General features: G+C 55.3%; 1 protein-coding gene across 6 annotated transcripts; it reads left to right on the top strand.

Moving 5' to 3' along the window:
• Positions 1–463: 463 nt before the first annotated feature.
• Positions 464–32,894, top strand: KCNH2 (potassium voltage-gated channel subfamily H member 2). 6 transcript variants are annotated; one of them, XM_060633405.3, is made up of 15 exons: positions 464–667; positions 3,736–3,966; positions 18,371–18,535; positions 19,643–20,086; positions 20,650–20,861; positions 25,224–25,652; positions 26,119–26,506; positions 26,792–26,991; positions 27,442–27,694; positions 28,833–29,026; positions 29,304–29,403; positions 29,992–30,264; positions 30,339–30,525; positions 30,846–31,023; positions 32,320–32,894. In XM_060633405.3, the coding sequence occupies exons 2-15, from the start codon at positions 3,837–3,839 to the stop codon at positions 32,467–32,469; spliced, it is 3,303 nt and encodes a 1,100-aa protein (XP_060489388.1). In that variant the 5' UTR covers positions 464–667; positions 3,736–3,836; the 3' UTR covers positions 32,470–32,894. The 6 variants fall into 6 exon arrangements, with proteins under 6 accessions (XP_060489388.1, XP_060489387.1, XP_060489385.1 ...); XM_060633404.3 differs by having other exon boundaries at positions 550–974; positions 30,930–31,023; XM_060633402.3 differs by having other exon boundaries at positions 550–974.
• Positions 32,895–60,948: the final 28,054 nt, after the last annotated feature.

Genomic DNA, 60,948 nt, shown 5'->3' with positions numbered 1-60,948 from the left:
AGATCATCTTGCCCTTCACGTTTCCCGTGCCTCCCCTGACCCTGGGCTCATCCTCCCAGGGCCCAGGCCTCGCCCGTGTCACCTACAGCGGGCTTTGGGCGCTTGTTGTGTGTATCCAGCCTGTGCTTGGAGTGGTGGGCGACAAGGGCATAAGGGGCCAGACCTCTCCAAGTCAGGTTTCTCAGTCCTTCCAGCCCGGGGGTCGGGGGTGGAATCCCCAGGCCCCTCCCTGGCCGTCTGAAGGCCGGTCATCACACCTACCCTCACTGTTCCCCTACCTAGGGGCCCCTTCCCCCTCTTTGGGGCGCGCGAGTCCCGGGGGCTCCTGGGCTGAGCTAGGGGCTGGGGTGGGGGGAGCCCTTGACGCTGCTCAGCCAATGGGAAGGGCTGGCGCGCGGGGTGTGGGGGGGGGGGGGGGAAGAGGGCGGTGCTGCGGGCGCGCGGCGGGCGGGAGGGGGCCGGGAGGCGGGGGCCGGAGCCCGAGGGGCGCGCGCCGCGTTAACCCTTCCGCCGCCGGGCCGAGCCGCAGGCGCAGCCGGAGCCGCGGGCGCCGGAGCGGCTGTCGGCGCGGCGGGCGGGAGCCGGGAGCCCGGCGCTCGGGCGGGCGGAGCGCAGCGCGGGGACGCGGCGGAGCGGGGCCCGTGGCTCGGAGGGGGCCGGCAGACAGGTGTGCGGGCGGCCGGGCGGCCCGAGCTCAGGCGGCTCCAGGCCCGGCCCGCGGTCAGGAGCCGGGAGCCGAGCGGGGACCCCGCGCCCGCAACCGAGTCCCGGCCCCGCCCGTGGTCTGCTTGGCCGCGGGGTGCGGGGATCACGGCCGGGCCGGGCCACCCGAAGCCTGTGTCGGGCCGGGCCGGGCCGGGGTGGGTGGGGGCCCGCCCGGCCCGCCCATGGGCTCAGGATGCCGGTGCGGAGGGGCCATGTCGCGCCGCAGAACACCTTCCTGGACACCATCATCCGCAAGTTTGAGGGCCAGAGTGAGTGGGGGAGGGGGCCGGCGGGGAGGGGGCTCTGGGGGCGGGCCGAGCGCTCCCGAGTGTGAATGGAGGGGCGTGCCCCGGCCGTGTGCTTCGGGCTGGTGCGAGTCAATGGGGGCTGGTGGCCTCAAGGCGCTGGCCAGGGGTCTCGAGGGCAAGGCTTGGTGCTGGGGGCCGTGGGTTTGGAGCCAAGGGGGCTGTATTGGGGCGCAGGGCTGGAGGCTCAGCTCAGGCTTCCAGGATCCGGAGTGTGTGTGACATCTCAAGTGTGCAGGTATCCCTAACTCCGGTGCCTGGATGTGGATGGGGCTGTGTGGGGGCAGGGACAGAACATGTATGGTCCAAACTGTGAGACACTAAGTACTGTGTCTCAGCCGTCTTGACTGTGTTTTTGAGAGACTGAGAGCCAAGCACTTAGAGTCAGTGCCTAACCTGCTCCTGGGGTGTGTGTGTGTGACCCATGAGTTCGGCCCTGCTTGGGCAGTGGGGAGGTATTTTGGACAGAGCTGCAAACTGTGGGCTCCCAGGTGACAGGGTGTCATGGCCTGAGACTGGGCTCTAAGGGTCTAATAGGCTCAATGCAGTGCCCCCATATTGTTGATTTTCCTACCCTGAGCCCCTTTATGGGGACTACAGCACCCCTAAGCCTGGTCCCGTAGGGGAGGCTTCCAGAAGTGTCCCAGGCTAGGTGAATGTTCTGGTGTGGGTGTTTTATCCTCCCAGCATGTGTGCGTCTCTCCCCAAGGCTGCATGTGCCATGGTGGGTGTGACTGCCAAGGGCCCTGGGAGCAGGGAGCGGGTGACATTCCTTGCCCATGACCCTGTGAGCACAGGACAACGTGTGCTTGTAACTGTGGTGGGGGGAGGGAGGGATCAGTTTGACGGGCAGCATTGTCTGAAGCAGAGGAACAAGATGATCCTGAGGGGGAGGAGACTGACACGGTGGAGGGCCACAAGGTGGGGTCTTTCCTTTTCAAAAGCTGCCGGAGGCTGTGTCTGCATGGAAAGAACCTGGGCTAGGATCTGGGGGCTCAGCTTCTGGCCCCATCTCTGCCACTGACTGCCACGTGACCTTGAGTGACTCTTCCTTCTCCGAATATCAGTTTCCACATCTGGAAAGGAGGGGGTGGCCAAAGGAGCCTTTCAGATCCCTTCTGTGGTGTATTCCAGGAGCTCGGAAGGGGTGGGGGTAGGGCCTGCCTTCGAAGAAACTCGCTCTTCTCTCTCTGGGCCTGGGAGCTGGTTTCTCTTCTCCAAAGCTGGTGTGTGTGGCTGGCACTCTGGACTGCCTTGGGCTTAGGTGGAGGTGGAGGCCAAGTCAGGGGTCTTTTCGTGTGACAAGGAACCCTGACTCCTGATGGCTGCCTGGGAGTTGTGGAGGCCTGGTGAACTGACCTAAAGATGACCCAACTTCAAAAACTAACTTCCCGGAGACAGGATAAGGGATGGCTTTAGGCAGCCTGTGTCGGGGAGCCCTTGCTGCAGCAGCCTGGGCCTTGTCCATGGGATTGCCCAGAGCTGCAGACTGAGAGGGCTGTGCCTGCTGGAAGGCGAGGGGACAGAGTTCCAACTGCTACCCAAAGCCCCAGCATTAAAGGCCAAAGTGGCCCGAAACTTCTGTGTTTATAAAAAGCTCTTATCCCGGAGTATCTTCCCTGGCACCAGCTGGGTCTGCCGCCTGCCTGCTGCTCACCTGCCAGCTAGGCCCTGGGGGCAGGTGTGGAGCGGGTGACCCACGTCCAGCTGAAATGGGTCCATTGGGGCACCTCATCTTGACGGGGTCAAACTGAAGAAGGCCTCCCTTCCCTGGGTCTGTCTTCTTACAAGCGGGCCACTGTCTCAGGTCCATCCCTGGCTCCCGGTATTTTCCGGGATTGAAGCCTCAGGTCCCTTTCCTTGCTCCCTATGACCTTGGGCTTCTGCCTGTGACCCTCCTTTTATTCCTTCTTCTGTCAGACCTAAGTTCAAAAGCTAGCTCTTTTACAAGCTGCAAGATGTGGGCATGGCTCTGAACTTCTTTTGAGCCTCAGTTTCTTCACCTATAAAACAAAGCTAATGATGCCCATCTTATGGGGTTGTCAGAGTATTAAATGAGAGAGGGCATCGTAGGTGTTCACGTGGTACTTCCCTCGTCCCCTTTAGAGTGCCCACTGTCCAGCCCCTGACTGCCCTTAAGGGGCGCGTAAGTCCCGGGAAGTACTGACCTGGTAGGGTCCCCAGGTACTTGGGGGAGTGATATCCTAAGGATCCCCGGGGTAAGGAGTGCCCAGTGTGCGCCCCCCCCCCCCAACCCCCGCCCCCAGTCTAGAGAGCAGAGGTCAGGAAGAGAAGCGGGACGACCTGATGCAAAGGGAAGGCTAGCCGCCATCTCTGGCCCTTCCCAGGCTCCCTCTCCAGGCCCAGTGTTTATTCCTCCGCCGCGGCTGCTGACACGCGTTGCTGACACCCGCCCAGGCTGGCCTCGGCCCCGGGCGCGGAGGGGGCGGGGGGCCGCTGGCAGCCTGCCCGGGGGAAGCCATGCAGCCAGCCCGCGGGCCGGGCGGGGGAGGGGGCGCGTCGCCGGGCAGGGCCGGCGGAGGCACCTGTGTCGGGCCACACAGCTGCATTCGCCCCCTGCTAGGGACCCCAGTCGCCGCTGTGCTGCCTGGAGCGGGGAGTCCCCCGGCGGGTGGCTGTGTGTGACAGGAGAATGCGCGGAAGGGCTGGGAGCCCCCGAGGCAGGGGTCCCTGCTCACGTGCCTGCTCATCCCCGCCCCCCCAGGCCGCAAGTTCATCATCGCCAACGCTCGGGTGGAGAACTGCGCCGTCATCTACTGCAACGACGGCTTCTGCGAGCTGTGTGGCTACTCGCGGGCCGAGGTGATGCAGCGGCCCTGCACCTGCGACTTCCTGCACGGGCCGCGCACGCAGCGCCGCGCGGCCGCGCAGATCGCGCAGGCCCTGCTGGGCGCGGAGGAGCGCAAAGTGGAGATCGCCTTCTACCGGAAGGATGGTAGGCGCGGGCCGGGGCGGGGCCGCGACGAGGGGGCGTGGTCGCGACCAGGGGGCGGGGCCGCGAGGGACTGGGGTGGGGGTAGGGACGGCTGGATCGGGCGAGGCCAGAGCGTGGCGGGAGACCCGGCGAGTGCCCTGCGGTGTGTGACCCCTAACTGGGGCCACTGCTGTGGGTCAGGTGGCAGGCGCCGGCTGGGCATTGGGGTTGCCGGACGGAGTGGGTCTCTTCACCTCATTCATTCTGGCGGGATGGTTTTCGGGGTGACCAAGGGGCTGTTTGGCTGTGGGTATGGCGCCTTTGGTTTCTTCTTTCCCTGGGCTAACGTGGGCAGGTTGAGGTAGGTGGGCTGGAGTTTGACGGGGCCGGGATGGCAGGTGAGTGGAAGGAGTTGACAGAAGGTCAGGTTGGTGGCTGGGCACTGACTTCCGGCCCAGGCCTCCAGCTCCCCTAGGGCAGCCCCTGCCAGGTGATTGGTCTGGAGAGATGTCACTGAGGGTGAGGCAGGGGGGCTGCAGGACTCTGGCTCTCTGCTGTCCTTCTCCTGCTCCTCTCTCTCCTGTACTTAGGCTGCACCTGGCAGGAGGTGCGTGCCTCTCCCCACAACCTCCGTTCCCTTTGTCTCATGGTTTGAGTGCCCGCCCATCACCCATCACCCCTTCCTTCGCCAGGTGTCTCTGCTCAGCCACCGCCTCCCAGCCCAGCTGCTCTGGGCTTCCGGACAGTGGATAAACAGAACCCTGGGCGGGGCTGCTCTCGCACTGTGCCTGCCCTGGTGGGCTGGGCTCTGCTCAAGGAGGGCAGTGAAACAGGGCTTTGGCAGGCCTGCAGGTATTGGAGGGCTGGGGAGGTGGCTCCAGAAGGTGCCACTGGACTGGCCATGGATGCCCAAACTCTGCTACTCACTAGTGTGTATCTGATGAGCATTCACTGAACCCCTGTGAGCCAGGTGCAGTGCTAGGGTCCTGTAGATAGCTCAGTGAACAAGACAGATGAGGTTACTGCCAGATGGGAGCTTACCTGCTGTAGATAGCACTCTCCGCTTTCCCCTGTGGGTAGGCAGAGTGAGCCAGCGGTCCTGTGTGCACCTGGCGCTGTCCCTGGAATATCCCCTGCATGCTCAGTCTAGCGAAGCTGCCTTGCATCTCTCGATGGCCCCGCTTTTGCAGGCGTGCACAGCCTGTGAGATCACTGGACCGCGTTAGAAGGGGCACTCTCACTGGGGTCCTGTGGAAGGGAGTTTGCTTATAGAAAATGGGGTTCTGTCTGGGAGGCAGGGGCCAGGAGAGTAGATGCAAACTCTGAAGCCTTCTGTTTTTCCACTGAAGTCTCCCCAGAACCTGAATCAGAGCAGATCTGTTTTTCTATCTGCCGGGCCATCTAGTGCTAGCACGCATTGGTGGGTGGCTTCTATGTGCTGGACGCTGGGCTAAATGCTTCACTTAGCTTATCTCATGGAATCTTCACAACAGCCCTGGGAGGTAGACACCATTTGCATCTCCATTTTATGGATGAGGAAACTGAAGTTCAGGGAAATTAAGAAATTGCACCAAAGTCGCACAGCTAGAAAGTGGCAGAGCTGGGAACGGAGCTCTGTCTGTCTGATCCGAGCCCGACCCGTTCTGCTTTGCTGTCACCTATTAAAAATGGCCCCACATAGGTACAGGCATATCTGTATCCTGCACGTGACTTTGTGTACAATTTGATTCTGAAAGTTTGCAAACCATTGGTGTGATGAAAGGAATGTTGATACGTAAGTCCTGGGATCAGGTCTAACACCAGAAATTAGGTAGCTTGAGAACTTGGTTCCTGCCTTGAGCCTGTTTCTGCTTCCAGGGTAAGGTGCTCACGCAGCCCCTTGGCAACAGGGGCCTGGGTGCTTCCATCTTCCCCATGGTGCTCGGGGAACTGGCTCTCCCTCTCGTCCCAAGATGGCTCCTTTGGGAGAAGATGGCCATGGGACCCCTTCTTCTGAGGTGCTATCGGGACATCTTGGTGACCTTGAGGATCACTTCATCCAGCCCACTTGAGTTACAGATGGAGAAGCTGAGAAGCAGAGGTCCAGTTACTAGTTAACCAGCAGATGAAGTGGGACTAGAACCCAGGCCCCCTGCCCAAGTGCACGTTCTTTCCTCCCTCCCGCTACTCTCCAAATGGGGATGCCATCCAGAAAATCGTGTGCCAGTCCTCTCTGCCTGCCCTCTTGTCTGCTCTCACCTAGTTTCTCCTGTTGGCCAACAGGCTGGCCTTGACCCTCGGGTCCTATGGGTCCCCGTTTGTCCTGGCACTTGAGGCCCAAGATGCAGACAGATCTCCTCTGCCTCCCTTCTCTCTGCCTTGAAATGCTTAGTCCCTCAGGCAAATGCCTGTGGCCTGCCCCGTGCCGTGTATGCCGTGTATGTGTATGAATAGGGAGGCAGAGGTGAGGAAGGGCAGTGCCGCCACTCGCTTCTGTCCAGGCCCTTTTCTGGGTCTCTGCCTGGGCCAGCCACCGGAGAGTGGGTCCCCGGGCTTCAGCTCCAGGGAGGTGGGTGGCTGGGAAGGAGGCGGGGCCTTTTGCTGGCAGGCGCCACTGTGGACAGCTGTGCTGTGTCGGTGCCTCAAGCCTAGCTCTGTGCAGTGTCAGGGAGCCAGACAGCCCCATTATTTAGGTGCTGGGACTGCTGGGAGGTGGGGAGGCCAGACTTGGGGCGGGGGGTGGGTGCGGGCTGGAGGGAGAGACACGAGGTACCAGGGCTCGCCGGCCCTGTGTCCGTGCCCCTTAACACGAAGCCCAGGATTAAGACGGACCTGAGAGTAGAGCCGGCAGCTTGGGGCCGGCAGGCAGTAGCAGCCTGGGGGGCCCTGGGGCCACGTCTTGGTGGCAGGTGCTGCTGCTGCACACCTGTGTCCCTCCACGGTTGGAGGGGTGGGTGGTGGGTCCTTTGGCGGCTCTTCCTCACTTGCTCTGTCCTCTGCCAGGCCTCAGGGAGGCCCCCTGCTCTCTGTCCCTTTTGTTCTCTGCTCTCTGTTTTCATCTGTCTGCGCCCCGCCTCCCACCGAGTTCAGCCTCTGCTCAGGGACTCTGCTCCTCTTCTCTTCCAAGGTGGCCTCCCTGCCGACTCCTGTCCCCTTGGTCTTTATCTCCTCCTCCTTACACCTGTCTCCCTTCTTCCCTCCCTACAGCACCCCTGAGCCTTCCTCCTCACCTCTCTTCCTCTGCCCCTCTGGGCTCTATCTGGAAGTCTCTCTCTCTGGTTCCCCATACCTCTGCCTGTTCTGGCCTGGTCTCCACGTCCCTGTGTCCCCGGGGGCCTGTGCGTGGGTGGGGGACGGGGGTGTCTCTAGAGAAGAGTCAGTCGGCTTCTCCACTCCAGCTGCAGGCTGGTTGCCATGGCGACAGGGTCAGAGGGCCCCCACTGCAACAGCTGAGCTGTGGGCTGGGAGAGGGGTGGGGACCATGGGGCCAGCATGCTCCCCAGTGTCCCTAGTGCCCACGGGGAGCCAGAGCCCCAGTGGTGGCCTCACACCCACTGCTGTGTGGTTCCCAGACTCAGACTACAGCGTCTCAGGTGCTTGGGCAGACACTTCGGGCCCCAGCAACCCTCCATATATACCGGGCCATTTCCCCGTTTCCTCTGTGTCCCCTGATCAGACTCCTCACTGTGACACTCTGAGACTCCTCCCTTTTCCATCGTGGCCGAGCTCTGCCCAAGCTCAGACGCCCACCTCCTGTGCCCCTGTCCAGGTCGTGATCCTCAGGCGCCCAGACCCTCATCAGCTGGGCTGCTGGTGAAGGAGCCCCTGGGTATACTGAGGCCAGGCAGGCAGGTGAGACAGAGGTGGGGGTCCAGGTGTGTCCCGTGTCCCTGAGATGGGAGCACACCAGAGCGATTTCTGGAGGAATGAGTTTAGACGCAGGCAGCACCTGTCTCAAGGGTGGAAGCCTCACGGGGGCTCCCTCCACCTTGGGCCTCCAGTCAGGGCCTGGGTGGCTTGGATACGTGGCGTGTGAGAGCACGTGCACGTGCCCCTGCAGGGTAGCCAGGAGGAGGGCCCAGGGGCCTGGGGGGCCCTGCTGCCCCCAGCCAGCATTTCTTCTGCAAGGCCGCTAGGGAAGGGTCATTCCTGAGCTAGAGTAGGGTGCCCTGGCCTGCTTGGGAGCTTCCTGTCCCAGCACCACCCAGGGGTGAGGTAGCCTGCCAAGACTGAGGGTGTCAGCCACTTCTGGCCCGCTCTGGGGTCTGGAGAGTGTTGGGAGGGCGGCTCCTCTGTGTTGTGTCTGCTGTAGCCCCCGGAGAGGAGCTATGTAAATATTTGTGCAGAGCCTTCGTCCACAATGAGAGCAGAGTTTGACGGTGGCCTTGGGCTCCAGGGAGGGGGGCTGTGGGCATCAGGAGGGCCGGCATGGGTGTGTGAGATGGGGTAAGACTCAGCCTCTTTGCTGCCTAGAGGTGGCTTCCAGGGCGATGTGACTTGAGAGGTTCCAAGAAAGCCCTTTTGCACTTAAATATCCCCTCTGAGGATGCCCCAGATGCCTCCACTAGGGAAAGTTTTGCTTGGGTGGAGAATGAGCCTTGCTTTTGAAAAACATGTTCTTTCTCATCACCTGCCCCTGCATGTAGGGGGGAATGTGGAAATATCAGTCCCTTAGTGCGATTGACTTTGACAGAAACTTTCCTCCCTGATATGGGAGCAGGGCTAGAAGAGGTGGTCGTGGTGGGACACCTGGGACACGAGACGAGAATGGGAGACTCGGGGCACCTGGGTGGCTCAGTCAGTTAGGCGTCTGACTCTCGATCTCAGCCCAGGTCATGGTCTCACGGTTCGTGGGATTGAGCCCCGCATCGGGCTCTGTGCTGATAGCATGGAGCCTGCTTGGGATTCTCTTCTGCTCTCTCTCTCTCTCTCTCTCTCTCTCTCTCTTTCTGTCCCTCCCCACCCTCTTTCTCTCAAAATAGGTACATAAACTTAAAAAAAAAAGAATGGGGGAGGCTCTGGATGAACCGCTGTCCCCCAAAATCCCCTGCAGGCTTTAATCTAGGGGCCATAAAGCTCTCCATGCTATGGACTGTGGGTGGCCTCACACAGGCCTCTCTCTGGTTTGGTCATCTGTCTACCAGACAAGAAGTGTCTTCTCCTTGGCCCATATTCTCCCTCCTTCCCAGTTCTGGACGAGATTGCCGTGTCTGACCTCCCCCGCTAGATCATAAGCTCCACGAAGGCAGAGAGTAGCCTGTCTGTTTTGTTCTCTGTGGTATCTGTGTCTAGTCCACACTGGAGCTCGGTACAAATGCATGAAGGAATGAATGAATGAATGAATGAATGAATGAATGAAGGGCTGGGCAGTGTGCTGTATTGTAGAAGCCCTATACTCGGAGTCAATGACTTGGAACAATTTCTGGCTCAGCTAGACTTGTACCTGCTTGGCCATCGGCCATGTGTCCCCAGGTCCTGGCCAGCCAGGGGAAGTGAGCTGACCCAGGGCCTCAGCATCTCTGTCCCCTACGGTGCTCCCCTCCTTGCCTTGTGCCCTGCTCGCAACCCCTGCTCGCCTCTCCCCCTCCTTCCCCAGGCTTCTGCCTCTCCCTCAAATCACTGAAACCGTATTTGTGTTCATGTTTCTTTTTTTTTTTTTCTTTCTCTTTCATTTCATTTTCCTTTTTATCTCACTCTCCAGCCCCATTACCCTCCCCTTAGGCAACCATTCAGATGTACTTACTGTGAATGTGTTGCTTGCATATGTTCTTGCAAAATGTGTATTTTGTCTGGATACACACAGGCTTAATTTATGTAAATGATATGTGCTATATATTATATTCTGGTGTTCACTTGACTTGCACAGGAGTATGCCTTTCAGTCCATCCAGGTTGCTACTTAGCATCTAGTCTGTAGCTTTGTATTTTGTGGTGTGTACCCACCTCAGTTTACCTGCCTGCCCTCCTGGGCAGCCATCTCCAGATTTCCCGCATAAATAATGCCGCAGTGAACATCCTCAGCCATGGTCCCTTCTGGACTCGGGTGAGGATGTCTTTGGGATGTATCTGCAGGGGTGGGATTGCTGGATCACAAGGTTTGTGGACACTTAATTCAACTAAGCACTGTCAGACTGTACCCCAGCATAGCTACCCCCATCACCACTTGCCTAAACAGGGTACCAGATTTCTAGTCCCTCATATCTCTGCCACACTTGGCGTCATCCACGTTTATAATTTTTGCCAACCTAATAGGTGAAAGTGATAACTGGCTGCCTTAAATTTGCATTTGTTTGATACTGTGTGAGTCCTGGCATGTCTTAGGCTCCATTGCGTTTTGTGTCGATTTGCCTGTGAGTTGCCTGTTCATATCCTTGCTCACTTTTCTTTCTTTCTCTCTTTTTTTTTAATGTTTATTTATTTTTGAGAGAGAGAGAGAGAGGCAGAGAGAGAGAGAGAGAGAGAGAGAGAGAGTGAGAGAGAGAGAGAGAGAGAGACACGGAGCACAAGCGGGGGAGGGGCAGAGAGAAAGACACAGAATCCAAAGCAGGCTCCAGGCTCCAAGCTGTCAGCACAGAGCCCGACGCGGGACTCGAATCCAAGAACCTTCAGATCATGACTGAAGTCGGATGCTCAACCAACTGAGCCACCCAGGCGCCCATCTTTGCTCACTTTTCTCATGAAGCTACTGTCTTTTGCAGGAGTTGCTTGGGTATTCTAGAAATACACATGCTTACAGTTAAATATTCAATATATGGGTTCCAGACATTCATTCCTGTTGGATGGAGATATTGCAAGTATCTTCTCCCGTTCAATTATCTCTCAACTTTATCCGACAAAGACACTTTGTGTTGATACAAATTAACTGACTTTTAGCTTTGTTTGTGCTTTTGAAGTTTTGTTTAAGAAATTGTTCACCACCCTGAGGTTGCAGAGGGCTCCATTTTCTTCTATTAATTTAATTGTTTTACCTCTCTCGGTTGGCTTTCATCCATCCTGAGCCTCCCTCTGTGGTGTCAAGCGGGGATCAAGTTATATTTTTTTCCGTGTCGTGAGCCAATTTTCCCCACACACCTAGTAAACAGCCTGTTCTTTTCCAGCATTCGCGGGGCCACCTTGATCGTAAGCTAATTTCCCATCTATCCATGGGTCTGTCTTGGAGCTCCCTGTTCTGTTCCAAATATTTATTTGTCTCTTCTTGCATCAAAACCACACTAAAACAACTGTGGCATTTAGTATGTCTTAGTATCTGGAAAGGCGAATATTCCGTCTTTCTTCTTCTTTTTAAAGATTGACTCAGGTATTTGTGGACCTCTCTTCTTCTTTATGAACTTTAGAGAAAGTTTCTCGAGTTCCTGGAAAGAAAACCCATACTAGAATCTTGATTGGAATTAGATTAGTTTTGCAGATCAATTTGGGGGAGAATTGACATCTGTATAATATCCGTCCCATCCGAGAGGCTGGACTATCTCTCCATTTATCAGATTGTTTCTGTACTCTTGATTAGTTTTAAGTACCCCCCCCCCCCCCGCCCCTGCCTCCCCACAGAGGTCTTGTGCATTTTTGATCAATTCCTAGTTACTTTATAGTTTTTGTTGCTATTACGAAAGAGACCTTGTTTTTGACTACCTGTTCTAATAGTTATGTGCTGGCGGAGAGAAATACTGTCCATTTTGGGGCTGACCTTGCATCTGGCAGCCTCATTGAGCTTGCTCTCTTATTAGTTCTAATTGTTTCTCTGTTGATTTTGTTGGTTCTGTGGGGAGATGATCCTATCATCTGCAGACAATGCCAGTTTTCTATGTCTTTGTTTGGGTCATTGCCATGTGTTTTGATGGTCAGAGGTCCATCTGACTCCTCAGGAGGCTTCATGGGTGTCTGCATTTGTACCTGCATTTGTTCTTTGGAGCGTCCCAGCGTCCTGTGAACGGGGAGAGTCCTGGAGGGAATACAGCTCTTGCTTTAATGATTGAGAAGCTGTGGCCGCCTGGGCGATCGATGAGAGTGCTGGAATTGGGGTGGGTGTTCTCAAGGCATCCCCTGGCTCTCTGGGGTATGCTGGGAGCTAAGGTGGGCATGTAGTTCTGGGGCTTGCAGACAGTTGGAGGCAGGTCGGGACCCCAGGTTGTTTCCTGGTGGACTGTGGCTGTTTGCCCTCGCTGCCCAGCAGCAGGCTGTGCGGGAGTCACAGGAAAGAGCACTGGTAGGGGTCTGAGGCTCAGAAACTCCGTGCCTTTGTGGCTCTTGCTCTGGTCCCCTGCCCTGGTTCCTGGGCTGCCGGCCTTTATGTTCCACGCTGTTGATTAGATTTAATAGCACTTCAGGAAAAGACACCTTGATTCTCATGTTGATTCCAACAACTGTCTCGACTCAGCACGGTTTTGAAATGGGCAAATTCTATCATGAAAGGCCAGTTGGCCCCCCGGGATCTGAAAGGGAGTTTAGATGGGAGGGGGGATGGCCCTGTCTGCACCCACCTAAGTGCAGGTCACCACCCTGACGACCAGTCCTTGGATACCTGCTTGCCCAGGACTTCCTGTGAAACCAGCCCAGCCCTGGCCTCAGGGCTCCAGCTTGGGTAGGGGGGAAAGAAGGAAGCTCACCCCAGAAGCCAGTGCACAATTACCTCCTACATTAGGGATATAGTGTTAGAAATTCTCAAAGAGACATATCACATGGGCCAGATGGAGCAGTCAGTAACATCTTTGTAGAGGGGAGTCCTGCGGGTCCCGGAGGGATGGCAGGAGCTGGCAGGAGGAGGGGTGGGGGCTGTGGAGTTGGAGAACCAGGCGAAGCTGGGGTGCCCTGAAGGGGCTCTGAGGGAGCACCCGGGACCCGGCAGGCTGGGAGGCCCACCCGGGAGGGCGGGCTGAAAGGTCTGAGGTGGTTGGGATCAGGGATTCCGGAGGATTCCAAGGGGGGGCAGACTCCAGGAAGTAGGAGGGGGAAGGGAAAGCTTGGAGGAGGGGAATGAGAACGGAACTGGAGAGCAGCCTTCCCCACGTGAACATGGCCTTGTTTCACCTTCCCAAGGCTCCTGGGGGCAGGGCAAGGTCGTGGCTCCCAGATTACATAGACACGTGGCTGTGTCCCTGGAGGTGGATGGGGCTTGGACCCAGGGCTTGTCTAGAAAGAACTCTTCTCCTGAGGCTGTTGCATTGTCCCTGGGGAAAGGTGGCACAGGCTGGCCGTGCAGTGGGTTTGCGGGGGAGGGGTGGTAGTCTGGCTCGCAGCACAGAGGGCCCCAGAGGGCCCTATAAATGACCCTATAAATCCCTGGGAAGGTGTCAGGCTGGTGGAGGCGTCTGTCTGGAGATGGGAGATGGTCTTTCTGAGTGAGTCGGGGGCCGGATCATGGCTTCCCAGCTCCTGCCCTACAGCGGTCATTCTGCATTGCTCAGCTCCTGGAGGGAGTCAGGGGCAGAGGACCCCCCCCCCCCCCCCCCCACACACACACACTCACTGGCTGACCTCTCAGGGTTCCCTATTCTGTCCCCTGAGCCTGCAATATCCCTGGCCTTCCCTGGGACCCCAGCTGCCCATGAGAGCGGTGTTAGCGACACGGTGGCCCCTGGCCAGGAGCAGTTCCTGCTGCACCTTCCTGTCGCCGCCACCAGGCTAAATATAACCTGACACTGCACAGCCCTGGGCTGCCGCCGACAGAGACAGCCTCTCTGCCTGGGGGCGGACAGGGAGGACTGGAGCCCCAGCCTCCTGCCCTCAGTGTGACTTTGGGCCCAGCTCCTCCTGCCGAGAGCCAGGCAGGGAGGTGATCCGGGTGAGGATGGCTGCCTCCCCGAGGTCACCTTCCCTGCAGGGACCCGGCACCCTGCCTCGTTAGAGCTCTGGATGCTTCCACAAGGCCATCTGTCATTTCATCTGGCACCCAGGGCAGGAATCACTTGTCCCTGCAGTACTTACAGGGAGACCGAAGTCCAGAGAGGTGGGTGGCCTGCCTGCAGCCACACAGCAATTGCCCAGTTCTCCAGCTGACTGGGGCAGGTCAGCTCAGCCCTGTAGGCTCTTCCCTCAGCCTGCGTTACTCTCTCTTCCTCCACCTCACGCTGGGCTCTGAAATGGGGTCCTTTTGACTCCTTGGCTCAGTGAGGCCAGGTGCCAGGCCTGTCCTGTGCACAGTGCCCCCAGTACATCATGTGGGTGCTCAGTGAATGTTCGTGGGGGAATGAAGAGACATGTTCAAAGGAGCAGTGATGACATCTCATTTACGGATGAGCATCTGGGGACTCTGACCTGAGGGGCTTGCCCAAGGACACTCCGGGTCACCTCAGCCCTTCCTTTCTCTGCCTGCTGGGGGCTGCCCTGAAAGATAAGGCCTGTCCCTGTTGAAGCTGAGTATGGCTTCTGCCTGGAGCCCAGCCAAGGCCAGGGGTGCCCAGAGGTGGGAGATGCAGTTTGAGACTGTGGGTGGGGTCCCAGGTCCCTGGCTGGGTTGGGGTGCCGGGCAGGGACCCTGCCTCTGGCTGCGCGGCTGGGTGTGGTTGGCACCAGATGAAAGTGGGCCGGGCGATGTGTTCTGGTGGAAGACAGCAGGGGGTCGGGAGGGGCTGTACCTGCTGAACTTGGAATGTGTTCAGGCCTGATTCTCCCCCAGGACCCCTCCCCCTGCCTGTCCCTTCTCCCCTCCTTAGTGACCTGCCATCAGCTGCATGACCTCTGTTGGCTATTAGGATCCGAGGCACAGAGGAACCTGTCAGTGTATGGCTATTAATCAGCCGTGGCCTCCGCTTTCATTGTGTCCATCCCCACAGGGCCCGGGGTGCCCCGAGCTCCGGGAGGTAGGCAAAGGCTGGACACCCAGCCGTCAATTATCTTCAGCTGGGGCTGGGGGTTGTGTGGGGGGGTGGTGGTGTGGTGGTGGTGAATGGGATATTCATTCATCCCTCAAGCCCTGCAGGGTGGGCGTGATCCCCCCCCCCCCCCCTTACCCATGAACACCCTGAGGCTCCAGGAGGGTAGGTGATTTGCCCAAGGTCATCCTGGAGCAGTGAGCAAAGGCCAGCTGACCGCACAGCCTGCAACCCCCCCTCCTTGGCACTAGGGAACCTCACAGCCTTTCTGTGGGCAGTGTGGGGTTCCTGCTGCTCCCCTCCAGGCTGTCCCTTCCCGGAGCGCTCCGCGCTGGTGGCCTCGGGAGAGTTGGCCGTGCCTGCCACAGAGTGGCTTTCCACGGAACTGCAGCCTGGCCCGGCTCTGGGCCCAAGTCAGCCTCTGCTCCAGGGGGAGCTGCCCTGGGGGCAGGGCAAGGTCGGAAGCGGGGGAGGAGAGAAGTGCAGGGTCCGGGGGTAGGTAGGAGTGGGTCTAGGGGAGGGTGAGGCGCCCTTCTGTGTGTGCAGTGCCAGCCCTGGAGGCAGCTGAGCCGTGGACTCCCCGCATTTCTTTGCTGGGAAGTTGTGTGAAGGTCAGAGCCCCACCACCCACAGGCTGCAATTTGCTCGGGCTGTCCCTGGGCCCAGCCCTCGACCTGTCTGAGCTTCAGCTGCTCTGAGGGACGCACACTCGCCATGATCCCAGCCAGTGATGGGATGGGGATCGCTGGCAGATCTGGCAGAAGAGCTGGGGAATGGGCGGCCTGACAGCCCGTGGGAGACCCAGCCAGCCCAGCAGGGTGGTGGGAGGAAAGTAGAGCCTCAGAGAGCCCTGGCTGACTTGGGGCCACTAGCTTTCCTTCCTTCCCTGTCCCCTTGAAAATAGCAGCTGGAGCCTCCCTCCTCACCCTCATCCCTGCAGCCCTCAGGCAGGGCTCCAGTTCACATTTTTGGAATAACCAGGGCTTTGACAGGGTTATTTGAAAGGGAAAATTCCTTGAATGTCGACCAAGGGAGAGGGCCAAGGGGGCTCTGCATGTCGATGTCTGTCTAGAGTGGGGAGCGGCTCTGTACTGCGAGGGGGCTTCTATCTGGAGTTTTGGCGGCCCGGCAGGCGGTGGGGTGGCGATTTGGGATGCCACAGTCCTGGGCTACCTGAGTGACAGCATGCAGTTCTGGCTGCCTCTCTTCAGAGAAGCCTGAACTGAGTGGGCGTGGGGTATTGAGGCCTTGGGTTCAGACTCCGAGGCTCTGTGTTGGGGGCAGAATCCCCAGGCCGTTCTCGAAGGGTTGGGCTCATCTCCATTTCAGACTTTGGACTTCTCTGAGACGAGTGTCCCCGGAGGAACCGAGGAACGAGAATCAGGGGCCTGGATTACTGGGGTCCCAGGGATGGGTGTTGGGGGTCTTGAGGGCTCAGGTTTCCTGGTCTCTGGCCTCTCCTTAGTCCTGATGAGGACCAGTCCCTGTTCAGGCCGCCGGCCATCACCATATTAGGGCATAAACTCTAGCCGGGCTGCCTGGGTGCCAAACGGTCTCCAGCTGGGCCCGGCCCCCCTGCGGCTCGTGACACCGCAGTGGGGCTTCAGCCAGGCCATGTCAGAGGCCAGGGGTCAGGGGACAGCTGCTGGAGGGAGACCCAGACAGAGCCCTCAGCTCAGGTCTCCCAGGCTGAGCCGTGAGGGCAAGGATGCGGTGAGTGGAAGGACTTTGGGGTGGGGTGCGGAGAATTCCTGGTCAGCACTTCCCCTGGCCCAGCTCTCCCCCCCCCCCCCCCCCAACGCCCCTTATCCCAGTGCTGTCCTGTTCCGGTTGGTTTCAGAGGATGGCGTCAGGAGTGCTGATCTGCCTCCCTCTCCCGGCCTTGTCCCCAACAAGTCCTCCCCACACTGGGAGCATCTCCCAGGACTCAGGCCCTTTGTACCTGGCCTGCTGGAGGCTCAGCCCTCAGGGCCTTGTTGGCAGGCATCTAGCACTAGCCCAAGTCCAAGTCCGGAGGCTGCGGGGGATGGGGGGGTGGGGGGTGGGGGGTGGGGGGGCAAGTTTGTTGGCTTCTTCCTCGACTCAGTTCACCACCCACACTTTCTCTCCACCCTCCTCCTCCCTGACCTCACCCTCACCATCAGCACTCCCCCATCCCTCACACCTGCTGCCGGGCCTGCTCTCTGGTGCATTGTTTTAGGTGCTAGGCCCTTCAGAGGGGACAACCGACTGACCGACCACCAACCGTGGGGAGTTAGGTAGGCCCCTGCAGTTCAGAGAAGACAGATGATCACGGGGGAGCCAAGGCAAGGAAAGAAGTTTGGCCCAGAATGAGAGGAAGATGAGGAACGTGCGTCTGGTCCCTGTTGGGTCCATAAAGAAGGAGGAACAGAGTGTTTACGCGCCTTCCTGTTTCATCCAGGAGCGCTTCCTGTGGGTGGGAGTTCTGAGCTGGGCCTCAGAGGCTGAGAGTGGTCACTCTCAGAAATGAAGAGAGAGAAAGGTGAGGGGCGGTGCCCTGGGCAAGGAGCAGAGGCGGACTGGGTACACTGGGCCTGGTGCACTGACCTCACCTGGTGCAGGGGCTCTGGTGGGCAGAGAGACAGAGATTGGGAGGGGAAAACAAAAGTCAAGGGACAGAGAGAACAATGAGAGACAGAGAGGAAAGGTCTGGAGGCCACGCTTCTCAACTCTCTGCCAAAGGGTTACTTTCCTTTATGTCTACATGTCATAGACCAGCCCTTTTGTGAACTACAAAATCACACGCGTGGACGTTGTGGGAACCCCACATTGCTGTAATGGTTTTGAAACTCTTGCCCTCGACTGGTGAACGCAGCTTGTGGGTCGGCATAGCACTTGGGGACTCATGTAGGGAGAGCAGAGTCAGAGTACCTGTTAGTCCCTCACCGTGTTCGGCACGTGTTGACTTACTTCCTCTTTACAACTCATGAGAAAGGAATTACTATCATTCCCATTTCATAGGTGAGGAAAATGAGGCACAAGGAGGCTACATAATTAAAGATAAAGCAAAACAAAACAAAACAAAACAACTGGAAGCTGGATGCAGAGATCCTGGGCCTGAAGTCTGCGGGCTCACCTGCTGTGCTGGGCTGCCTTGGGCGAGGGAAGGCAAGGATACATCGAGAGGATAGGGAGGGAGACAGAGAGAGGGCTCCACAAGAAGCGGTGAGCAGGCAAGCACGGGGTGCCTGGGTGGCTCAGTCAGTTAAGCGTCCGACTTCGGCTCGAGTCATAATCTCACGGTTCATGGGTTCGAGCCCCGCGTGGGGCTCTGTGCTGACAGCTCAGAGCCTGGAGCCTGCTTCGGGTTCTGTGTCCCCCTCTCTCACTGTGCCTTCCCCACTCACGCTCTGTCTCTCTCTGTCTCTCAAAAATAAATAAATGTTAAAAAAAATTTTTTAAAAGCAACAGTGAGCTGGAGTGGACAGATCGAGGGAGGGAGCTCAGGATGGCAGGCCCAGGGCAGAAGGAGGGGTCGGTGCAGGAGACACTGGAGAGGACGGGCCGGGAAATGTGGCTGAGGGCCGTGGGGGAGGCATGGACTGGCCCCTTTGGGTCCCGCTCTGCTGTGCCCACCTGAGGGGCCCTGGGGTCACAGTGGCCACGTCCTCCACTCTGCAGGGAGCTGCTTCCTGTGCCTGGTGGACGTGGTGCCCGTAAAGAATGAAGATGGAACTGTCATCATGTTTATCCTCAACTTCGAGGTGGTGATGGAAAAGGACGTGGTGGGGTCCCCGGCCCATGACACCAATCACCGTGGACCCCCCACCAGCTGGTTGGCCCCGGGTAAGTGTAACCATACTCTCAGGTCCCTTTCCTGAGGCCTTGAGGTTACCCAAGGTCAGTGCTCTGCAGGAAGTGGTGTTGGGGTGCCCCTTTCAGAGGTTGGGGAAAGAACACCAAGGATCTGGCCTAGGCCCATCTGGCTCAGGAGGGACAGACAGGGCTGGGGTGACAGACTGAGCCCAGATTCACAGGTCTTTGGGACAGGACGTACCTGGTTTCCTAGCCTTACCTGCTTGGGTTCCTACCACAGCGTCTCCTGGGAGTGGTCCTCTCTTCAGCCCCAGGAATGAGAGATTCACCCTTCCCACATGGCCTTGGCCATCTTGGAGCAGCTCTCCTGCTCATCAGAAGGGCGCTGTCTCTCAGGGATTCAACTCCCTCTCTGTGTTGTTTCTGCCCCCTGGGCCTTGATCCTGGACTGGCCAGCTCCCTGCTCTGGCCTTGGCTGACTGAGGATTTGAAGGGAATGCTCACCATGGCTGGAGACACAGAGGCCTCACCTCATGCTCCCGTAACACAAAGGCTCCCCCCCTTCTCCGTGACGTCCTTTTTGGGTTTCATTTTAATTTTCCCCCCTGGCAAAAGATTCCACCTCTTGGCTTCTCAAGCGCTGGGAAGGCAGTGTTAATAACCCTGGCCTTACCTGTTCTGCAGGTACTGTCTGCAGGATGGCGGGGCACGGCCGGAAGGCATCGCCCCTCCATGCAAATGCAGGCTCTGCCATTTACTTGTGAGTTGCACAACTCACGGATGCCTAAATTTCCTCAAGTCTAAACAGGGGATAATGATACCCACCGGCATTGTGAGAGTCAGGCAAAGTGTATGTGGAGCCCACTGTGACCTGTGAGGCTCAAGAAACGGTAGTTTATTATTGTCAGAGCCTTAGATAAGATCCTATGCCGCAAGCTGTTTGAGACTTGAGTTCTGTGCAGCGGGAGTGGGGGTGAAGGTGTGCCGCCTGCCTGGGGCTCCCCGCCTCCCTCCCCTCGGTGGCTGTGGCGCCAGCTCCCAGGCCTCCCTGCCTCCCGGCTGCCCTACCCCCCCCCCCCCCCCCCCCCCCCCCCCCCCCCCGTCCCCCGTGGCCACCCGCCTCTCTTCTCCCCGCAGGCCGAGCCAAGACCTTCCGCCTGAAGCTGCCCGCGCTGCTGGCCTTGACGGCCCGGGAGTCATCGGTGCGGCCCGGCGGCGGCGGGGGCGGCGCGGGCGCCCCGGGGGCCGTGGTGGTGGACGTGGACCTGACGCCGGCGGCGCCCAGCCGCGAGTCGCTGGCCCTGGACGAGGTGACGGCCATGGACAACCACGTGGCAGGGCTGGGGCCAGCGGAGGAGCGGCGCGCGCTGGTGGGCCCCAGCTCACCGCCTGCCTGCGCGCCCGACACGCACCCCTCACCCCGGGCGCACAGCCTCAACCCCGACGCCTCCGGCTCCAGCTGCAGCCTGGCCCGGACGCGCTCCCGGGAGAGCTGCGCCAGCGTGCGCCGCGCCTCCTCCGCTGACGACATCGAGGCCATGCGCGCCGGGCTGCCCCCGCCGCCGCGCCACGCCAGCACCGGTGAGGGCCGCAGCACCCGCCGGGCCTGCCCCGTTCGGGGGCCCTCAGCTTCCTCCCTCTCAGCCTGGTCCTGTGCGCCTGGGAGATGGAAATCCCATTAAGCACTTACTTAATCCCATTAAGTGGCCTTTTACTCCATTAAATGTCCATTCATCCCATTACATTCTTCCACTGGCAGAGCCTTTGCTGGCTGGTGGAGCTCGCTCTCCCAGGATGGCCCGGAGCAGGGGTGGCCATGGGGAGTGTGAAGGGCAGGAGAGGCCTCTGGGTCCCAGCTACCATCTGGCCCTTGGGCGGGTGCCCAGGGCCCACTGAACAGACGTTTACGGAGGACCATCTTCCTCCATCACCTCACTGCTATGCCATGGCATGCTTCCTTACAGTGGCAAGGACTCTGGCCTTGTTCTCAGTGACTGCCTGTCTCCTGAGTTGGCCTCACTGACTCACTGTACCCCACGGCCTAGTCCACACCCGGCCTGCCACCCTGACCCGGCTCTCCCCTCCACTCCGGGGGCCATGCGCCCCTGCCTGCCACCCTGACCCGGCTCTCCCCTCCACTCCAGGGGCCATGCACCCCCTGCGCAGCGGCCTGCTTAACTCCACGTCAGATTCCGACCTCGTGCGCTACCGTACCATTAGCAAGATTCCCCAAATCACCCTCAACTTTGTGGACCTCAAGGGGGACCCCTTCTTGGCTTCGCCCACCAGTGACCGGGAGATCATAGCACCCAAGATAAAGGAGAGGACCCACAATGTCACTGAGAAGGTCACCCAGGTACGTGCCTAGCTCCCTGGCTCTCCTCTCACCCTGGAGGAGCTTGGAGGGGGTGGGAGTGGGCTGTGGTCAAAGGGGGGTGGTGGAGGGGCCTGGTCCGTGAGGGCCTCTGGAGGGTGGGCAGACCCCCTGGCTGGGGGTGGGGGTGGGGGATTGCAGAGCTGGGGTGAGAGACAAGTCTGAGAGGTCCTGAGGAAGAGAGACTTCAGGGGAGAGGAGGGGAGAAGAGGGGAGGGGAAAGAAGGGGAGGAAAAGAGAGAGGAAGGGAAAAGAGAGAGGCAGATACAGAGAACAGGTTGATGGGGCACGGGAAGGACAAGGCAGTTGAGACAAGGTGGGCTGGAGAAGGCAGCCATAGGGACGCGATGGGGTCTGCTCACTGGGTGTGGTGAAGGAGGTATGGGGTGGGCTAGGGGCAAACTTACAAGAGACTTCAAATGAGAAGCGGCCACGGAGGTCAAGGTCAGGGGTCTTGATTCTTCTAGGCCGACGTGATAAGCTAGATGGAGGTGGGGGGGTCCTGTGCTAGGGCTTGAACGGCTTGGAGGTATGCATCCCTGTCCCCAAACCACGGGACAGGAGAGGGGAGGGTATGATGGTGGGTGCCCTGATACAGAGGGATTAAGTCCCAGAGAAGACCACCAGCCTTTGGGGGCACTGCCCAAGACCGTCCGGTGGCAGGACCAGCCTGGTCTCCTGGTCCCCCGGTAGCAAGGTTGCTGGCACCACCCCCCACCGCCCAGTCCGTGCCGACTCCTTCATATTCTGGCCTCGGGGGTGGGGTGGGGGAGAGGGTCCTGAGTGGGGATGCCTGCAGTAGGTGACGAGCCCGGGATGGTGGGGGCTCCTGGGCCGCACCTGCTGAGCCCCAGTCTCTGTTGCCCCCTCCTGCGCCTTCCTCGGCAGCTCCTTGAGTTGGCCCGAGAGAGGGAGCTGCCCCCTTTCGCCCGCTGTTGTCGCTGCCAGCCTCCTCGGCCCTCCTCCTGGCCCTGCTCCCGCTGCCTCTGGCTCTCTGGGTCCCTGCCAGGTCTCCAGCCCCTTGGCCTTGACTCCAGAATGTTCCCCCTCACCCCAGGCCCCATATCTGGTTGCCTGCCCCTCTCCCTCTCCTGCCTCTGCCTCTCGTTCCCACCTGGAGCCCCGGTTGTCTGCCCTGCTCCTGCTCCCGCGCCCGCAGCCTGTGCCTGTCGTGTTGTGGTCTGTGCTTTTGGTCTATATGTGGCAGCGTGCGTGTGTGTGTTCTTGGCTTTGCCTGTCACCGGGCGGTCTCTCCATCTCTGGGTGTCGGTCTGAGTCTGGCTGGCTGGGCACTGGACCGGAGGGGCGGGGGTGTCGGGGAGACCATTAATCTGCGGTGACAGGCCTGGCTGCCGGGGGGAGGGGGAGGGGCGCGGGCTGCGGGAGCGGCTGCAGCAGGAGCCCTGATCGGGCCGCGGGGGAGGGGGCCGCTGGCCAGCCCAGGCAGGGCGGGGGAGCCCAGTGTGGCGGGGGTGGGGGTGGGGGCCTGGGAGGAGGGGCCGGCCGAGGAGCCGAGGTTCCGACCGCGGAGCTGCTGCTGGGCTGGCGGGCAGGGCGCAGCACGTTGGCAGCGGGGGGCCCCGCACCGGGGGGCCATGGGCGGCCCGAGCCAGGCAGGCTGCTGTCCACACTCACTGCCAGGGTGACCCCAGCCCCGGGGCCCAGCCCCAGCGACCCTGGCTTCATGCCAGAGACGGCCCTGGGCGCCAGGCCGCCAGCCTCTGGGGCGCAGCCTGGGCTGGGACTGCTGCTGGGGCGCAGGTGGGGCGCTGGCCAGGCCCTCGGGCTCCAGAGCAGGCAGGCTGGGGGGAGCCAAGTCCTCCATGGCGGCCCCAGCAGGGAAGGCGAGCGGGACAGGGGCTCTGCAGCCCAGGGCCCAGAAAGGCCGGGTGAGGCGGGCCGTGCGCATCTCCAGCCTGGTGGCCCAGGAGGTAGGTGACCCTCCCCACCCCCAGCCACTCCCCCTCCTTCCCTGGGCTGGGGCACTGAGGCAGGCGGTGGCGAGGTGGCAATTTGGGTGCGGCCTGGAAGGCTCTGGCTCCGGGGCTGGGCCGGAAGAGGGCTTCTGAGAAGCAGGACGGTTCGGGGGAGCCGTGGGGGCTGCTGCTCTGCTCAGCCCACCGCTGGCCCCTTGCTCGCTCTCCTCCAGACCGGCTGCGCCCGGGTGGACAGTGCTTCTCTTGCCAGGGCTTTCCCTCTGCCATGGCTTCCCTGGCCCACAGTCCTGACTCCAAATGCAAAAGGAGGAGAGGAAGAGGAATGAGATGGGTGCCCAGAGACGATGACGGTGGGCGAAAGGGGAGGAGGAGGAGAGGAGCACGGTGGGACAGTGAGAGGGCTGGCCGGCGCGGCCTGGCCCTGGGGCTCTAATGCTCCCCACTGTGTGCCGGGGTGGGCCCTGAGGTGGGGGAGGGAGGCTTGGGCTGCTTCAAGGGTCTGAGGAGGGTGGGGGTCAGAGGCCACTGGATGGCAGTGAGGGCAACCGGAACTCAACCATCTGGATCACCTCTTCCCTGGCAGCCTGGGGTGCTGGTGGCTGTGCTGTCTTCCCCCAGGTTGATGATTCTGTAGGCACCTCCTGGGAGTCACCTCTCTGCTCCCAGGGGCTTCTGTCAGCCTGGAGCAGGCTCAGGGCAGTGGGAGGCGGCTTAGGAGTGAGGCTGAGAATCCCACCCACCACCTGCACCTGACTCTGCTTTGGCTCCTGGGCTCCTCCCAGCAGGGGAGCAGGTGTGGGTGGGAAGAAGCCCACCCACAGGTGAGGACCCGGGATTTGGCTTAAATAAGCATCAGTATTCTGTGGGACCACGAGTCAAGGGGGGTTACATGCCTGGCCCAAGGCCGTATGGTAAGCTGGTGGTTGCAGAGCAAGGCCAGGCCCCTGTAAGGTGTGGGTCCAGGCCGTGAGTCCCAGGCTTGCCCCGTGTGTGTGTTGTTGTGCACTGGGCCTTGCTATGTGTGGACTCTGGGGTGGGGGTAGGGTCACTGCTGTTGGCCTCTGAGGCTTGGGGATGAGCCCCATCCAGGGGCAGGCACCTTCTTCCGCCCGTTGTCTGTGGGAGCCCTGGCTGGTTCCATTTTTTCAAACCTCATGTGACCAGTGAAAGGCCACTGCTTCATGCTGTCTGCCTTAAGGAGCAAAGCAGCTAGGGCTGAAGGCAGGGCAAGACACATGCTTCTTCTCGTCCCCCAGCCCCCAGCTGCTCCCCCCTGCCCACATCATACATCTCTGGAGCTGCCCATATCTACTTTAGGGTGGCCAAACCCCTAACCATGGCCCATCTTACCTTCCAGTTACTTCCTCTAAGGAGATGGTCTCCAAACAGCCCATCTGGTGATGGTGGGTCCAGGGGATCCCCAGCTTGAGTATGAATGGGAATCTTTGGGGGTTCCATCCACCCCAACTGTCCCCAGCCCAGAGGCCTGAGGATGTGGGGCCCCGGCACTCAGTGCTTCTTGGAACAGGGCCAGTAACCTTGGTTCTAAAGGGGCTGGCTGAGGCCTTGGGTTTGGCTCCCTAGGGTTGGCAGGGCTAAGGCTGGAGGGCCTAGTGGGGGGACTCTTGGGTTGAGTCGGATGTCTGTAAGAGAGGATTCTCGGGGGCAGGAGGGGGCAACGGGGGACAGACAGGCTCCTGGCCCATTGTGGGAAGGCTGGCCTCAGTCCTTCCTAGTTTGGCTTGGGAAGAGAACGACACGGCTGCTGCCACCTGGTGTGGATGGCAGGCCTGCCTCTGAGAGGGCAGGATGTGAGGTGAGCCTGTGCAGGACTGGGTGTAACACTTCTGAACATTTGCCTGTGTGCGTGTCGGTCTGTGTACACGTGGGCATGAGTATGGCTGGGTTAGGTCTTCCGTGGGCCTTTGTAGGTGTGTGGGAAGGCAGAACCTGAGGGCTGCCCTGGGTCTGGGGAGTGGTGCATGCGTGCGTGCGTGCGTGCGTGTGTGTGTGTTGTATATGTGGTGTCTGGGGGCAGTGGGCAAGGTCACGCGGTAGAGTTCTAACCATAGCTATGGGTGCGCATAGCTGGTGGGGAGTAGCACGTCTGGGTATCACTGCATGGTGCTCCGAATTCAGGTATCCAGACAGCAGGTCCACGTGCCCCGTGGGGAAGTGGAGCCCCTGGGTCACGAGGTGGTCACTGACTGTGGCCACTTGGCCAAGGGATGGGCATTCCGACTGAAGCTTGTCGGCTTTCCCCCTTACCCTGCTTGGTCTCTTCCCTGGAGGCCCAGCAGAGATGTCATCTGCTCCCACCCTGGAGATCTCACGCCCTCCCCTGCCCCGGACTCCAGTGGGACATCATCTCCTCACCTCTGCCCTCCCACCCTCCCTACCGGTCCAGGTCCTGTCCCTGGGGGCTGATGTGCTGCCAGAGTATAAGCTGCAGGCGCCGCGGATCCACCGCTGGACCATCCTGCACTACAGCCCCTTCAAGGCCGTGTGGGACTGGCTCATCCTGCTGCTGGTTATCTACACGGCCGTCTTCACACCTTACTCGGCCGCCTTCCTGCTGAAGGAGACGGAAGAGGGCTCCACGGCCCCTGACTGTGGGTACGCCTGCCAGCCACTGGCCGTGGTGGACTTCATTGTGGACATCATGTTCATCGTGGACATCCTCATCAACTTCCGCACCACGTACGTGAATGCCAATGAGGAGGTGGTCAGCCATCCCGGCCGCATTGCCGTCCACTACTTCAAGGGCTGGTTCCTCATCGACATGGTGGCCGCCATCCCCTTCGACCTGCTCATCTTTGGCTCTGGCTCTGAGGAGGTGAGCTGGCAGGGAGGCCGGGAGGGCACCTGGAAAAGGAGAGAAGGTGAGGGGGTACAGGGGGCAGCTGCCCCTTGGCCACTGTCCCTCTCCAGGTGAGCCACTCCCCAGGCAGAGGGCCAGAGAGGCCGCCTTTTTGTCTTTGTCCATCCAAAGAGGCCGCCATGTTCTAATCACACAGAAGTGGCCTGGGAACTCGTGGGGGTTCTAGGCGGGCGCCTAAGGGTGGGTGTTGTATCTTCCAGAGCCCCATTCTCACCGGGGGGACCGTGAGCCCCTCTGTCACAAAGATGAGCCCTTTTGTCACAAAGCTAGGACAAAGATTAACGGGACTCTGTGCCGGGCTTAGGGAATGGGAGCTTCCGTCATTAGGAGGTCCTGGGAGGAAGTCTTTGGGGATTTGACTTCCGGTGCCCCCTCCCTCCTCACCTGTTCCCACACTGAACGTCTGTCCCCCACCTGGCAGCTGATCGGGCTGCTGAAGACGGCGCGGCTGCTGCGGCTGGTGCGTGTGGCGAGGAAGCTGGACCGCTACTCGGAGTACGGGGCAGCTGTGCTCTTCCTGCTCATGTGCACTTTCGCGCTCATTGCGCACTGGCTGGCCTGCATCTGGTACGCCATCGGCAACATGGAGCAGCCACACGTGGACTCCCGCATCGGCTGGCTGCACAACCTGGGCGACCAGATCGGCAAGCCCTACAACAGCAGCGGCCTGGGAGGCCCCTCCATCAAGGACAAGTACGTCACGGCCCTCTACTTCACCTTCAGCAGCCTCACCAGCGTGGGCTTCGGCAACGTCTCCCCCAACACCAACTCGGAGAAGATCTTCTCCATCTGTGTCATGCTCATTGGCTGTGAGTGTACCCTCGGGGGCGGGGCGGCCCGGAGTCTGGGAAGAGCCCGAGATGGGCCAGAGCAGGGAGGGGGAAGCCCTGAGACCACCAGCAGAGCATGTGTGGGGGCTGGGACACCAGGCAGAGACTCAAGGCAGAGCCCAAGGGCACGGGGACCTGGGCTTCTGTGTTTGTGCGTCTCTCGTGCGTGCTTCCACTGAGATGTGACTGCGTGTGTCGTCGACCCGGTGCAGGGGCGGGCGGGGTCCCTCGGATGCTGACGTCCCCACTCACCCCCGCCCCCAGCCCTCATGTACGCCAGCATCTTCGGCAACGTGTCAGCCATCATCCAGCGGCTGTACTCCGGCACTGCCCGCTACCACACGCAGATGCTACGGGTGCGGGAGTTCATCCGCTTCCACCAAATCCCCAACCCCCTCCGCCAGCGTCTCGAGGAGTATTTCCAGCACGCCTGGTCCTACACCAACGGCATCGATATGAACGCGGTGAGGCCGCTCGGCTTCGCTGGTGGTGGGCTGGAGGGAGCAGGGTCACAGTGAGACTTCCCTGGATGCAGTGAGCACGTCTGACGGCGTCACGTTCTTTGGTTCAGGCGGTCACGGTGCTAGTGCCTAGAAGGACCCTGAGAAGTACGTTCTGCTTTTGATAGCGGAGCTTGGAGCTCGTGTGCTTGGGAGAACTCTCACTGTGGGGCGGGCCCAACCAGGCCCTTCCGTACAGGCAAAGCATTTAATCCTTACAACAGCCCCAGGCAGGAGCTGGTCTCTACACTTTACACTAGAGAATGGAGGCTGAGAGCAGGGAAGCATCCTTCCCGGAGGGCGAGCGAGGGCGCCCAGCTAGAAGGGGTGGACTCTCTGATGCTCCTCTCAGGGTCTCGGGGTGGGGGGTGCGGTGCCTGAAGACAGCGTGCTGAGCCAGCCCAACGCCCCCAGGTGCTGAAAGGCTTCCCCGAGTGCCTGCAGGCAGACATCTGTCTGCACCTGAACCGCTCGCTGCTACAGCACTGCAAGCCTTTCCGAGCGGCCACCAAGGGCTGCCTGAGGGCCCTGGCCATGAAGTTCAAGACGACACATGCACCGCCAGGGGACACGCTGGTGCATGCTGGGGACCTGCTCACCGCCCTCTACTTCATCTCCCGGGGCTCCATTGAGATCCTGCGGGGCGACGTTGTCGTGGCCATCCTGGGTACGGGGCTAGGTGCGGGGGACCGGGTGCTAGGTGGAGGCCTGGAGAGCTCTCAGGACACAGTTGTTGGGGCCGTGGACCCACTCCTGCCTGCAAGTAATTCACCTGAGCTTAGACCCTCCACGGGGGGGGGGGGCAGTGGAGAGGAGCCCCACGTGGGGCGGGGCTGCTGAACTCTGAGGGTTCTTAGACTCTGTTCCCTACAGGCTCTCCCCACAGGCAGCGACGCTCTTGCTTCCTGAAAGCAGGACCAAATCCAGATACTCCAAAGTGGGCAGTGGAGGGAGGTTATGCATCTGATTTTACTAAGGAAATTTACTCAGTTCCCTGCGGCCTCAGGTGATACAGCCCAGCCCAGCCCAGCCCTCACCATCTTCAAAGCAAAGGGAGTCTCACCCCTCTTTCCCTCCCAGCTGTGCCTGGGCAGGGGGCTTCCTGTCCTCTGCCTGTCCTTCCCTTGGCCATGTGCCTCAGGGCAGATGCATCACAGGGGGCCATTTTAGATTTTTATTTCTCAGTTCAGTCAACACCTATACTCACTCCACAAACAGCCCGAACACAACGACAACCCAAGTTTCACTATGTAACACTTAGCTTTAGTGCGTGTGATACATTCTGGTGTCTTCTGTGCTGTGATCAGCTTTGCTATCCTATTTTCTTTTGGTAAACAAAAATGCTGGTCTTGTTTCGCTGCCGTGTTATGACCTATAGCTTGAAGGGCCCTGTTTATGAGGGTGCAGTGATTGGCCAGGATGGTGTTTGGGGCATAGGGTTTGGAGGGGGGTAAAAGCGGACTTAGAACCCAAGGAAGCCAGGGCCATGGGCAGAGAGGGGTGTATCCAGGCTGGTCCCACTGGCCGGTTCCAGTTGTTGGAAGGCAAGGAGGTCCAAGCCCTCTATGCCCCCACGGCACTGATGGCCATGCTGAACAAATCCTGCTTTGGGGAGCAGCGGGGAGATGGGGCTGGCTAGTGCCTCCCTGGCTCTGGGGGCTGGGGCTGGTGGGTGGGTGGCCAGCCCAAGGGGAGGCCCCGAGCCTCCAGCCCCCAGCCCAGGCTGAGAATGCCGGGAAGACACATGCCTTTTCCCTGTACTGCTGCGCAGGGGCTGAGACCCTACTCTTGGTGTCCTCCTACAGGGAAGAATGACATCTTTGGAGAGCCTTTAAACCTGTATGCTCGGCCCGGCAAGTCCAATGGGGACGTGCGGGCCCTCACCTACTGCGACCTGCACAAGATCCACCGGGATGACCTACTGGAGGTGCTGGACATGTACCCCGAGTTCTCGGACCACTTCTGGTCCAGCCTGGAAATCACCTTCAACCTGCGGGACGTGAGTGGGCTGCCCTGAGGAGGCTGTACCCTGGTGGCTGCCCCCGACTGGGGTGACCTCGCTGGGCCTGTTTCCCTGCCTGTCTAATGGTATCGGAGCTGGAAGAGGTCAAAGGCCCGGCCTCAGCTCTCTTGGTGGAGCAGAGCATCTGTGCGGGGAAAGCTTCCTCACGGCGGGTGCTCCGGGCTCCACGTTCTCTACGTTAACGAGGGGGTTGGGGCTGACCGTGGCAGGGCAGGTGGGCGCGGAAGGGCACTGACACCGCTTTTGGTTCTAGACCAACATGATCCCTGGGTCTCCCGGCAGCGCGGAGCTGGAGGGCGGCTTCAACAGGCAACGCAGGCGGAAGCTGTCCTTCCGCCGGCGCACCGACAAGGGTGAGGCGAGGCGGGGCGGGGAGGGGGGGGGGAGGGTCCAGGGGAGGGGGGCGGGGCGTGAGGGCGGGCGGTAACTGCGCGTAGCTCTGAAGACTCTCGTGCCCCTACCTTCAGTGTTCCCCATTCTCTCGCCCCTACTGACCAAACGCTGTCCGCTTCCCTTTAATGCCCACTTGAACTGGCACCTCCTCCGGGAAGCCCTCTTCCACCCTCCTGGGTGCCGACCTAAGCTTCTTTGGGCCTCAAGCGGCTGGCGGCTTGGCGCTGCCTTGAACTCATGAGGGCAGAAGAGAAAGACAAAGGAGGGCGAGGGGGCCAGCGCAGGGGGTCCCAGAGAGCCCCGCCCAGCAGTCAACTATCTGAGTCGACCTGGTCCCGCCCCCCGGGGGTTCTCATTCCGCTTGAGCGTGGGTGGTGGTGGGGGGGTGGGGTTGGAGGGGGCCGGGGGTAAGAAGAGCGGAGGAAACAACCGGGGACAAACCAGGCTGTCCTGGCGCAGCCCACCCCCCAGGCCTACTCGGTCCCCTCCCCTCCTCTCCCCTTCCGTGCCTCCTGCCTTCTCTGAGGCCCGTTCTCTGTTTCCCACAGACCCGGAACAGCCAGGGGAGGTGTCGGCCTTGGGGCCGGGCCGGGCGGGGGCAGGGCCGAGTAGCCGGGGCCGGCCAGGGGGACCGTGGGGGGAGAGCCCATCCAGCGGCCCCTCCAGCCCTGAGAGCAGTGAGGATGAGGGCCCAGGCCGCAGCTCCAGCCCCCTCCGCCTGGTGCCCTTCTCCAGCCCCAGGCCCCCCGGAGAGCCGCCGGGTGGGGAGCCGCTGACGGAGGAAGGGGAGAAGAGCAGTGACACTTGTAACCCGCTGTCAGGTAGGGTGAGGGCCCGGCTCAGGTGGGTGGGGCGTGGCATCTGACCTGGCCTCAACCCAGTTCTCTGGCTCCAGGCGCCTTCTCAGGAGTGTCCAACATCTTCAGCTTCTGGGGGGACAGTCGGGGCCGCCAGTACCAGGAGCTGCCTCGCTGCCCTGCCCCCACCCCCAGCCTCCTGAACATCCCCCTGTCCAGCCCCAGCCGGCGGCCCCGGGGCGACGTGGAGAGCAGGCTGGATGCCCTTCAGAGGCAGCTCAACAGGTGAGGGCGGCTCTGTGTGTCGAGGGGGCGGGGCCTGCGTGTGTGTGTGTGTGTGTGTGTGTGTGGGTTCGCACGCGTGAGATCTGTGGGTTTCTGGTAGTATTATAGCCTGAAAGGAAGGTGTCTGCTCCGTGTGGGCTTGTCTGTGTGGGCCACACCCTGACCCCCTCTTCCCATTCAGTGCTGAGAGAGGGACTGCACACACAGAATGGAGAGGGAGCCTGGGGTGGACCAGCTGGCTGGTCCGTAAGGTGGTTCCGAAATCACCCGGTGTCTCCACATCCCCGAGAGCCAGAGCATCCTCCTCCTTCTTGCCCCAGGCTGGAGACCCGGCTGAGTGCAGACATGGCCAGTGTCCTGCAGCTGCTACAGAGGCAGATGACGCTGGTCCCACCTGCTTACAGTGCTGTGACCACCCCGGGGCCCGGCCCCCCCTCCACCTCCTCTCTGCTGCCCGTCAGCCCCATCCCCACCGTCACCCTGGACTCGCTTTCTCAGGTAAGTTCCAGAGCCCTCTGCCTGCCCAAGGCACCCCAGCCCCTGCCTTTTCTGCCCCTGGCCCACTCAAACCTGCTTTGCAGTCCTTTTCCTGAAACGCGGGGCCTCAGCTTCCTCCCACCCCCGTTTCTGCCCTCGTCCTGGACTGGACTTTTGGAGGAGGACTGCCTCGGGAGCTGCAGACACAGGGCGAGGCAGGAGAGCCCCCAAACCAAAGCCCCCAAACAGCAGGACAAAGGAAACCAGCGGGCTGAGAGGGGTCACCTAAACAGCTAGATCTACTCAGGGGGCCTGTGTCATGGCCAGGAGGGGTCTCCGAGGCCTGGTGGTGGGTGCTGCGTGCCAGTCCACCCCCGGCACGGGGTCCCTGCCGTGACCGGCCGCTGCTCGGCTCTGGCTCCGCTGCTCACCCGTGGCTCTCACAGTAGCCACTCTGCAGGGTTGTCTCGAGGGCCTTGGCCGAGCCCCAAGGTGGCGCTTCTGGCCCGCATCTCTCCCCTCCCGCGGGAGTGAGCCTCTGTTGCCCTTCGTCCTCTCCTGAGTGGACATGTGTGCTCCCGGCCCCTGACAAGACAGCTGCGTCTGGGCCCCAAGAAGGGGGTTCTTCTGGCTCCCAGAGGTGGCCTGGGATCTGCTCCCCCCTTCCTCTGGCATCCGCTCCCCCTCCCATATGCTGCCTGCTCCTGTTTGCAGACACCAGGGCCCACGTCAGCAAATGTGCCAGTCTCCCTTCACGGCCTCCCCCGCGGAGCTCTCACAGCACACTCGTCAGCATCCACAAACCCCTCCCGCCTGCCCTGGCACTCTCTCTGGCCTTCCGGGGCCTGGCCGCCAGCCTGCCTCTGCTTCTAGGTCCCTGAGTTCCTTCTAGATTGGAGGAAGGAGCCTTGTTTCTTTTCCTGTCCCAACTCGGGGCCCCTTATTCTGGATTGGGTTTGGATTCGTCTGCCATGTTCCCTGGGGGGAAGAGGGGAGTGGCTGCAGCCTTGGGCTCCCCCTGTGTCAGGGGCCACTCCCAGGGCTCCCTGCTGCCCGCTTTGGCTCCTGCCCACTGCGAGTGCATTTCTCTTCTTCCAACCTCAGCGCTTGCCTCTTGTGCTCCAAGTCCCGCTCTGTGTGGCTCAGCCCTTGTCCTTGTCCCGTTGAGCCCTCTTCTGCTCTCCAGTCCTCTGTCACCGAATTCTCCTGATGCTCTCTGTCGTTTGACCCTCCTCTCTATTCACCCGAAAGCCCCCTCCGTCCCCTCACTCCCCTTCCACAGGCTCCTCGTCTGCTCACACTGTGTTCTCTCTGCAGGTTTCCCAGTTCATGGCGTTGGAGGAGCTCCCCCCGGGGACCCCAGAGCTCCCCCAAGACGGCCCCACTCGACGCCTCTCCCTGCCGGGCCAGCTGGGGGCCCTCACCTCCCAGCCCCTGCACAGACATGGCTCAGACCCGGGCAGTTAGTGGGGCTGCCCATTGTGGACACGTGGCTCACCCAGGGTTCAGCGCACTGCCTGGGCCCCTCCCCTCAGAGGCCCTGCCCGGGAGGCCCTGGCCAAGAAAGGGGAGAGGAACATGAAGGCACAGCCCCCTCCCCCAGCCCTTGGGCCCATCTCTTCCTGCAGTCCCCTGGGCCCCCATAGGAGGGGCAGGGGCAGGGACAGGGCCGGGCAGTGGACGGGGGTCTGTGGTCTCCCCACTGCCCTGGGGGCATTAGCTGGTCTAACTGCCCGGAGGCACCCGGCCCTGGGCCTTAGGCACCTCAAGGACTTTTCTGCTATTTACTGCTCTTATTGTTAAGGATAATAATTAAGGATCATATGAATAATTAATGAAGATGCTGATGACTATGAATAATAAATAATTATCCTGAGGAGGCTCCAGGGTGCTGGACCGTGCGGCCCTGGGCCCGCTGTAGCGTGCGTTCACATTCACACATGCGCGCATGCGCCGGGCTCCGTGGGACTCTGGGCGTATCTGTCTGCGTGGGCAGGGTCTGCAGGAGCTGCCCTGATACCTGGGGGTGCGCAGAAGAGGTGTTCCCTGGGGTCTGCCGTGGGGCATCTCCAAGGCCTCCAGACTCCTTGTGGGCCTGGGTTCCCCATAGCAAAGCACTGCCTGGAGTGTTGTGAATAGAGAGGCAGTCCTGATGGGATGCCAGGACTGGGTCCAGCCCCTCAGGGTCGTGTTTCGCTGGGTGGCATACTGGCTCCCAGAGCTGATCATACACCCCCTTGTCCCCTTACACACTTCATGAACCCAGCCCACACTGACCCTAACCTGGGGCGTTGTTGGTTAATTCTGGCCCATGTACCCCAACCCCCTGACTTGGCCTTACCTTGACCTTAAGCCAGACTCACTTGGGCTCTGTACAGTTGGGCCCCCACGGTGACCTGACTCTGGGCACGCTGGTTTTCTCAGTCTCGACCAGAGCTCCTCAGGTGTCTGGCTGCAGATGGGCCTCGGTCACTATGATCTCTTGAGCACCTGTGATCTTCGATCACAGAGTTAATGCCTAGAGAGAGTGGGAGATTTTGGGTGGCTCGTTCTCGTTACTGGGGGAATAAGTCAGAATCTACATCCTGGGGCCAGGGAAGGGTTGTGCCCTTGTGTGTGCCTGCGTGTGCAGGTCTTGTGAGGACACACAGCCCCCTGGAGCAGTGGCTGGCAGTGACCGTGGCAGGGCACCTGCTGACCAGCAGGAGGAGCCAATGGGCAGCGGCCAGCTAGTGCTGCCCAAGGCCTCCAGAGCTGGCAGAGCAGTTTCCCACTTAATCCCCACAACCCCTGACCCTTTGAAGTGGGCTTGTTAACCTCGCCTTTTAAAAAAAACGTTTGTTTATTTTGAGAGAGAGGCGGGGGTGGGGGGTAGGGCAGAGAGAGAGAGGGAGAGAGAATCCCAAGCAGGCCCTGAGCTGTCAGCACAGAGCCGGGCATGGGGCTCGATCCCACGAACCATGAGATCAGGACCTGAGCCGAAATCCGGAGTCGGATGCCCGCTGATTGAGCTGCTCAGGCGCCCCAACCTTGGTTTGAAATCAAATGTGGCTATTCTCACGGCGCATGCCTCGGATGGGGCGGGAGACCCTGCTCTCTTGAGAGTTCTTGCTATGCCCAGAGCAGGTAGGAGAGAAGGGAGAGAATTTCTCCCGTCCGCGTGATTCTGCACCAGGGCCCTGGCTCCCCTCCCAGGATTGCCGCATATGCTTGTGACTTGGGAGCTCACACACATGACTTCCTGGGGGGTTGATGTATGTGATGTAGTGGGGGAGGTGGTGAGCAGAGCCCCTCAGCACAGGGCAGAGGCAGACACAGGCAGAGGTGACCGTGAGGCTGGCGGGGAGAAGTAAAATACAGACAGCTCAGTGCACCTGGCACGCTGGGCCTGTGTGACCTGGGCCAAGTGCCTGCCGTCTGATGCTCGCTCCATCCTTGTTACTGTCCGCCCTTGGCCTTAGAGTATACTCGTGGGACTCAGCCACAGTTCATACTACTCTGCCCACAAGCGTAGGGGCTGGGGGAGGCTGGGGGAGGGGCTGGGGGCCACCCCAGTGAGTCAGGGCCTGGTGTTGGTGGGCACCTGGTGGGGAAGGAGAAGAAACCTTTGCCTGCACTCTCTAGGCTTTGTATCAGGTGGATGCCGGCCATCCCTCTGCGGCACCATAGCAGCCCCCACAGCCGGTCACTGGCCCAGTGTGGACTCTGGTTCTTGCCTGAGATGGACTCCCATGGGTGTCCCAGGGGTCAGTCCGCTCAGTCTGTAGCGGGAGAGTGGCCAGTGTGGTCAGGATGCCCTGGGCCAGGTCCTTGCCGAGAGCCACCTGCTGAGGGTGGGTGGAAGACAACAGTGACCGCGGCTTTAATTACTGGATCAGTTTGCCTGCACAGCTGCAGCTAGGTGCTCGGAACCTGCGTCATTTAGCTCTCGGAGGGAGGAGTAGTAAGTCCAAGTGGGCAGATTAAGGCTCAGGATGGTAGGTGACTGGCCGGTGGTCACACTACTCACAGGTGGCAGTGCACAGCTTCAGACTGCATGGGAGGAGCGATAGTGACCTTGAGGGTGTGACACTGGGGCTGACACTCACCGGCTGCAGGGCATAGGCTCGAGCCTGGGCCTTGCGGGCCTGAAAGGCAGGTAGGGTGCTGTGCTTGGGAGTGCAGCCTGGTCTGGGAATCCAGCATGGAGACTCCCCCGGCTCCCATTCCTAGCCTGCTCTGGCCTTCCCCTCTCCTGGCCAGGTGACAGCCCCCTTCCTCCTGCCGGTCTGGGGTCATGTTCTGCCTAGCACACATGAGTGGCGCAATAAAACATAGCTTTTGAGCTATGCCCACAGCCTTCGAGCTCTCCGTTGGGCTGATGAAGGTCAAGTCTGCCATGACCACTCATAGTGGGCCCCAGGCCCCAGGGTGCCTGCACCTGATGGGGTTTCCTTCACTGGCTTGAGGCAGTAAGATACAGAGCAACAGGGGTACCCGGGCGGTTCGGTCGGTTAAGAGTCCGACTTTGGCTCAGGTCACGATCTCACGGTTCGTGAGTTCGAGCCCTGCGTCGGGCTCTCTGCCGTCAGCACAGAGCCCACTTTGGATTCTCTGTCCCTCTCTCTCTCTCTGCCCTTCCCCTCTCTCAAAAATTAAGAAAAAAAGAGAGTAACGGCCCCATGGGGGTGTTTCTGTGGGACCTAGAACAATGCCCGGCATTGGGATGTGGTGTGTTTCCTGGATGGACGGACAGACGGATGGATACAAACACTGCCCTCCCTGCTGGGACAAAGACCCTGGGGTTGGACAGGCAGGGGCCGGGGAAGGTCTCATGTGGCTGGTGGAAGCAGAAGGAGGACGTCTTCCCAGGGTTCAGCCCCTCTCCCCAGCCGCACCCTCTCCCCCCGTCCCCGTCACCAAGTTCTCCTCCATGCCAGTCCTCATGTCTGCTCTACACAGCTCTGTGGCAATTGCTCACTGCCCCAGACCTGCTCCCTGGCCGCTCCTGTCAGCTGGGCTCCCAGAGCCACAAGGACTTTGGTGGAGGGGGAGGCAAAAGTGAGGATGCGGTCCCCTCCTCTCCTGCAAGCCGGGCACTCAAGTGTTGGGGATTTGTTGTCCAGAGCTGAGGGTTCTCCCAAACCCAGAGGGCCAGAAGGGTGGGGCAGGGGCTGAGGAGGCTGTGGTGGGCAAAAGGAAAATGATCTGAGCAGTTGCCGACACCCAGGAAGGCAGGGAGCTGAGCCCGGAGCTGGGCCAGGGCTTGGGGATAGGACCCCATGACGGGACAGAACCAGGCGGCCCGCCCCACCTCGACCTCTGCACCTGACAGTCCAGGAGTGGAATGAGGCCCTCTCTGGTCCCCGCCTGGTGACTCAGTCACTGCTCTCGGTCCTGGTGCACCTGTTCCTTCGTGGACTCTCACCCCTGCTCAGTGCAGACAGGGGCCACTCTCACATTTCATCGACACATAAGAGTAACTGATACTCATTCAGCACATCCTTTGTGGTGACCATTATTCCCACTGCCTGAAACCAAAGCCCAAGAGGCTGAATTAACTTGCCAGACATCCCCAGCTCCAGGGAGTATAAATCCAGATGGGCCAAGCCTCCAGCTGCTGGCTTAACTTTTGGGCACACTGCTGCCTTTGCTCTAGGGACAGTGACTAGGAGACCTTTGCAAGGGTCTGGGTTTTGAGAACCTTCCCTGCCTTGCAGACGTTTGTAACTTCTGCTCCTTTGACTGGAGGACCCTTCGCTTGGTGAATTCCTATTGGTCCTCAGGTGATTCTTGTTTCCAGGAAACACTTGGAACACCCCCCCTCTGGGGGCTGGGAGCCCCTTGTGCTCCCTCTGCTTTCCCTGTCTTGGATTGCCAGATATGGGGGTTTACTGCCTCTGTGCCACACTGTGTCCCTGTCTGTGTCCCCTAGCCCCAAGCACAGCAGTTCCCCCAGAGTAGGCACTCAGCAATTTACTAAAGGAACATTTCTGCATTTGGGTAGTGATTAGCAGTAAAATTCTTACATCAAAAGGGACTGCGTGCTTGACTTTGGGGGTTGTGTCTTCCTGTGCAGCCAGGCTTGAGGCATGAAGGTTGAGCAAGCAGCTCGGGCTTTCTGGCACTCCCTGAGTCTCTCTTGATGATTAGCAGACATGGGTCTGGTACCTTGGAGATGGCCCCCAAGGGCCCACGTTCTTTACATCTTCCATACCATTCTCTTGGCTCAGCTCAGCACATAGGGATGGGTCCCTGCTCTGAGTTACAGTTAGGGACCTTGTCTGGTGCCCTCTGGGGCTGGAATCCCTGCTGGTGGGCATCTCTGGGCACAGCTGGACATGCTGTGCTGGCCACAGCTCACCTGAGCTTTGAGGAACCCCTGCCCTGCTTCCCAGCACCACCCTCTCAAATGCCATGTCCCAGCCTGGCCAAAATTTGAGACGCAGCCCTTCAGCCTGGCCTTTTCTGGGTTCTGGTCTCTGCAGTGCGGGGGAAGGAGGTCTGGTGCCAGGGCTTTTCTGCTATTCACCTGCCCGCACTGCATAAGCATGTCCTAAAGGGAGAGACGGCCTTCTCTTTGCCTGCAGGACAAAGCCCTTTGCGTCAGTGTGACTGACAGGGAAGGTTCTCTGCCTCCTTTTTGGACTCGCCTGTGCTTACACTTCTTCTGCCATGTGCCCGACACGCCAGCCACATGAGATCGTGTTCTGTTAACTGCGCTTGTGTTCTCCCTGTATCTGCTCCATTTTCCCCTCTTCTTGGAGTTCAAACTCTGTCGTTCCTGGTCTGGAGAAATCCATCTATCCTTCAAGTCCTAGCTCAGATGGAGTCGGACCTCTCCGGGCTTCTCTGTTGATCTAAACCTCCTTATAGCACTCTCCCCAGATCTTTTTTTGCTTTAAGTTTTTATTTTTATTTTTTTATTCTGAGAGAGAGAGGAAGCTGGGGAGGGGCAGAGAGAGGGAGAGAGAGAGAGAGAGAGAGAGAACCCCAAGCAGTTTCCTCGCTATCAGTGCAGAGCCCATGAACTGTGAGATCATGACTTGAGCCCAAGTCAAGAGTCAGATACTCAACCAACTGAGCCCCCCAGGCGCCCCGCTCCTTAAACCTTTGTTAGTACCCCTGCCACACCCCACCTGTTGTTTTCTCTGTCTTCGGAAAGGGTGCTGGCTGAGTATTGGTCATCTTTACCTCTCCTCCAAGAGCCCTTCGCTGTGGCCCTGGGGGGACTTTGCAGGCACTTTGCCAGCGTGCCTTGCTGTCTGTCTCTGGCTTCCCACTGTCCAGTTTCCAGCTGGCCTCTGTGTAGAGGGTTCCCACTACTGCCTTCTGTTCGTTTGTCTTGTGATGGTCAAGGCTGAGAGAGAGTCCTCCTAGGGCTGTTCAGTTCCGGCTTCAGGTCTGTGGGACACATATTTCCCGCAGGGGCTGGACAGTCCAGTGGGAACTGAAAGGTACTCTGCTGGGCCGCTCAGGTGAGACTTCACCCCGCTCGTATGGTACGAGGCGACTTCCTCATCGGCGTCCTGCTGGTCTCACCATGGGGACCGTAAGCAGGACACACGGCGGGTCAGTCTACCTCAAGTACTCAAACACAGTGAAACAAATTCGAAGCACAGACACTTCTAAGATGGGTATTTTGAGACACTTTTAGATAATTGTATGTCATAAGCGAATGGTTGGTGTGAAAATTAATGCTTTAGTAAAACATGGAATAGTAATAGTTTTCTTAAGGCTGCATGGTGTGTGATATTAAACCCAACAAGAACTCGGTTTATCCCGATGTATCAGCGCAGGAGCATGGCAAATACAGCGAGACTTGATACTTTATTTTCTGATCCAAGTACAGTTCAAGTTTTTGTTGTTGTCGTTGTTAACTTTTGTCTTCCAAAAGAAAAAAAAAAAGAGGAGCGCATATTCTGAGGCATTTGTTTAAATAATCAGCTTCATTATTTTATAATCATACCTTATAAGTGAGTTGGAAGTCTGTAAGAGCCATTGCTAAGAAACCAGAGCAGAAGAATTTAGCACAACTGTCTTACCATTATTTTAAAATTAGCAATAGCATAAGGTCTGGCTGCAAAAGACTTAGATGCTAACTGGCAAGAAAATCAGTCATTAGGGAAACAGTCTGGAGAGGGCTCCCGCAACCAGCCACCATATGTAATGGCTTTGTTTCCTCTTTCTGCCCCACCAGCAGCTGACAGCCGGAGAATCAGAGGGAACTTGATGATTAGGGACACGAGGAAGGTCAAATGAGGCTGTTCTCGTGGTCTTAAGCAGCCTCAGTGGAATAAAACTCTTAGCAGATGGGAAAATGACCGTGGAGTGCTTTATTTTAATGTCAAACTGCCCTAGGCGTCTCAGAATTGTGACCGATCTGCGGGGAGGGAAGTTGGTTTTATGTGGGGCACTGAGTGTCCATAAAGAAGAGTTATTCTCAGGGCCGGCGCGGGGAGCGTGGGGAAATGAGGATTGGTTAAGCAACAATTTAGTGACACGACCCAGCTGCCCTCTGTTCTCCAGCCCTTGGGGAGCCCTGGCCTTAAAATGGTGAGAAATGGGTCATGCTGCATCCCATGGAGAGAAGGATACCCTTCTCAGTGCCTCGCCACTTCCCCGTGGATGTCCAAGGGGTGAGGCTTCTGCTCTGGGTTAAGCCCCCTGTGATTTGCGTCTCTGCAGGCGCCTGTCTCGTGAGCATGGTGTAGACCCCAATGCCTGCTGTCATCTCTCCTCCGTGCCACCCTGACTCAAGCTGGACACTCCCTCCACCCGCTTCATTGTCCCAAAGCACTACTAAGCAAAGGCTGCTGTGGGTAGCCGATGATTACTGAAGATGCGGGGTTGCTGTGGGTGCCGGCGGGTGACCTCACCACACAGCCCAGCAAACAACCGACAAGACGATGTCAAACTTTCCAGCTCTAAATTCTTGCCTGCCTCCTTCCCAGTGCCTTTCTCGCCGGCTGACCTCCTTCCTAGTCCTCCCAAGACCCTCTTGGTCGGTTCCCATCTTTCTGAAGACACTTCTTGGCCTCTTCTTTTCCCCCTGCTTCTCTGGCCTGTCCCCAGACACTCAGATTTCCCCTCAATGGTCTGGGCAGATCCATTCGAGTTGCTCCAGACTCTTCTCAGCAGACATTGCCTAAAGCTCTACCCCTCTCCTTCCAAGAGACCTTTTCAGGCTATTGGGACGTTATCCAGATTTACATCAGATGGACCCAGAGATGAACTAACTATGGCCCTAGAAGGGAGAGGTGGCTGCAGGAAAGCTTTTCTTCCTTCCTTCCTTCCTTCCTCCCTCCCTCCCTTCCTTCCTTCTTTCCTTCCTTCCTTCTTTCCTTCCTCCCTCCCTCCCTCCCTTCTTCCCTCCCTTCTTTCCTTCCTTCCTTCTTTCCTTTTTCCCTGCCTTCCTTCCCTCCCCCTCCCCTCCTTCCCCCTTCCTTCCTCCCTCCCTCCCTCCTTCCTGATTAGCAAGCAGTTTCCCCACAACAGTGATTCCTAACGAGTCTAGCTCTAGAGGTGGGCACTTAGAGAGGAGGTGAGGAACAGGCAAAGGACACAGCAGAGCGGAGGCAAAGAGCCTGGGAGAACAGTGTGTGGTCCAGATCTGAGGATGTCCCAGCTCAGTTCAGTGGCTCCTGTCACTGTCCCTCCACACAGGCAGTCCTGAAGGGCATAGAGATAGTGCTCCATTTTAAGCCAGGCTATCCAGCGTGGGTCTTAGGAAAATTCGTTCATGAGTCAGTTAGCTTGCCTCCCGCAGAGGCACACACTCCAGCTCCAGCTGAGGCCACTCTCTTGGGACCTCAGGTGTTTGGTGAAGGAACTGGGTCTGGCAGGGACCACAAGTGCCATTGCTGATTAGACACCCAACTTGCATCAGACCCGTTCCCCGGGGGGAGGTGGGGCTAGGGGCAAAGCCCTGCTGGCCGAGGACTGAGTCCTCATGGTTTCCCACTAGCTCTTTGCCCGCTGACTGGCAAACGTTGAGTGTTCTGGGTAACCATCACATTTGTGGCTTGAAAATGAGTAAAATGCAGAAAAGCTCCCAGTGACTTTGGTAGAGAGGCGGCTCCTTTGACTAAATGCTTGGCGATTTGGAAGTTACCGGTGCCAAGGGGACGGACACTTCTCTGTCTGCACACCGTCCTCACTGCACAACACCAGCAGCTGCCTCGCTCTGAGAGGAGCAAACTGGACCATCTGCGGGGGTTGTCACTACCCCAGGCTACCCTGTCTTGATTCTACAGCTCAACCAAGAGCAGGATAGTTTTCAATTAAAATATTTTTCTTGAGCTCCCCCTGGAATGGCAGAAAGCCAGGAAAGACCCTCAGATTACAGAGTGCCCCCCACCCCAATGTTCAGTGGAGGAGAATGGGGCCCAAAGTTGTCAAGGGCCGGAAGGTTGAGGGGCAATAAGGCTTCCTGACCTCTAGCCTGCCACAAGTCAGGAGCTGTGTGGGACAAAAGGGTGGTTGTGTGAGACCCAACCATGCGTGTCAGCCGCCCGTAGCTCAGTCACAAACACAGGAGGGAAACGCAAGGGGATGACGAAACTCCCACTTCTGTGAGGGCCCAGCAGCCCTTCATTTATTCCGAGTCAAGTCCTTCTCGTCCTCCAAGACTGGCCTTCCCCATGAAGACTTGTCAGTGATCCTCTGTGACATTCCCGTGACATACTATGCTCCTCCGTGCCAGGACCACTCTTGGTTGTGATGCTGTGTTGGCCAAGCAGACCTGGAACTTAGGAGAGAGCCTCCCTAATGTGGATGGGGGGTGCTCTCCTCAGTAACGACAGGTCTGCTGCATGACTTTTTGGCTGTCTTTTCAGCCCTACAGCATAGAGGGGTTCCCCGTGGGGTTTCCACGGAGGCAGACGGGGGCTAGACATCTAGAATGTGGCAAGAAAGAGCTGGAACCCCTCATTCAGCCTATCTGCAGTGTGACCTGTTCCCAGTTTTCACAGTTCCTGGTTTCCCCCCTGGATGCAGGATGCCTCCTGTATCAGAGCCTTGCCCCTTGTCCAGCTCTGTGTTGGTCAAGTACAGCTTGTAATTTGGGCGGGAGTGTTCAGTCTCCAGTATTGGAGGCTCCCGCTGACTGTGATGTGTCCGGTTCCAGTCCTCGCCATCCTTTCTTCCCACAAGAAATCTGGAAGCTGCCACATGCCGGACTGGGGCTCTGTGTGAATTACATCCTGGGACCCAGGTAACCTCCAAGTAGACGCAATTTCTGCACAGGGCCACTTATGTGCCACCTGCTTACCTGCGACCCTGATCTCACCTGTGGCTGTGCTCCCACACCCAGGTGATGGGCCCCAGATGACTCTCGAAAGGACTGACCTTGCATTTCTTGCCGTCAGTCTGGCCAGGCAGAGGTTTTCTGGACTGATACTGTGTTCTTTTTGCCGTAAAGGGGAGCTTGAGAAGGGGCTTTAGTAGACATCACAATAGCAGGCCACTCCCTGAAATCTTTCTCACGTAGGGGAGGAATCCACAAATTGAAATCTGAACCTGGCAGGGTCCCATTTGCTTCCCCAGGTCCTCAGACAGGGCCGGTCTGATGACAATCCACTGACGCACGACAGCAGCCATCACAGTTGTGATGGCAAGGTCTATTAGCTGTGGCTCGGGGCGGGGGTTCTGGGACAGAGAGAGGAGTTTCCAATGGGAATTTAGGCTCCAACACACGGAGGAGTATGAGGTACGGGAGGAGTCTTAGTCCCTTTGGGCTGCTAGACAAAAATACCACAGATCAGGTGGCTTATCAATGACAGAAATTCATTTCTCAGTCCTGGAGACTGACAAGTCCAAGATCAAGGCATCAGCAGGTTCTGTGTCTGGGGAGGGCCTGCTTCCTGTTCACAGAGGGCCATCCTCACATAGTGTAAGGGGCAGTGGAGTCTCTTCTATAAGGACACCGATCCCCTTCCTGAGGGCTCCCCCGTCATGACCCAAAGGTCACACCTCCTCATACAGTCACCTTGGGCATTAGGATTCAACATATGAATGGTTTTTTGGGGTGGGTGGACACACACATTCAGTTCATGGCAGAATGGACCAGCCTTAGCAGGACACATCTACATGGACCCATGTAGGACATGCGCTCCCTGGCCAGAGAACAGAGTCCTGGGAACGAGCTCTAAATGATGGATTTGTTCTTTTTATAGTTTAGAATAGAATTTATTTTATTTTATTTTATTTTATTAAAAATTTTTTTAAAATGTTTATTTTTGAGAGAGAGACAGAGACTGGGTGCAAGTGGGGGAGGGACAGAGAGAGAAGGAGACACAGAATCTGAAGCAGGTTTCAGGCTCCTTGCTGTCCAGCACAGAGCCCAATGCAGGGCTCAAACTCATGAACCGCGAGATCTTGACATGAGCTGAAGTCAGACGCTTAACCGACTGAACCACTCAGGCGCCCCTATAGTTTCGAGTAGAATTTAAAAGCCCATTTAAGGGTTAAAAATTATGAAACAGACCTGATATAAACCAGGTTATTTTGGGGATACATTTTACCGGTTGCTATTGTGGAGAAGGTGGCATTTTTCACCTTTGGCGAAATAAAACCGAAATCTGTGTTAGTCTTGTCTTCCTAACACGACTATAAATTCCTTGAAGAGGGGGCTGAGCCTGAAGCTGACAAGAAGTGAAGGGAAGTCTGTCACCAGAGGAGCATGTGAAGGCCAGCCACAGAGCAATGCTTCCTGTCTCCTGCATCCCCTGTCCTGAGTGTAGGAAATAGAAGCCCCATGTTTTCATGGTGTCCATTTTGTCACTTGTCACTGAGCCTGGCACAGGGCTGGGCTCAGTACAGGCTGGTTGGCTGATTGAAAAATGCCAGGGTAGGGGGCATCTGGGTGGTTCAGTCGGTTAAGCATCCGACTTCGGCTTGGGTCATGATCTTGAGGTCCATGAGTTCAAGCCCTGCATCCCGCTCTGTGCTGACAGCCTGGAGCCTATTTCAGATTCTGCATTTCCTTCTCTCTCTGCCCCTCCCCAACTCAAACTCTGTCTCTCTCTTTCTCTCTCTAAAAATTAAATAAATATTAAAAAAAAAAAAAGAAAACTGTCAGGGTTGGAGGCGCCTGGGTGGCTCAGTCGGTTAAGCGTCTGACTTTGGCTCAGGTCATGATCTCGCAGTTCATGGGACTGAGCCCCACATCGGGCTCTCTGCTGTCAGCACAGAGCCCGCTTTGGGTCCTCTGCCTCCCTCTTTCTGCCCCTCTCCCGCTCATGCACACACACTCTCTCTCAAAAATAAATAAACATTAAAAAAAAATGAAGGGGTCCCTCGATGGCTCAGTTGGTCGGGTGTCCAACTCTTGATTTTGGCTCAGGTCATGATCTCATGGTTTGTGGGTTCGAGCCCCATATCGGGCTCTGCGCTGACAGTGTTGAGCCTGCTTGTGATCCTCTCTCTCCTTCTTTGCCTCTCCCCTGCTCGTACTCTATGTCTCTCTCAAAAGAAATACCTTTTTTAATTAAAAAAAAGAGAAAACGAGGGGTTGGAAAAGTGGGCTGTGGGAAAGCCCCACAGGTGGTGGAGAAGGAGCCGGGAAACACATGGAAACAGTCTCATGGGGCCAGAGCTGGAAGACTTTTGGGGGAGCACTTGGTTCCATCCATTCATGACAGAGACTGACTGAGTCATTGAGCCCCAGAGAGAACACGGGGCTTGCCCAAGGTCACACAGATAATCAGTGTCAGGGCCAGGTCTAGAACGTATCCTGTCAGATGCCCAACTCATGATCTTCCAACCTTTAGGACAAACCCTCATAAAACCCAGGCTGTCCTTTGGGCCTGAAGGTAACACACTAGACTCCCGTCAGACAACCTGTGTTGGGAGCCTTCCTCTGGGATGGGGGGCGGGGTTGTGCTGAGCCTCCTCTATGGGTGTTGCTATCTTTGAGGAGGAATCTGTTTCAATCACCATCACTCGGATGATCCACATGCCGCCCTTGTTCTACTGCCTCTCAGGGTCTTTCACTGGCCACCTCTCCATTTCTGACTCCTTGGCCACAGGATCAACCTCAAGGGAGCCGTGAGAGCCTGGGGTCAGAAGGCATAGAGCAACGTGAACTTGCCCTGCCCCTTACCCTGGCAGGTGCATCTTTCCTCTGGCCCATGGCTCTCGATCAGGGGTGATTTCGTCCCCAAGGATATACCTGGCAATGGCTGGATACACTTTCGGTTGTTACATCTAGGGGTGAGGGGTAGGTGGCATCTAGAGGGTAGAGGCCAGGGATGCTGCTAAAAGTCCTATGAGGCACAGGACAGCCCCTGTGACAAAGAGTTATCTGGCCTAAAATATTGGTAGTACCGAGGCTGAGAAATCCTGCTGTAACCCTACCTGCCCTTTACAATTTATTGGGGAAGGGGTTTCACAGCCCTCTTCCTGCCCCCCCCATCCCAGTGTGTTGAGCCACTGTTTACCCAATATGACTCTTTACTGCCATGTGTTCTCACTCAAAGTGAAGGCGGACTTTCTACCTGTAGCAGGAGAAATATGTTAAAAAGCGGACCAGAGTTTGAGCTGGACGTCCTGGGAGAAAGTCAGAATATTCCCATCAGGAAACGAATGGCTTCTTTATTTAGACATACCTTGATGGGCCTATTCGGTCATTAAAGATGAGGTCCCTGGAGAATGGCCTGGCTAAGTGAGCTGGAGGTAGAGACGAAATAACAGAAATAATGTTTGAGATCTTATGGGCATCTTAGGAGAGGGGGAGGGACGCAGAGGTGAGAGGGAGAAGGAGCCAGAACACGTCTAGGGCCTGTGTAGACACACCGGCAGTAAGAAATTATTCTTTGGCAGGAAACAGTCGGTGAATTTTTAGGAGGATTGATGTTTGACCTTCAGTACTGGGTTACTTCCTACTCGTGGTAAAATTAGTCCCCGATGCTCTGCAAGCCTTTAGTAGAAGTTCATTACACACATCGCTGTGTGATAGAGGTGCTTTGGGGAGGGGGGAAAGGGGGTGTCTCTAGGAAGACACGGCTGCAAAATGGACGAGGCAAGAGCAGAGAGAGACGGTTAAGAACCAGGAGACACCCCAAGACTATGGCTGCAGCATGTTCCGACCCCTGCTCCCCAGATCTACGAGTGAAGGGGACTTTTTAAAGGGGTTTGCTGGGAGGGATAGGGGATGACAGGTCAGTCCCGTTACTGTCGTGGGGCCTCCAGACAAGGACCCCAGTCACATGCACGGTAACAACCCTTCACGGCCGAGGCTGCTAAGTGCCTGCCCTGACAGTCAATGGAATCCCTGCTTTTGAGCCAAGCCCAGGGCTTCCCAGAAGAAGGACCACATTGCCCAGCCTCCTCTGTGGCTGGGGTGGGAGTGAAAGTGTCCTGTGTAACTTTTGAAAGGTGCCTTTCAAGAGGAGGAGAACTCCCTTTTCACCTCTCCTCCTTCCTCTCCTTCCTGCTACTGGAGCGTGAAATGTCCAGTGAATGGCGCAAGACCTATAGGACGAAAGACCCCAGGTCTCTAGGGATGGAAGAGGTTCCGGGCCAGCCCTGATCGCCTGTCCCTGGATCGATTTTACAGGAGAGGATGGGGTGTTGGCCACGTCACAGCCAGAGGCAGGCAAGGACAGGTGGGGAGAGGGAGCGCGTGAGACTGGCCGCGGATGAGCTCCCCTGTGCCCAGAGCAGAGGAAGGCCAAGTTTGCTTCTCTGTGTCAGTCCCGTACCCCTCTCCTAATTGGCCCCGGCTCTGCAATGGCCACCTCCTTGCGTGCTGTCCTGTTGTATCTGTCCGTGTCCACTCCTAGCAGCACACGCTCTTCTGGGTACTTCGAGCCGGGGGCGGGGGGGGATTTAGTGCCAGGAACATTGGCAACATGGGTTACAAATGTGGAAGAGGGAATGGGAAAACAAAAGGGAGGAAAGGGTGATGATCCCAGCAGGTCAGGGAGCTGCGGGTGCCCTGGGAGCGAGCCCGCCAACTCACGCCAACCGCGGCCGCTGCAGGAGCCACCCCTGTGGCGACAGAGACCGCCAGCTCCCTGACAGCCGCCTGCAGGTGTTTGCTGCCTCAGTGCGCAGGGAGGAAAGAGATGCCTCCAGGGCCCAACTTTCCAGTAAGCCTCAGTCCTAGTAGTTTTTCTTTTTTGAATTAAAATTTGTTTGTATTATGGAAATCTTGTTTTTTAAAACTTTTACAAGTTTTTATTTATTTATTTTGAGAGAGAGAGAGGGAGCACAAGCCGAGGAAGGCAGGGAAAGGAGAGAGAGAGAGAGCTCCAAGCAGGCTTTGCACTGCCAGCATGGAGCCCCGTGTGGGGTTTGAACCCATGAACCGCGAGACCGCGACCTGAGCCAAAACCAAGAGTCGGACGCCTAACTGACTGAGCCACCCAGGGTCCCCTTATTATGGAAATCTTAAACATGTACATAGCACCAAGCATATGAGAATAATCCTCTGTGTACCTATCATCTAACTTCAACAGTCATCAATTTCTGCCCGATCTTGTGTCACCCGTACCAATGACTCCCCTGACACAGATGATTTTGCAAATCTGGGATGCAAACCCCAGAGACCATATAATTCCATCAGAAAGTATTTCAGTATTTCTAAAAGCTGAAGACTCTTTTTAAAAAGCCTACAATTGCATAACCACACCTAAAATGTAATAATTCCTCGATATTATCCAATACCCAGTTAGTGATCCAAGTCCTTTAGTAGTTTCAAACATTTTTGAAAAAATATATTTATTTGAGTCAGAAACCAAATAAGGTTCATACCTTGCAGTTGGGGCTTTGGGACACTTAACTACCTTTTAATCCAGAGGATCTGTGTCCAGACGTTTTCCTTGCTTTTTTGGGTTTTGATCAAAGGATTTAGGTTGTCCATCTTTTAGAGTTTTCTACAACTGGAGTTTGCTGATTTCATCCATGTGATGTAGCTTAACATTAGGGTGGCAACTGGCCCGGTTTGGCCAGTGCTAAAACGGAGGAGATCCTGAGCAAACCAGGATGGTCAGCTCACCTACATTTTCCTCTGTCACTTATATTTCTCATAAGTTGGTGGTTAAACCTAGAGTCGTTATCAGACTCACATTTAATTTTTTGGCAGGATTATTCCCTGGTTGGTTGTGTGTTATTCCAACAGGAGACACATAAATAACTGATTGCTTCTCTCTCTCTCTCTTTTAAAAATTTTTAATGTTTATTTATTTTTGAGAGAGAGAGAGAGAGAGAGAGAGAGAGAGAATCCCAAGGAGCCTCCACACTGCCAGCTCGGAGTCTGATGTAGGGCTCAAACTCACGAACTATGAAATCATGACCTGAGCCAAAGTTGGATGCTTAATCGATTGAGCCCCCCAGGCGACCCTGGGCACATTTTTCTATTCCTTGATTTTTTACTTGTTATGTGGGAAACACTCCACGCTAGTGCAAAGAGATCTTCCTTGTTCCTTTTCATAGCTGTATATGACTTCACCATGTGGCCATACTTTATTTAACCTGTCCTTTTGTTGTTATTTATTTCCAGTCCTTTGTTGTCATTATAAAGTTGTGCTACAATAAATGGCCTTGTGCATATATCTTTTCATATATTTGCTAGTTTGTCTATAGGATAAATTCCCAAATATTCTGGGTCAGAGGCTACCGTGTACGTAATTTTGTAAGATATGGCTAAGTTTCCCACCAGCAAGGTAAGACTACTTTTATCCCTAACCTTGCAGACAGAGTACGTTGTCACACTTTTGGCTGCGTGCCTAATTTGGTAGGTGAGAAATTGCATCTCAGTGCATTTTTAATGTGTATGTTTCTGTCACGAGTTGAATTCCTGGGGAGCAGGCTCTGAGACATAGACTAGCATGTAAGACAAAAGAATCTTTGGATGAACACCTGTGGAAGGGATGGGAACAAAGTAGGATCAGGCAGAGGGACAAATTGAACAACCTCAACAGAGTGCCCTGCTAACCCTTAGGGAGCCCTGGAGCTGGGATGGAGGGAGGGGCAGGGCTGCTCTTGCCTCTAACCCAGCATTGGATGTGGGCTGCTGGGAGAGAGGTGTGACCTTGGACGAGGCAGTTTTCTGCAGCTGAGGCAAACCCACATGAGTGCTGATAGCTGAGGGCCGTCATCTGATGGCACTTGCAGTATGGTGGGGGATTAAATCTTTCATTTCTGAAGGAAAAAGGGTGGTACATTGTAGCATCTGCCTTTGTCTCTTATCCATCTATATGATCTGCCATCATGATTTGTTTTTTTAAGTTTTCTACCTACATCTATCTATCTAAGTATCTACCTATCATCTATCTATCCATTCAATCCATCCATCCATCCATCCATCCATCCATCCATCTGTTAGCCTATTTGTATTGGTTTGAGATACTAGATACTAGATATTCTTGGTATTTAAAAATGTGTTTCTATATATTTTTCCTGTCGTCTTTACGACACTTTCTGCTTTATGAAAGTTGTTGCTAAGACATTGTGTGCATAGAAGTATTACTGTTAAATCTTCATCATGAATTTTAGACTTCAGACTTCAAAGTATTCAGTGCCCTACTTTGGTTCACTTAATGCTCTTTGGCCCCAATTCTACCTTGCTAGATATTGAGATGGCAACTCATGATTTCTTTTTTATTTGTAGTTGCCTCTTCTATCTTTTACATACTTTTAATTTTCTTCTACCCATTTTTTATTTTTTTAATTTTTTAAAATAATGTTTATTTCTGAAAGGGGGGGGGGGAGAGAACGAGTAGGGGAGAGGCAGACACAGAATCCAAAGCAGGTTCCAGGCTCTGAGCTGACAGCACAGAGCAAAACACGGGGCTCGAACTTGTAAACTTCGAGCTCATGACCTGAGCCAAAGCTGGACGCCCAACTGACTGAGCCACCCAGATGCCCCTTTCTACCCATTTTGTAAACATCTCTGCATCCCTTTGTGTTAGGAGAGTCTCTGACATGTAGTATGATATTAGATTTTGCCTTTGAAACCAATCTGAATATATTTTTTTCTTTTAGTAGATAAATTAAGCTCGATTGCATGTATTGATATGACCAATAGGCTTGGCCTCACTCTGGTCACACTGGTTTACCACATGTAGGTCTCCATGGGATCTATTTTATGTGATCTCTTTTGGTATTTAGGAAGGTTTGAATTATTGTTCTAATGATGACATTTATTCAATACTGTTACATGATACCTTCAGTGCCCTGTTTTTGCCTATTTTTCTGTTAGTTCTCTACCAGGAGCAGTATTAAAATCAACCAGTAACTTCTCTTTGCTCCCATCTCCCTCTCCCAGAATATAACCTGAAGCAACACACTTCTACTTCCTGCTCTTACCTGTGAGGCCATCGACAAGCTGATTCTACTTTTTATGTCCTTTCCCTGCCCTCTCCCTCTCCCCGTTTTTGACAGTTGTATTATATTTACGGCATCTGGACCCAGGCATTGCCTTCCCTATGGCCTCCCTTACAGTTGTCATTTAGTCTTGGCACCTAGCTTGCTGCTTGCCCTTGTGATGTCTTTCCAGTCATTTTGTCATTCGAAGCTCATTCTCTAGCAGATTCTTTAGGAAGAGCTCTTGAGAGTGATGGTCCCCGAGCTCTTGAGTATTGATGGCAGTCTGTCTATGGTCTTTATACTTCATGGTTGGCTTGTTCACTTTTTATTGCCTTGAGTGTCTTACATATTTTACTCCACGGTCTTCCGGCATACAGTGTGGCTGAGAAGTCTAAACGCAAGCTGATATTCTCTCCTTTAGAGGCGACTTGGACTTTGTAACCAATGCACAAAGGTAGGTTTCTTTCTGAAGCACAATAGTTTCACGAGCCCACGACTCAGAATACAGTGTGCTATGCTAGGTGTAGAGCGTGCCCATAAGTGCAGGTGTATCTTTATTTTAGGAAAAGATGTTCCATGCTTTCCTTTCGAGTATGATCCTGTTTTATAGCTTTGTTTTCTTCTTGGTAATTCCTGTTTTATAAATATTTCATCTTGGCCTAGCTCCTGTTACTTTCTCTGCAATTATTTTCATTTTCTTATTTGTTCCCTTTGAAGGGATTTTTTTCCTCTTTCGTCTTTTATTTTACTGGGGACATCATCTGTTGTTTGTTTGCATCCGTGATTCTCCTGGCTTGGGTTCATTTCTACAATGGTTTTTGTTTCCTCCTTGCCTTCACCTCCCCCCTCCCTCTTCTCCCCTCCCCCTCCCCCCTCATCTCTCCCGCTCCCCTTATCTTCACACTGTCCCTTCCATCACATCTTCTCTGAGTTTCCCTAATTCTGAGTCATGATGTCTTTTCAGAGCTTCCAACATTTTAATTGTTTCAGCTAATTTCAAGACACTTAAAAATTTTTTAAATGTTTATTTATTTATTTTGAGAGAGAGCGCATGCACACACACACACACACACACACACACACAGGCGGGGGAGGGGCAGAGAGAAACAGAGACAGAATTCCAAGCAGGCTCTGTGCCATCAGTGCAGAGCTCAATGTGGGACTTGAACCCACGAACTGTGAGATCATGGCTTGAGCTGAGATCAATAATTGGACACAGAATTGACTGCACCACCCAGGTGCCCCATTATTTCGAGATATTTGGATGACCCGTTTACCTCCGTGTTCTGGTTTCTCCATCCTGGGGCGCCTTCCTTGGCTGTGAGGCCATTAAGCCTCTGCTTCTCATCCTTCTTCTCTCAGACCCGCTCGGTAGGATATGTGAATGGGATTCCTCTCAGCTGCTCATGTTTAAGTAAAAGAACTTTCTGTATTGAGAGAGGAGAAGGTGGGGCCAAGATCGCTTTTGGAAACATCATCTAGAGCTCTCCTTTCTGTTCTTTTCACAGAATGTGTAAGACATGGCCACTTGCTCCCTGACACCTGTCTTCTCTGACCCCGTTGCCCACCACGTGGGGCCTTCTCTTCCCTTCCCCTGTAGGCCTGAGCCAATCAACCCACTTCTCTGAGCCTGGGTGCTGAGTTTGGATTTCGGACGGAGCTTTGGACCACACAGCAGCCCTTGTTCTCACCCAGGAGCTTCGGGCTTCAAACCCCTCCCCACTCCGGCTGCTCTTTTGTGATTCCTAGGCCCACCTGAGAGAGGGCCCGCTGTTTTTCACTATCTTCATCCCGAACACTGGCTTATGGGATGCCGTGGGGCTGTGAGCAGTTTGCCCTTAAATTTATGTCTGCCGTCACAGTCTCTGCTGTGGATGGGGCTCATGGGTTTGAGTTTTGTTTTCCAGTTCTGTTCTCTTAAAATTTTTTAAAAAATGTTTATTCATTTTTGAGAGACAGAGAGAGACAGAGCATGAGTGGGGGAGGAAAAGAGAGAGAGGGAGACACAGAATCTGAAGCAGGCTCCAGGCTCTGAGCTGTCAGCACAGAGCCTGAAGCAGGGCTCAAACTCATGAACTGCAAGATCATGGCCTGGGCTGAAGTCAGAAGCTCAACCGAGTCGCCCAGGAGACCCCAGTTCTGTTCTCTTTTTCTGTGGAGATTTCAGGGGTGTTAACAACAACAATGACAACCAAGGGCCATCAATACTCATCGACTTTTTTATTAATGGAAATCATTAAGAAATCTGAAGTATAGGTATGTACCTGCTGGTATTAATGAAACACCAATCAGTCACTGTATCCTGTGTGTTGGATAAATCCTGTTCAGGGCAATGTGTCCAAAGGACACACACCGAGCAAACGTAAGCAAGATTTGGGGTTTATACTACATTGCCCGAGGCTGCTGTAACAACGTCCCACAAACTGGGTGGCTTAAAACAGCACACATTCATTTTCCTCACAGATCTGGAGGCCAGAGGTCTGAAGGTGTTGGCCGGTGATCCTCCCTCTGGAGGCTCTTTCTTCCTCTCCTGGGTCTGGTGGCTGCTGGCCTTCTTGGGCTGGTGACGGCATTGCTCTGGTCTCTGGCTCTGTGTCCACATGCCATTCTCCCTGTGTGTGTGTGTGTGTGTGTGTGTGTGTCTTTTGCCTTGTTTGTCACCAAGTGACACCGGTCACTGGGTTAGGGCCCACCTAATCCAGTGGACCCTTGTCTTAAATTGATGACAGCTGCAAAGACCCTCTTCCAAAAAAGGCCAGGTTCACAGGTACAGAAGGACATGGATTTTGGGGGGACACTAGTCAACCCAATTCAAGGGTGTTAGGCTAGGTAAATGTATAATAGCAGGATTTCCTAGATAAAGAGAAACAGAAATGTCTCCAGAAAAAGAGTCAGAAGCTTAAAGGCCAGTTCTTCCCATCTCCAGCACCGAGCAAGAGGCAGGTGCCTTGTTGGCCAGCCATGGCCATGGTTCATGGCTCCCTCTGAGCTCCCACTGTGCCCTTGGATGCCTCCTCTGGGCTAATCCCCACATGGACCTTGCACCAGGCTGTGGGCTAAGTATGGTCCAGAGAGACCCTTGTAGGAGGTCCCCAAACCTGAAAAGCTGTCAAAGAGAAGCCCTCTATCTCTGGACCCAGTGGTGCGGAGTGGATGAGAAGGGCGGTGCTGTGCTCCCTATTCTGACCATTGAATCCCTACAAATGAGCTTCTTTTTAAAAGCCTGAAACCCCCGCACAGGCGGAGAAGGAAACAAGGAGTCAGAATAGGTGCCAAGAGCTATAAATTTTCTCTGTCTGTCTGGGGCCATTATTCCATGGCCCACAGGCACTCACTTGGCAGCTCCGAGTGAATCAGTCACAGTCCCTGGTGCAGATGAATACATTGGTTATTTAATTAATTGGATGTACATAGTTCAGGGTCCTAGTACTTCCATGGGGCGTCTGCCAAATTCTCAGTAGTCTAGAAATATCCCAAGGAACTTTTCTGACTTACAAGGAGAATGGTTATAATCATACTTCCTTTGTTTGCTCTCAAAGTCTACCCCTCACCGGTCTGATAGAACAGTAACTCCACTCCAGTTCACCATTTCTGGGCAGTGTTTTGTCTTTAGAGCCTTTGCAGCTGCTTCACAACGAATATGGGAGAAGTTTCTTACCTAGCTGACATGGTCTCCTGCCTGATGAATGTGCCCTTTGCCTTTATGTATCATTTTTAAAGGGTTTGGAGTTCTTTTGCAGGAATTTTAATTGCACTGGAAACCACACAGGGAAGTTCTGACGTGTGGGACGGGAGGTAGCGTGGTGTGGGGGGCTTAGCTGTTTAGTCTCCGGATGTCACAGCTCTCTGGTCTACCCCACCCTGTCTTGCGCCATTCTCCACAACCTTCTGTTCGTTGTCCACTAACATCATGCCTGCTTCCCCTCAACTCACAACGAGTCAGGCTCTCAGGTCCACACCGGCAACCAGCTACCTCCCAACCTCAGGCCAACGTCCCTGATTGACTTCCTTTCTCTCCTAGATGGAGCATCTTTCTCAGGATGCTAATGAACAGCGCTCGTGGACCACCTGGGCATTCTTATCTGTCAGCCATGGGTATTTCCATTTCTGTGTCTCTTCGTCCATCCTTTGCTTTCCTTCCGTGATGGGGTCTTCACCTCCTTGATTTCTCCTCCTCCTCTGGTAACTAGATCTGTCTAGTCTATTTTCTCTCTATTCCTTTCTCTAATAGAGGGATCGGGCAGACTAAGCTCCAGGCAACAGAAACAATTAGCTATTTCAGTTAGGGAAGGATTGAAGATGGAGAATTCGGTGCCTATAAAGTTGTTGCCAAGATGGGGGATTAGGCTTGGGGCCAGGTCTGCAGGCCCAGCCCCCAGAACAGAAATGGTGGGGCACCCCACAGTGAAGAAACCTAGAAGACACCACCTTAACCAAATGTTCAAAGTTAAGTTTGCAGTTCGGAGTCATGTCCCCAGAAAGAAGAAGGGCACTTTATCTCTGTGGGATTCTTCCCCAAAACACAGATCCCCTGTCTAATCATTACATGACATTAGATGAACCCACACTGAGGGACATTCTACAAAATAGCTGATCATTGCTCTTTGAAAGTGTCAAGATCATGAAAAAGAAGGGACGACTGAGAAACTCACAACCTGTATGGGATTCTGGAACAGAAAAAGGGCATGAATGGAAAAACTGGTGAAATCTGAAAAAGTCTATAGTTTAATTAATAGTACTGTAACAGTATTGATTTCTTAATTTTGACCAATGTGCCATGGTAATTTAAGATGTTAACTTTAGGGGAAGCTGGATGAAGGGTGTATGGGAACTCTCTGAATTATCTTTGCAACTTTTCTGCAAACCTAAAATTATTCCAAAATAAAAAGTTTACTAAAAAAAAATATCCATCTTTAAGAGAGCAAAAAAGCCAAGACACACAGTGGAAGAATATATTCGCAATGCATATAACCTACAAAAGCTTCACATTTGGAGTATACAAAGAATCCTTACAAATCAATAAGAAAAAAGCAGGACAAATCAATACAAAGGTGGCTAGAAGAATAGAACAGGCACATTACAAACGAGGAAAGCCAAGTGGCCAAAGAACATAGGAAAAAGTGCCTTATCTCATTAGGGAAATGCAGGTGAATGATTTCTTTTAAAAAAAGTTTTTTTAACGTTTATTTATTTTTGAGAGGGAGAGCAAGAGTGGGGAAAGGGGGAGAGAGAGAGAGAGAGAGAGAGAGAGAGAGAGAGAGAGAGACACGCAGAATCCCAAGCAGGATCCAGGCTTTGAGCTATCAGCACAGAGCCCAATGTGGGGCTCGAACCCACGAACTGTGAGATCATGGTTTGACCTGAGCCAAAGTCATTTGACCTGAGCCAAAGTCGGAAGCTCAACCGACTGAGCCAGGCACCGCTGATTTCTTTAAATATTTGTTTTGTTACTTTTTCTTCCCCAGACACTCTAATTATGTGTAAGTTGGAACTTCTTGACCTTCTTTCCTATCTACCACTTCCTCTCTTTATTTGCTGTTCTTTTAGCTTCCCTTTCTAATTTCTGGCCTTTGTCCTTTTCTGTCTTCAGAGATGTCCGTTCTCTCTTGTGCCGCTTGTGGTTTTATCTTCGTTTCTGTGATGATTTTATTTTTGATTCTACTCTTTCCTGAATTTCGTCAGCTCACTTTTCATATTCTTCTGTTTCCTCACCTCTCTTTCTTGAGCTGTTGCTTCATTAAGTTTAAAAAAATTCATGGCAAAATATTTAGCTATGATTTACATCTGTTTAGTGTAACACAAATTTTGATAAGTCTTTCTTTCTTTCTTTCTTTCTTTCTTTCTTTCTTTCCTTCCTTCCTTTAGTTTGAGAGAGAGGGAGAAAAAGAGCATGTGGGGGAGGGGCAGAGGGAGAGAGAGACACTCTTTTTTTTTAAACGTTTATTTATTTTTGAGAAGAGAGAGACAGAGCATGAGTGGGGGAGGAGAGAGAAAGAGGGAGACACAGAATCTGAAACAGGATCCAGGCTCTGAGCTGTCAGCACAGAGCCCGACATGGGGCTCGAACTCACGGACCGTGAGATCATGATCTGAGCCAAAGTCGGACACTTAACTGACTGAGCCACCCAGGCACCCCAAGAAAGAGACACTCTTAAACAGACTCCATACTCAGCAAGGAGCCCCTCTTGAGATTCGATCCTACTACCCTGGGATCATGACCTGAGCTGAAATCAAAAGTTGGATTCTCAACTGACTGAGCCAGCCAGGCGCCTCTATTTCTTTCATTTTTATGCTATGGGTTTTCATATAAATTTCATATATAACTAAATATTATCCCTCCTTTGAAGCAAGCAAGTTTTCCTGGATCAGATATTTTCAGGAGGTTCCTGAGAGTTAGGGTCCTGGGACATTTCAGGCTAGCAAAAATTAACCTTGCAAACTTAAAAAAAGAAATGAATTTGTTCAACTTTCTTTTTCCCAGTCAGTGGAAATGGGAAGGTGTGGAGATGGGTTTCAGAGAGGGGAAAGAACTCCCAGCAAACAAAATCATTGTAGGATTGTAGTCTTGGAAGAAGGGAGTGGTGGAAATATTTGCTTCGGAGTTGGACGAGTTTCGGTTCAAATATGAGTGCCAACATGTGCGGATTATGTGACCCTGGAGACATTGTTTAAAGTCTGAGAATCACAAGGTGCATGGGTAGCTCAGTTGGTTAAACATCTGACCCAATTTCAGCTCAGGTCATGATCTCATGGTTCATGGTATCCAGCTCTGTGTTGGGCTCCTTGCTGAGTGTGCAGTCTATTTGGGATTCTCTCTCTCTCTGCCATTCCCCACCCCTCAAAATAAATAAATAAACATTTTAAAAAAGTCTCACAATCTCAGTAATATTACCTCCTCATGTGTGCTTACGAAAATGCAAAGGATATGGGAAAAGGTTTACAAAACATTCGTTAGGTTAAGCAATAATAGTTGTCTGAGGGGTTCTGGGTGGCTCAGGCGGTTAAGCATTTGACTTTGGCTCAGGTCATGATCTCAAGGTTTGTGAGTTCAAGGCTCGCATCCTCCTCTCTGCTGTCAGCACAAAGCCTCTGTCTCCCTCTCTCTCTGCCTCTCTCCTGCTTGTGCTCTCTCTTAAAAAAAATAAAATAAACATTAAAAAAAATAGCTGTCCTAACAGGCAAACTCTAAACTCTCACAGGCATAGCCCAACAGTGGCTGGTTTCTTGTAGGGGCAAACTCCGGGCAGCCCTGACCTGTGCTGTGACAGGGTCTGGGTTGCTTACATCTTGTGGCTCTGTCCTCTTGCCCCGTGGTCTGTACAGCTATTGCCAAGCAGAACCTCAAGAGGTGCATCGGCTCTTGGTGTAGATTTAGGTGGGTTCCCTAAACCCAAGGGGGCTGGGAAACATGTGGGAGCCCAGAGATGTCTGGTGAGTACTATTTACTCACCCGTCTCCGTTCTCTACTCCGTCAACAAAATAACGTTGGCTTTTGCAGTTTCCTTTGAATTATTATCTCCTAAAGATTCCTTTAGCATGTCCCAACATTGCCTCAGCTGTCATGTCAGGGAAGGAGGGTTCCACCTCTTCACAATCTGGCCAGGACTGGGGGGAGGATCAAGCATCCCCTTGAGGACGTTGTCAGGGAGGCTGGCCGCGGCAAAGACATTTCTAAATTTTTTAGAAAAACAAAGGAAATGAGAAAGAGGTTAGAGAAATTAAGCTCTGTGTTTAAGATAGTGGAAAAGAACTGGGTCTGGTGTAAAAAGAAATTCCTTACTCTTGGAATATTCCATTGAGTCCATACAAAACACAAATCCCCTCTACTGTGTCCCAGATGAGTGGACCTCTGACCAAGAATGGGGCATGTTCTTCTTATTGGACAATGTCTATTATTAGGCTAAATCTGTCTTCTGGCAAACTCCATCCACTGGTCCTGTCTCTTCTGTCGGCCACCACATTCACCCAGCACCCTGACAATGACTCAGGGTGCAAGGCAGACGCTCTATTCTTCTCAACTTTTTCTCCCCCAGGAAAACAAGCCCCAATACTTTGACCACTCCTTGTAGGATGATTTTGAGATGCTGACAAGAAACGGCACCACAACCCTCACCAGTGGCCTGAGGTCACTGGTTTTATTAGCCTTCAACCCCTGGTCACCCCTATAGGGAGGAAATAGGGGACTCTCAAGACTTCGAAGCCTTGACCAACAACATCAACACAAATGGTAAGAGACAGAGCACCTCTGGGCCAAACACAAGCCCAAGAGATGTCATTGACAGAGCTAAACAAATAATGTGACAAAAGAAAAGGGAATTTGGGCATCAACATGGCACAAAACGGGGAGCCAGAGAGATGGAAGTTGACAGTGTATGTCCAGTATAATTGGGGGACAGGGACTTTGAATCTGAGTGACATGACCACAGGTCACAGAGAGCTGGTATGCTTGCACAGGGATAGCCATCAGTTCTTATCATAGGAATATCCTCCCTTACTATTAGCTGCCCGCCTTGGGTCTGATTCCATGTGCACCAGGTGATGTTTAGATTACCAATTTTACTTCTGGTTTCCCTCATGGTCTGGTGGGAAACATTACAGTGGGGTCCCCTGCACCGAGAATGAATCCACTGGTGTCTGGACAATGCAAGCTGGAGAACATCAGCCTCTTGCTGGAAGAATGATTACCCCTGGGTACCGTGCATCCCTGATAGTTGTCATTCCTGTCTATTTCCCATTACTACTGATTAATTGCATGTCATGTATGCAGCTAAAAATACTCATTTCCCTAAATTCCCTTGCTGTGAAAGGTAGCCGTTGCCATAGTGCTAACAGATGCAATGTAGATGGAAGTCCCTGGGGGAGTGTGTTCCTTTTCTGGATAACAAAAGGAAAGCCCAAGAGGAGAAAGCATTTTTGCCCTTCCTTCCCTCTTCTCTCTACCTAGGACATGGGTGTGAGGCCTGGAAGTGCAGCAGCCATTTTGTGACAATGAAAACAAAAGTCATACCCAAGGATGACAGAGAAAGAAGATAGAGGGGGACCTGGCTCCTTGATGACGTCCATGAACAGCTGCATCAGCCCTGAATTGCTTTCCTTCAGTCACTGTCAGAAAAATAGGTCCCTAGGGGAGCCAGTGTGGCTTAGTTGGTTAAGCTTCTGACTTCGGCTCAGGTCATGATCTCCCATTTCATGGGTTCAAGCCCCGCACTGGGCTCTGTGCTGACAGCTCAGAGCCTGGAGCCTGCTTTGGATTCTGTGTCTTCCTCTCTCTCTGCCTCTCCCCCTCTCTCTCTCTCTCTCTCTCTCTCTCTCAAAAATAAACAAAACATTGAAAAATTTAAAAAGGAAAAAGAAAAATACATCCCTATCTGTTTAAGCCAAGGTTGGTAGGGCTTTCTACTATTTACAGCAGAACATATTTTTCATCAATACAGTCTCTAAGTGGAGTTTCTGAGCTAGCAAAGCTGAGAACGAGATTCCAGAATGTGGTTAACTCACTAGGCGAGCAGTTACGATGGTTCTTGGTGGTCCTCTTGAAAGAGGATCCAGTTATCGCCTTAAATTCCTCCATTTTTTTTTAACGTTTATTTTTGAGACAGAGACAGAACATGAATGGGAGAGGATCAGAGAGAGGGAGACACACAGAATCCGAAACAGGCTCCAGGCTCTGAGCTCTCAGCACAGAGCCCGACACAGGGCTCAAACTCACGGACCGTGAGATCATGACCTGAGCCGAAGTTGGTTGCTTAACCGACTGAGCCACCCAGGCGCCACATTAACTTCCTCCATTTGGACGCCAACCTATGCCTGTACCCTCTAACTGATTAGTCCTCTTCAGCTTATCTTTTTATTCAAGTGAGAAAACGGCAGGCAAAACATCCTGTAATGGGAACTGGAGCTACCCCGTCAAGCAGTAATGGCTGCCGTGACACCAGCAAGACCCCTAAGTGACTGACCCCAAGACAATGATCAACCTGACCTTTACTTGCAAGGCATTTCCCGTCTATCAACCGGAATCATTCCTAGAACTTTGGAGACCGTTCTTGGGACATCAGTCCGCTGTCTTCCTGGTGGCCACATCAACTGAAATAAATTCCCTTCTTTTTCACCACTGCTCCCCACTTTGCCTTTGGATTTTGTCAGCGGTGACCAGACAAGGTCTGTTGGGAGCATGGGGCCCGGTGCTTTTGCACGCGGGACCCGATAACAAACCCCTGAGGATACCTCTCATTTTCTCTTCTGATCACAAATATAACTCATATGTTTTGTGAAAAATCAGTTGAAACAGTAAATCATAAAGAATAAAAGAAAAAAATGACTCTTGAATCTGCCATCCAGAGATAACAGTTGTGAAGTCTTCACAGATATCCATGGATCTCTCTACATGATACATTCTTTACATAAGTGGGATTGCATTTTGGAACGTGCCATGCACTCAATGCTTGTGGACATCTTTCCAGCAATTTTGCTGAGGAAACCCATTCTTCCTGTGGTCTGATTGAATACAGGTATGCTTTATTAATTTTATTTTTATTATTTTTAAATATAATTTATCATCAAGTTGGCTAACATACAGTGTGTACAGGGTGCTCTTGGTTTTGGGGGTAGATTCCCGTGGCTCATCGCTTACATATAACACCCAGTGCTCATCCC

The sequence above is a fragment of the Panthera onca genome, chromosome A2, assembly GCF_046562875.1.
Source record: "Panthera onca isolate mPanOnc1 chromosome A2, mPanOnc1 haplotype 2, whole genome shotgun sequence".
Classification (NCBI taxonomy): domain Eukaryota; kingdom Metazoa; phylum Chordata; class Mammalia; order Carnivora; family Felidae; genus Panthera; species Panthera onca.
This window is presented reverse-complemented; position numbering and strand designations above follow the sequence as displayed.

Bases quoted from the DNA above. Each gene is read 5' to 3' on its own strand.
- KCNH2 (XM_060633402.3), top strand. From the start codon at position 899: ATGCCGGTGCGGAGGGGCCATGTCGCGCCGCAGAACACCTTCCTGGAC. The intron at 20,087-20,649 runs GTGAGGGCCGCA...CCTCCACTCCAG, and splicing joins GCCGCGCCACGCCAGCACCG to GGGCCATGCACCCCCTGCGC. The intron at 29,027-29,303 runs GTGAGTGGGCTG...TTTTGGTTCTAG, and splicing joins TCACCTTCAACCTGCGGGAC to ACCAACATGATCCCTGGGTC.